The sequence below is a fragment of the Bubalus bubalis genome, chromosome 6, assembly GCF_019923935.1.
Source record: "Bubalus bubalis isolate 160015118507 breed Murrah chromosome 6, NDDB_SH_1, whole genome shotgun sequence".
NCBI lineage: Eukaryota > Metazoa > Chordata > Mammalia > Artiodactyla > Bovidae > Bubalus > Bubalus bubalis.
In genome coordinates this window covers 23,670,096-23,742,184 of record NC_059162.1, presented here as the reverse complement: position 1 = coordinate 23,742,184, position 72,089 = coordinate 23,670,096, and the positions used below count along the sequence as shown (strand labels likewise).

Here is a 72,089-nt window from a genome sequence, read left to right as displayed (position 1 = left end):
TGAAGGCAAGCACTTTCATCCTCAAGTCCATACTTCAGCCCTGAATATTCCAGTTGGGAATTAAGAGCTAAGAGCTAAGCATCTGGCCATGCCATGCAGTCCCCGGGTGCCGTGCTTACTGTACAGGGTACTAAGAGCTAAGCATCTGGCCATGCCATGCAGTCCCCGGGTGCCGTGCTTACTGTACAGGGTACTAAGAGCTAAGCATCTGGCCATGCCATGCAGTCCCCGGGTGCCGTGCTCACTGTACAGTGTACTAAGAGCTAAGCATCTGGCCATGCCATGCAGTCCCCGGGTGCCGTGCTCACTGTACAGGGTACTACGAACCTCTCTCGAGGACCAGAGGGGCCTCGGGCCCAACCAGCATTGCCACAGCTCCAGCCCCGCCTGTGGGGCGAGCGTTACCACTGGGGTAGACTGCGATGTCCCCACAGACCACCAGTGCATAGCGACCTGTAAAGAGAAAAGAAATAATTATTATTACTGCCAAATCTCCAGTAGAGTGAAAGTCTCCTCTATGCCAGGCACAATTTTAGGTCCTGGCAATACATCACTGAACCAAAATAAAAATTCCTGCCCACGTGAAACTCACACTCTAGTGAAGTATAAATGACACAAAACTCAGTGTTCTCTGACTCAGGCTGTAAAAATTCCTCATCTATTCAACAAAAAATTCATAAATCAGCACTTTTTAGGTTTGTACTCTTTGTAGTGCTATAGCGGATATTCTTTCCAAATCACAGAAGGCCAAAGGATGGAAAGGAAACTAATATTTGAAATCCTAGACACCAGTTATCCTCAAACAATCCTTTAAACAATCCATTGAGTCAGGTAATGTCCACATTTGTAGAGGACGACATTGCCTTCCAGAGAATTCAGGTAATTTGTCTAAGGTCACCCATTTAGTGAATATGAAATTTTGTATTCAAACTCAGTTCTGACTGGATCCTAAACAAGGTGCTTTGAAAAATCGAGTACCACTTTCTTTGTGAGAAGAATTCATGTTCAGAAGGCAATGGCACCCCACTCCAGTACTCTTGCCTGGAAAATCCCATGGACAGAGGAGCCTGGTAGGCTGCAGTCTATGGAGTCGCGAAGAGTTGGACACGACTGAGCGACTTCACTTTCACTTTTTACTTTCATGCATGGGAGAAGGAAATGGCAACCCACTCCAGTGTTCTTGCCTGGAGAATCCCAGGGATCGGGGAGGCTGGTGGGCTGCCCTCTGTGGGGTCACACAGAGTCGGACACGACTGAAGCGACTTAGCAGCAGCAGCAGCAACCACATTTAATGTAGATGATCAATGAAACTACTTCTATAATAGGCAGATGATTATTCAATAAATAATTGTTGTCGAGTATTATTTGTTATTTCTTCATTTAGTACTACTTGCTCCTAAACGTGGGTATGTGGAAAAGACACGGCAGTACTTTTAGTATTCTACCTAACCTGTCAGAAACAGTTATCTCCTCTTTATAGACAAAGGAATTGGGGCCCAGAGAACTTAAGTCGCTTGCCTAAAGTCACACAGCTAATAGATGATGGGATAAGGATTTAGTCAGAATTCCAACCCAAATTTGCTGAAACCCAAGAATTTTCTGTTAAGACTGTTTAACCACACCAAAAAAACAGTATTTTTTCTCCCCAATTTTATATATATGAATATAAAAATAATACATAAAAGTATAAGATAAATATATAATAAGCAAACATAATATATATAAGCAAAATTAATATGTTATATAAAATTTGGAAACTCTAGAAGAGTATTTATTAATACAAGCCATTAAGGAAGAGACCAGTGAATTTGATTATCTAAAAATGAAAACCTTCTATCAGAAATACAAAAGACAAACTGGGGATGTATTTATAATACAGCCAACAAAAAATTATTTTCCTTCATAGATAAATGTCTCATCAGAAAGGTATATAATAGGAAAATGGCCAATAAACATCATAAAAATATCAAAATTCTCTTATAATAAAAGGAAAATCAGTGATACTATACTTTACTTATTAAGCTGACAAAGATTAGAAAGTTTGAAGTCAGTACATTCCAACAATATATTAGTACTTTTTGAAGAGCAATTTGGCACATTCTATCAAACTTTTTAATTAAACAATCCTGCAATTCCACTTCTAGGAATCTATTCTTACAACATACAGTTATGAGCATGCAAAGCTGTCTTAAATATTAACACTTTTTATAATAATTGCAAAAAATATACAACAATCTAAATATCCATCTATATGGAACTAAGGTTTGGTGTACCGATCAATAGAATTTATAATGTCTTTTAAAAGAATGAGGCAGACCTTATATGTATCTAGAGATATCTATAGAATAACCTCTAAGACATAGTAAAGATGAGGAATAATGTGTGCAATGTTAAAAAATGAATAGATAAGTATAGGCTTACAGGTACATACATAGAAAATTTCTGAAAAAATCCATGGAAACTATGAGGATTAAATTCTGGAAGTCGGTAATGGGGTGTCAAAAGAAATTTTTTCTTTACTTTGAACTCTTTTGTCTATCTATGTACACACACACATATATACATATACGCTGTAGGTTTCATTTACCTTCATAATAAAAGGCAAGGAAAAATGAGGTCTCTCAGGCAGTTCAAGCCAGTACCACTCTTTCCTTCCCTCATACCCTGCTGTCTCTTTGGAGTGGTTCAAAACTTCTTGGTGAGCTCCAGAACCACCTGCTTCCTTCGAAAGGTCCCAGGTGGATGGTTGGCCAGTTCAGAAGCAGAAATCACATCTACACTGGCCTTGTCTGGTCTTGGAGGTTGCCATTAGGCTCAAACTTAAATATGCTTCTTGTGAAAGTACAGACTAACAATTCACCTCATAATGTTTGTTTAGTATTTTTCCCAAGAAGATAACAGATTAAAGAAGGATGCATTTGCAGCCCTCTCCTGTGGAATACCCAACCATTCAGCAGAATCTATTCGTTTGAAATGACATGCTTAAAGCTGATAATGCCCCCAAATATAGCCTCTGATTCTTCACTAAAGGCTGGTGAGTGTCCCTTTAATTTGTATTCTCTAACCTAATGCTTGGTTTAACATATTGGTAGTGTTGGTAGTGGGGTTGCTGGAGAAGTAATAATACAAATACCAAGCAAGAGCACTATAAGGACAGATTTGAGGATGTAGAGTCTGGAACATCGCAAACCAATGGAACTGTTAATGGTGAGGCCATGCAGGGCAATCGGAAAAACACTGAATGGGTGTGTGGAATTGCACTGCCTTGCTGCAAGAACAGAGAAAAACCCTTAAACTCTTCTTGGCCTCTATGAGGAGTACTGGATTAGATAATCTCTAAGGTCCCCACCAACATCAAGATTTCATAATTAATTTTTAAATTAATGCTTATTTTGGTTTCTAAAATTTTAAGTTCTAGTTTCCAACTTAGTAAATGGAGGGCCTTGTCTGTCTAGGAACTGTTTTTTCACATCTCCATTAATACCATGTTTAATCCTATCAGCCCTGGAAAGCAGGTAGGCAAATAAAACCTCCGAGTCTCGCAGAGGTTAAGGGACTTGTCATTGGTTATTGATAAAGCTAGGTTTCTAAGTCTCCTAGGAACCAGGCGAGGGGGAGAGGGTAGAAATACCCTGTGTCATAGTCTATCCTGTGATTCTTTGGGTCTATTTTTACCAGGTGCTTTCTCCTTAACACCTACACTTGTTTAAATCTTTTAACATCACCAATCTCTTTGTCCCTTAGAGACTTAAGAGAAACCTTAAAGAAACAGGAACACTGAAGTGGGAAATACACTGAATTTGGTTTGGTTTCTTGCTCCTGCCACACACGACATGTAAATTATTAGATTCTCCATTTTTTTATCCATAAAACAGGTATGACATCCACTTTCTAGGGTGTGATGAACACTCAGTGAATAGCTATGTGAACATGCTCCCTGAGTAACTGTACGAAACCATCCAAGTCTGAGGGGCTGATGTCACTGTGGTTGTTGGATGATCACAACAGCTGTGTGTGTGATATGTCCTTTCTTTGGTGGATGAACCTACCCGGGGAACAGAGAAGCAAAACTGAGGCTTCAGCATCTACCCCAGCTCCCTTCTTACATAAGGCCTCTGGCAGCACATACCATCCCAGGAGCTGGATTCCATCCAGTTGGCAGCATTGAAGAGGGAGGCAGTGCCGCCGTAGCAGGCATTGGTGGTATCTATGCCCTCAATGTCAGTGTTGCCTGAATCCTGGAAGAGCTCCATGAGCACTGTTTTGACAGCCTTGGACTTATCGATGATGGTCTCAGTGCCCACTTCCAGGCGGCCCACAGAGTCCCAGGGGAGCTGCGTGCGCTCCATCAGCTGTTGCACCACCGTCAGGCACAGGGAGTTGACGTCCTCCTGGACTGAGCAGAAGCCCATCTGGGTCTGGCCCAAGCCCACGGTGTACCTCCCTGCCTCCACTTTGTTAAACTTCTCCAGCTCTGTTTGGTCCACGTATTGGGCTGGAAAGTAGACCTCCATGGCAAGAATACCCACATCTTTTGGCCAAGTATCTGTTTTGGCCAAGGGGACAGCTGGAACTGTAGAAAAACTGTAACAGAGAACACAATAAAAATTCCGTAAATGGTCTCTAGCTAGTTTCCTTAAAAGACAATACAGCAATCATTTCATTCATTTTTAAAAATATATTTTGAAGATATGAGATAGATACAAATTTAGGATTGTTCTATTTTTATCAGATGAATACAAATTTAGAATTGCTGTATTTTTTCTGTTTAATTTACCCTTTTATCCTTGGTAACTGTCCCTTTGGTATTTTTATGGCTAAATACATGTGGAACAAGCAAAGGCTGTGGGAATATAGAAGGCTGACAGGGAAATTCTATTTTTTCTTTTTAATTTTTGCCTATACCCTGTGGCATGTGGGACCTTAGTGCCCCGACCAGGAATCAAACTCACACCCTCTGCCTTGGAAAGCAGAGTCTTAACCACTGAACCTCCAGGGAAGTTCCAAGGGCAATTCTAAATGGAAGCAGAGAAAAAGTGGAGAAAGTATCAGTAAGGAGGGAAGAGATAAACTTTCTTTCCTGGACCCACCACCTCTTTTCAATCTGGATTCCTAATCCACCTGGAGATCTGGAATTTCTCTTTATAGCTAGCAGTAAAGAGCTCACCAAGCACATCTTCCATTTGTTCCATATAAAAGTACCTGAAAGCTGGTTACTTTAGAAATATTCTTAATTTTCCAGATGTTGAAAGCAAGGCAAACATTGGTGAAGTGTTATGCCCAGGGTAACTTCTTAGTCTCTCATGTGTTAGAAATATTCTGCCCTGGGTCTTCCCTTGTGGCCCAGTGGATAAGAATCCACCTGCCAATGCAGGAAACATGGGTTTGGTCCTTGCTCCGGGAGTATCCTTCCTGCTGCCCAGCAACTAAGCCAGTGCCTAACTACTGAGCTTGTGCTCTAGAGCCCAGGAATGGAAGTTACTGAGCCCACAGGCTGCGACTATTGAAGCTCCAGTTCCCTGGAGCTTGTGCTCCGCAACAAGAGAAGCCACTGCAATCAGAGCCTTGCTCGCTGCAGAGAAGAATAGACCCCACTCACCACAACTAAAGAAAGCCTGAGAGTAGCAATGAAGACCCCGTGCCGCCAATAAATGCATAAATCTTTTTTTTTTTTAAAGAAATATTCTGTCCTTTCATTCATGAGTGCCGCAAGGTTCCTTTGACTTGCATCTGGCTACAGAATTCCTGATGGTGGAAGTGATACGATGGCTCTGCAGGCTTATCAGTTTAGCTCTATGCCACAGAAATTGTAGTTCAGATGGAATGTATCCATCCATCATCCTTAGGACTCAGGGCTTCTCTTAATGCCAGTTCTTCTATAACAGAGGTCATTTTGAAGGACTGCTGGGAGGCAAAAAGTAGATCATGTGATCACAAGAGAGTGAGTCTAAGTGATAAATGCTTATTCCTATCGGACAAGGGAAGATTGAAGTTTAGTTCTCTGCCCTATTTATTTGGTGCCACTCAAATAAGTGGAGTCTATACTCTCAAATGTTTGTGGAGGAGCTCCCAGTACTAGGAACTAATAGCTAGCCAGATCTCAGTCCTGTGCTTGACTGGATTTCCCCTCATCCTCATTCTCTCTCTGTCTTCTCTAAGCTCACTCCATTCCTCTCCCCAGTGAGAAATCTCAAGTATCAAGGAAAGGTTCCAAGAATAAGTCTCTTGGTAACTTTTGTAACTGTCTTTGTAAGAGATTATTACTTGGAAATGGATTCCAGAGCCTTGAAGAAAAGATGTAGACGTTTCCAGAAACATAAGAGTACAGGAGTTAAGAGTATCCATCTAATCGTGTACTTTCTCTAAATGATAATACATATATGTATGCATTAATATACAATATTTGTTGTTCTCTTTCTGATTTAATTCACTCTGTATAACAGACCATAGGTCCATCCACATCTCTACAAATGACCTTATTTCATTCCTTTTAGCTGCTGAGTAAAGACCCTGATGCTGGGAAAGATTGAGGGCAGGAGGAGAAGGGGATGACAGGGGATGAGATGGTTGGATGGCATCACCGACTCAACGGACATGAGTTGGGTAGGCTCTGGGAGTTGGTGACAGACAGGGAGGCCTGGTGTGCTGCAGTTCATGGGGTCGCAGAGTCGGACACGACTGAGTGAACTGAACTGAACTGAATATTTATAGAGAACGGGCTTGTGGACACAGTAGAGGGTTGGGGGAAGGAAGGCTGAGACAAACTGAGAGATTAGGATCAACACATACACTACCATGTGTATAATAGCTAGCTAGTGGGAATGTGCTGTTTAGCACAGGGAGCTCAGCTCTGCACTCTGTGATGACCTAGAGGGGTGAGATGGAGCGGGGTGAGAAAGAGGTTCAAGAGGGAGGGGATATATGTATACATATAGCTGATTCACTTCATTGTACAGCAGAAACTTACTCAACATTGTAAAGCAATTATACTCCAATAAAAAAGAACACTATAAAGACACAAACATAGAGAACAATATATGGATACCAAGGAGGAAAGGAGGCATGGGATGAGTCGGGAGATTGGGATTGACAGCACTAAAACTATGTATTAAATAGATAATTAATGAGAACCTACTGTATACCACGGGAAACTCTATTCAATACTCTATGGTGACCTAAATGGGAAGGAAATCCAAAAAAGAGGGTATACATGTATGCATATAGCCAATTCACTTTGCTGTACAGCAAAAATTAACACAGCATAACATGGAGTATAGTTGTTATACTCCAATAAAAATTTTTTAAAAAATAAATAATTAAAAAGCAAACAATAGCTTTGTTTAGTTTAAAACTGGTTTTGTTCTGGTGTTGCTTGGTTCAAGAACATGCATCAAACTTTTATTTCTTTATTCCCTCTTGCTTCTTTTGTGTTTCAAAATTAGTAATTACATGCTAGGCTCTGTGCCATGGAGGGCTGTGGGGGTGAAGGGAATGGGAAGAAAGGAGGTCAAGGTTCTTGGGAGCCTCCTCAACCAGTGGGAGGAATGAGATAAGCACATACATACTATGTAACCCAGCTGAGAGTCAGAATGTGCTAAAGGTCACAGAAAAACCTACAGGAGTTCAAAGGAAGCAGAGATCTGTGTGGGGGAGGATCAGGAATGGTTTCAAGGAAGGGACTAGATCTGAAGTCAACCTTGATGCGTGAGTCGAGTTTCTGCTGATGAAGAATTGGCAGGGGGGCTACAGAGGCAGTGCCATAGCAGGTGGTGATTGAACAGGTGAGGATACCTGGAGCACAGAGTGAAGGGGAGCAGGGGGATAACACATGAGAAAAGCAGGTGGGGAGCCGTGAAGTGGAGGGCACAGTTCTCCCTTAATTTTAAAGGTGGTGAAGCCCTCCGGGTTATGGAGCAGTCCTTCTGGTAGATTTAGAGCCGACGGAGGTTGGGCTAGAGGGAACAGACACACAGAGAAAAGGAGAGTCATAAGGAGCACTCTTAATACCCATCAGGCCATGGAAAATGGGATGAACCATATGCACACTAAAAGGGAAATGTGAACCCTGATTCCAAGTGTTTGAACCCAGGATGTCAGAACTGGGGCAGGCTGCTGAGGACTGAGATCTGTCTCCTGAAGGGCAGCCAATGATTGCTTATTGAAACAAGCAAATATACGTCAATCCCTTCCTCACAAATGCAAAACCAGGTTAAATTAAGGGACATTTGGCCTGTATGCAGGGGGTGGAGGAGAGCATGGAGAAAGGTGGGGAGTCATGAAGAAAATAAAAAGGCTAGGGAGTGTCACCTCCTACCAGACACATCCACACACCCAGGTTCCCTTGGTACCCAGCGAGGGAAGACCCTGGACCAAAGGTGTTTTTCTAAACATTCATGGAGGGGTTTCCATGTGGAACTAGTGGTAAAGAGCCCACCTGCCAATGCAAGAGATGTAAGAGACACGGGTTCGATCCCTGGGTTGGGAAGATCCCCTGGAGGAAGGCTTGGCAACCTACTGCAGTTTTCTTGCCTGGAGAACCCCATGGACAGAGGAGCCTGGTGTGCTTTAGTTCATAGGGTCACAAACAGCCAGACATGACTGAAGCTACTTAGCAAGCACACGCGGGAACTTCCCTGGTGGTCCAATGGTGAAGAATCTGCCTCCCAATTCAGGGGACACATGTGGTCCAGGAGGATTCCACATGCCATGGAGCAAATAAGCCCATGTGCCACAACTACTGAGCTTTGTGCTGCAAATACTGAAGCCTGTATTTGCAGCACATGCTCCACCAGAAGAGAAGCCCCACAATGAAAAGCCCACTCACCGAAACTAGAGAGTAGACTCCACTCACCCCAACTAGAGAAAGCCCACACCCAGCAATGAAGACCCAGTGCAGTCAACAAGAAAAAGACACAGTGCAGCAATAAATAAAGGAGTAAATAAATTTTAAAAATCTATCCAAGGAACTTGATGTAGGGATGGGAGGTAAGAAAAGGCTAGCCCTAAAGTACAGTGGATAGTTTAGGGACCCTAGGGTGTTAGTGGTTGCTGTGTGACATCAATGCTGGGAGACTGCGAGTACTTGGGCCAAACTGGGAGAATGTTTACCAAGGAAAGGAGTGTGTGTGTGCTCCTGGGCACAAGCACATTGCACACACACAGGCAAACTCTGATCTTTTACACTCATGTTCCCCTTTCCTTAAATCAGAGAGCGGAGAAACACCTTCTTATCCTCAGTCCATTCTGAATCTGGCTGCAGTGACTTGTAGCAGCTGGTTTTACTAACACTGCAGTTGAAACAGCATCCTGAAGGTCTCAGCAGGACTTGGGTGAAAGGTGAAAACAGTGCCAGGGAGGAGGATGCCGTGGGCCCTGGCACTGATATTTCTACTGCTTTGTGCCTCTAGGGGAGTAAAACGTGTTGCTGACATCAGCAGGGGCAGAGGTTTGATATCCTGGAATTCTGTAAACAGACCTGGGCTGTCTGTTTAGAGATGAGGTAACTGAGACCTTGAGAGGTTAACTTGCTTATCTAAGGCTGTGCCCAAGACTTGTCAACTTTTGACTGGGATTCTAATGAGCCCTCATGCCTCTCTTTTACTGGTTCCTCACCGCTTCTCAAAGAGTAACCCGTGCAGTCCTGGGGACCAGTGAGGCTCACCTGGGGTGGGCTGCTGGGAGAAGGCGGGCAGGCAGGAGGAAAGCTTCTTGCATCACTCTCTTCACTTGCAACACCTGTCTCACTGGAGTCAACAGCCGCTGCATTTTTGGAGGAGCGAGCAGAAAGCCAGCAATTCACAGTCCTCGGGGGAGATGCCCAGAGGTGTTGGTTTGGGCTTTATAGATCCCGGAGACTCCTGCCTCCGGAAGCCCTGCCCCTGCTTATCGAGGCTCTGTGGCTTCTAGAACTAGGCAAAAGGTCTTCATTTAGAATATGGGCGAGTCAAAGAAAAACATCATCTCTCCAACATGTACATAGCTGCCCTGCTTCTGGGCATGTGTGGGAAAGGGTGGCACTGATCCCTCCTTTTCTTGGGCTCTTGTGGAGCCTTGGTTATGCTCAGCCACCTCAGGAGGCCATGGTGCTCCTTGTAACACATCCTAGGGTACCCCCACCTGGTCTGCCTCGAACCCTTGTCTGAATTACTCTCACTTGGCAGTCCAGGAAGCTCTAGTGACCTGTTATTATTGCGATGGCCAAATATTTCGTTCAGGTTTTTCTGTAAGATGTTATGGAAACCCCAAATGGACTTTTTGGTCAACCCAATTTTTAAAAGTAAAAAAATGCATTCACTTATTTATTTTTTGGTGGCACTGGGTATTCATCGCTGCTGGGGGGCTTTCTCTAGTTGTGGTGAACAGGGGCTACTCTTTGTTGCAGCGCGTGGGCTTCTCATTGCCGTGGCTTCTCTTGTTGCAGATAATGGGCTCTAAAGGTACACAGGCTTCAGTAGTTGCGGCAAGCAGGCTCCACAGCATGTGGGATTTTCCCAGACCAGGGATCAAACCCATGTCCCCTGCATTAGCAGGCGGATTCTTATTCTCTGTACCACCAGGGAAGTCCCAACCCAGTATTTTAATGTATTGCAATAAAAAGAAAAATCTTTCAAAATCAAAGGGGATGAATCTTTTCACAGAAGCCCTTTAAGTAGTTGAGAGTAGGTCCTGGCACACAGGCAAAGGGCTATTAGAGAGGATATGGAGCCTGCTCTACGGCTCCTGTTTTCAGTCGCTCTATCATAGCTCTATACAGTTTCCAAGTTCAATGCAGTAAGTGCTGCCATAAAAGAACCAGAGCCCTGAAGAGATGATCGTCATTTGAAACACGGTATCTCCTGAAGAGGAAAGGTCTACTTTAGTGATGAAGCTAGTGACCTGTGGACAGGTGACGTGGCTTTCTCAAAGACCTACAGCTAGTGAATAGCAGGTTGGGGACTTAATCATGTCATTTCACTCCAGATTTGACTCTTTCCATGTTCGTCTTCTACTTTGCAATAAAAAGGTGCCTTTCATCTGATCTTCCAATGAGTCTCTGCCTCTCCACTCTTCTCTCATGGCCCTGATCTTCCTCTGTCATTTATAAGAATCATGCACTCACTCATCACTTTGCTCAGTTAATCCCTCTGTGTAATATGACTCTGTGGAAGGCAGAGAGAGGAGCCAGAGTGGTTCTTGCTTCAGGGAAGACAGAGGCAACTTCATTTCCCTGAAGACAGAGACCTGCCAGGTGCCCCCAGAAGCCCAAGTCTCCTAGGTCTTCTGTCATCTTTAGATTCTTGCCTCCATGCATCTTGGTGTTTTAATGCTCTAATGCAACCTCCCACTTTGCTCTGTCACCCCATGTCCTTCCACTGAGTCACTGGCAAAGTTCTATCACCCACTGGAAATTCCTTATTGCCGATATTTTTTTTTTTCCCTAAAAATGCCCTTTGCTTCTTTCTTGGTCTCAGACTGCAGCTCTCACATGGTAGTTGCATTCTTTGCTTTCCACCCTATGCACCCCACCCTGGCCACCAGTACTTTAGGTACTGCAGTGCCTGGAATAGGCATAGAAGGTCATGGCAACCCACTTCAGTATTCTTGCCTGGAGAATCCCATAGACAGAGGAGCCTGGAGGGCTACAGTCCGTAGGGTTGCAAACAGTTGGATTGCAGGTCTATGTCTGCAGGTCTATTTCTGTTTTGTATATAAATTCATGTACATCATTTGTTAAATTTCACATATAAGTGACAACCTACTTAGTATGATGATCTCTAGTATGAGTTTCTATACTCATACGACTGAAGCAACATGGCATAGCATAACCTTTTGCTTTTCAGTGATGCGCCAAAGTATTTTTCCTCTCCTTCCTCTCAACAGTCCCATTCTCTACAAGCACATATCATCAATCTGGGCCACTCAGTGCCTTTCGTCCTTGCAGTCAATCATCAGTCTTGCTCCATTGCTCTTGTTCATGAATACAGGAGCACAGCGATGGTTGCCTTCCTTTCCACCCTCAATCCTCAGCATTCTTGGAGATGTCAATCTCTGCATAGATAATTCATTCATGCCGGCCTCTCACTTAAGTCCCCACTCCCATGATTTTGTCTTCCATTTGACCCCAGCCTCCCACTCCACACACACCCTCTTTTTATTATTAATATTATTGAGGTATAGTTGAATTACAATGCTGTGTAGACATGCATTGGGGGTAAAAAGATTGCTGCACCCATCTACAGTGCTGGCATTCAGCCACACAGGCACAAAGTCCAAACTTGCTAGCTCGGCATCCTCTTCATCATCTAAGCCCGCTGTGTTTCCAGCAGTTTCAGTGATGTGACCCATTCACCAATCCACTAGCTGGAAGAGCTTGTGCCTCTCTGAACCAGTTTCCCTGGTTTGTGGACCTTGACTCTTTCTCTTTTCTACAGCGCTTGCCTGACAGACACCTTGCATGTAAGGCAAACTTAAGTGGTTGCTCTTCCTGCCACCATTTCTCTGGTCATCCACCCCTTTAGCCTAAAACACTCCTTTCTCCTTGCTATTGACTTATAGCAAAGTGTTTTCAGATTCTTTTTCCTTACAGGTTATTGCAAACTATCCAGTATAGTTCCCTGTTCTATACAGTAGGTCTTTGTTGGATATTTATTTTATATAAGGTAGTGTATGTATCCTAAAGGAGGGCATGGCAACCCACTCCAGTATTCTTTTCTGGAGAATCCCATGGACAAAGGAGCCTGGTGGGCTAGAGTCCATAAGGTCACAAAGAGTTAGATTGCAGGTCTATGTCTGCAGGTCTATTTCTGTTTTGAATATAAATTCATGTATATTGTTTGTTAAATTTCACATGTAAGTGACAACCTACTTGGTATGATGATCTCTAGTATGAGTTTCTATACTCATACTCTGGACTTTGTAGTACTGTATCTATCCACCTTCATAGTTTTCATTTCATGCAGCCCAACTCTAACAACCTCTGTCTTCCCAGCTCACTTTCAATGTACCCTCACTTTTTTCTTCCACTGGACCCACCATTGACTCCTCCACTTCTTCACTTTTTAGCATCCTCATGGGCCTCTTTTCTCAGCTAAGATTACTGTTGATGCATTACTGCAAACAGTCCCTTGCACACATCTTGCCTTTAGTCTTTCTGCCAAGCTGACCTGCAAACCTTCAACTTTGGTTAAACCCACTCTTGGTCTACTCTATGCCTGTATCTGAGCAGCTAACCAAGGCTGAAAAATACAGTGTAGTGTTGACTGGTTAGGTTTACTTTTACAACCACACATCTGAAATGGATGTTCAGCATAGACTGGCAATTCTACTACATTTACCTAGCTCATTTGCTCTCCCAGTTCCAAAAGACCAGTTACAGCTCCTCTTCTGTTTCAGTCCATCACCTCTGCTCACTTTCAGCTGATTACTTTGATTCATATTTCATTGTTTTGTTATTGTTCAGTCACTAAGTAGTGTCCAATTCTTTGTGAGTCCATGGAGATATATATATATATGTGTATATATATATATATATATATATGTATATGCCAGGCTTCCCCGTCCTTCACTATCTCCCAGACTTCGCTCAAATTCATGTCCATTGAGTTAGTGATGCTATTTAACCATTTTATCCTCTGCTGTCCCCTTCTCCTCTTGCCCTCAATCTTTCCTAGCATCAGGATCTTTTCCAATGAGTTGGCTGTTTGTATCACATGGCCAAAGTATTACAGTTTCAGCTTCAGCATCAATTCTTCCAATGAATCAGTTCAGTTCAGTTCAGTCACTTAGTCATGTCCAACTCTTTGCAACCCCATGGACTGCAGCATGCCAGGCCTCCCTGTCCATCACCAACACTCAGAGTTTACTCAAACTCATGTCCATTGAGTCAGTGATGCCATCCAACCATATCATCCTCTGTCATCCCCTTCTTTTCCTGCCTTCAGTCTTTCCCAGCATCAGAGTCATTTCAAATGAGTCAGTTCTTTGCATCAGGTGGCCAAAGTACTGGAGTTTCAGCTTTAGCATCAGTCCTTCCAACGAATATTCAGGACTGATTTCCTTTAGGATGGGCTGCTTGGATCTCCTTGCAGTGCAAGGGACTCTCAAGAGTCTTCTCCAACACCACAATTCAAAAACATCAATTCTTTGGTACTCAGCCTTCTTTATGGTCCAACTCTTACATCCATACACGACTGCTGGAAAAAGCATAGCTTTGAGTATATGAAACTTGGTCAGCATTTTCATTTCACTGAGACAATAGAAACAATCAGAAGAGAAGCACTCCATCTTTTACTAAAAAAATCAGCAAACTGCCTGCCTTTATACCCCAGACTCTACCTTCCTGCAGTTCCTATCTAGAGGAACAATCCCTGCTCTAATTTAAATCCGATATCACCACTTGGGTACTGATGGTACTCGCTCTGCTCTGCATGAATGGTGGTCCTGCAGTCGTCCTCTCTTCTTTCTGGTTATTTCTCCATTCTACTTAACTGCTCTTGTCAGTGCACAATCCCATCTTTAAAAACTCCCTTTTGATCCTATATATCTTACCAAATGTGCCATCACATCTATATCTATATGCTCTCCTCTATGACAAAAGCCATTAAAATATTGTCTGTTCTCAGTGTTTCACATCCTTACTTCTCCCTCAGTCCTTAACTGATCCATTCAGGCTTTTGCCTCACGTGTTCCACTGAAATTCCTTTTGTCGGGGTCATCAGTGACTTCTGTCTTGGCAAACCAATGATTGGTCCTGAACCTTCAGCTTTCTAGACCTCTTAGGAGCACATGGTGCATCTTCTCACTGCGTCTTTCATGAAATACTTTTTTCATTTGGCTTATAGAACCTGATAATCCCAGGCTTTTCCTCCAAATCATTGGCCCCTCCTCACAGATGCCCCTCCTCTTTCTTAAATGTAGACAGCTCCAGGTTGTTCCCACACACTCCTTAATTCACTGAGAAAATAGATGGAACTGACTAAGAACATTAGGGTCTTGGGCCAAAACACCCAAATATTCACATAGAATTATGGATATATAATAGACCATTTTGATAAAAATTGAAGACCAAAACAAATTAGTTAATCCAGTAAAATTTTATTTCGTATATATAAGAGATTAAGCACTGGCAATCTAGGTGGATGGATCAGCTTTGTTTCTCTCTCTTTTTTAAATTGACATGTACTAAGCAATTACTCCCCTGCAGGAGGAAATGGAAACCCACTCCAGTATTCCTGCCTGGTGAATTCCCCGGACAGAGGAGCTTGGTGGGCTACAGTCCATTGGGTCACAAAGAGTTGGACATGACTGAGTGACTGAGCACACACAAGCAATTACTCTGTGCCAGGTAGTATGCTAAGCACCTTTTGTATGTTTTCTCTTTTAATTCTTGCAACTGAGATGGGTACAATTATTCCACTCATTTTACAGATGAGCAAACAGGTTTTCTAAATTATTATACAATTATTATAAAATTATAGTATATAACAAAATTATAATATATAAATATACATATAATAAATTATAATATATAAAATTATTATATAATTCTAAATTAAATTATATAACCATCTGTGGCTCAAGACCTTTTCAGTGACTGAAATTGGCTTTGAATCTAGGCTCTCTGGATCTATGCATGATTTGCACCAATCTTCCACCATTTTTGACCTGAAAAATGGCAATGGCAATGATGCAAAATTAAATCTAATATTAAGTTGTTTCTTTGGAAAGAGGGAAACTTGTTGGTTGAAGAAGTGCCAACAAGGAATATATTGAGGAATACATTATGTAACATGTAAATTGGAGGAAATAACACCATTAGGTAATAGCTTTTCATAGTGGATAGAATTTTGTTGACCAAGTAATTGTAGTCAAGCTCAATAAACAAAATGGTTTTTCTATGAATTATCCAAAGTGCTGAAGGAAGGAGAGTACAACATCCAGCTGTTAAAGAAGTCACCTCTCAAACACTTACATAAGCTCACATTTTGATATTTTCTAAATGAGAACATTATAATTCTTGCTTTGAGACTTTGAGATCCTTCAGCTCCCAGAATGCAGCTCTTTAGCCAGATGGTTGATGAAAGATAGAGAGTTGATTAATCAAAAATGTGTTAGGAGCTAGATAAACATTAAGAATCAGAAACATTGATTATTATGGGTTAAAAAGTTTAGACATCTAGGGTGAATCTTGCATAAACAATGTTTGTTTTTAAAACAGTTCTGCCAAGAAAGCTGACTTAGGAGAGAAAAACTATGAACAAAATTCCTGGGCATCTAGATTTACCATCTTTATCTACACCTGCCTCTTCTACCTCAAAAACTCATAGTCCTTATTTCAACAAATACACAGAAAATGTGTTTTTCTGTGGTTCCAAGTTTCCTATGGCTGATAAGTTGAAGTGGACCCTCAGTCACGCAGATTACTCTTTATATCTCAATGTGAAGGAAAGGAGTTTTCACAGAAAGAGACCCACAGACTTAGAAAACTAACTCATGGTTGCTGGGGGTGTGGCAGGTGGCAGGGTAGAGGACTTTGGGAAGGTCATGTGCACATTGCTATATTTAAAACAGATAACCAGCAAAAACTTATTGTATAGCACATGGAATTCTGCTCAATGTTATATGCCAGCCTGGATGGGAGGGGGGTTTGGGGGAAGATGAATATATGTATATGTACGGCTGAGTCCCTTCATTGTTAACCTGAAACTATCACAACATTATTAATCGGCTTTACCCCAGTACAAAATGTTTTTGGTGTTAAAAAAATTAAAAAAAAGAAAAAAATGAGAGAAAAGTTTGACTTAAAAAAAGAAAAAAGAAAAGGAGTTTTCAGATTTCCAGGCATCTGAAAGTATGTAGGAGTTATTTCTACAGAAAGTGTAGATCTAGGGACAAGTCTTATGTTTAGGGAGATAAACTTTGTTTATTTAATGATAATACTATTTCAACCCAAGCATATCTAATACTTCATCAGTTTTGAAATGCTCTCACATGCAATCTGTACTTACACCAGTTCTAATAAGTTGATGTAGGCATGAAGCTTCCAGGGCTGAAATGACCTTGCTTATGGGTGTATGATTAGTTCATGGCAATGTCCGGGAGCACTATTTTTGCTGTATCTCCATATTGAGGACTCTTTCATCACATCTTCACGTGGATTCTGCTATGAAAGGGAAGGAGTATCAGTGTTGTTTATGATTCTATTACTGGTTAACTAACCTCTCTTTGCCAGGTCTTGCCTTCTGGGATTACCTGGGGTAACATTCAGACCTTTGATTCTAAAGCTCCCAGAGTTTTGTGAGGGAGGACTAGTAAGTGTCATAGATCTATTCCTATCTATCGAATTAGGTGAGAGGTCCTGAGAAAAGTAGGGGAAAGGGCTTGGAGCCTGATGATATTTCTCAGAAGAAAAGCATTGAGCACTGGTGTTTGTTGTTTACTCTGAGTTACACGGTTCCAGGAGCAAACCTAGCAAGATGATGTACAGTCTCAAGAGGGAAAGATTCAATATTTGCACAGGAAAGGCACACAGTAGTGATGGTAGAGTTTCCCATGAGTCTCAGCGAGCAAACCCCGGCATCATCTGTCATCTCTTCTTTGGCCTTTATTGTCCAGCCTTCATTATCTCAGACATTTAAACAGTCTGAAAAAAAAACAAACTACATTTCCACAACCATTTTGTGTCAGTAACAAATATGTCACAAAATAACTAATTTGCATAAGTAATATCCTTTTCTCTTTTTTTCTTTGAGCTCTCAAAATTTTGTTGTTAGATAATTATCATGTATTTGTCTTAATTATCATAATTTATATTTGCATAACATTTTATCAAACCCCAATTTTTTCTGCTTGGCCACATGGTAAATTGTCATAGGCTGTTGAATGCCTCTTCCTAAATCCACTTGGAAAACACTAGAAAAAAATGGGTAAAGCATAAATTTGAAGAACAATTTAGAATGAAAGCTGTGAGAAATCCCTGAGGAGTCTGAAGGATGCCCTGGATCAAGGGATGTGGGAGAGAGGTGGGGATGAAGTTGGATGAGGGCTGGAGCTTGGAGGGGAAGGATGGCTGAAAGCCGCAAGGGGAGGAGGAAGACTGAAAAAGCTTTGCCTGGTGCCTTGTTCATGAAAAGAGCTGCAGACTGACCAAGCATACACTGACAACTATTCTAACAAACCTTCATTCTCAAACCGCTAACTGGTGACCCAGCACTATTTTCTCCAAGTGCTGTAGTTTCCTGGCAGTTTAATTGTGCAGGCTTGGTCAGAAGAGTCTCCTGGTGAAGTAGCAGCAAATGGGATAGCCATCAATGTTTCTTCAATGTCTGGGGCTCACTTGAGATGTGCCCTGAGGAACACAGAGTAAAGCCAGATTTTCACTGTTTCCCCAACACTCAGTGCTGGAGACTATCCATCACCCCCAGCAGCATGAACTCATATGCCAAATTAAAGATGCCTTGAGGTCTATAAAAGAAAGCTAGTGCAATGAACAGAATGTTCGAAACAGACAGACCAAGAATTTAAAATGATCTTCCTACATGCCCTTAAGAAGGGGAAGGAAGATTTTGTTATATAGGTCACTGATAAGAATCACAATTAAGAAGTCATATATAACTAATTCTACATAATGCTGAAATAAAGACTATATAGATGAGAAATATTACAGGATAGATTTTTTAAAATAGTGAGTACTAATAGTCAATTGAGAAACTCAAAAAAGGCAATAAGAAAAAACAAAATGAGAAAATATTGTTTTAAAAAAGCTAAGAGATCGGAAGAATAGATATAAAATTATCAATATTTGAATAATGGGAATACCCAAAGGAAAAACATTAGAATAAATAGTAAAGATACATTTTCTACTTTTAAAGAAAGAAGACACATCTCAGTCTGAAAAAAACTTACTGAGGAATAGCAAAAGAGTCAAGGAGAAAAGGGATCCAGAGTACATATAGACAAAGGGGACATTCTAAAAACTTCTAGAAAGAAAGATCACTTGAAAAGGAACAAAACTCAAGTGACTTGAGTTTTGCACTTCTTAAGAAGTGATTGCACTTCTTAATAGCAACACTGGACTCAAGATAGTGAAGCAATATGTTTAAATAATTACGGAAGTGACACAACAAGTTGTCATTCAAATGTAGGGCATAACAAGTCTGTTCTCAGGTACTCAGAGACCCATGATGAAAACAAAGTTGGAAGAAGCAGCAAATGAAAAGAGAAATAAATTCAGGAGAATGTAGCACTAACTACAGAAAAAAGTGGCATTGATCTATGGACAGGGGGCCTGGCGTGCTGCAATTCATGGGGTCGCAAAGAGTCGGACACGACTGAGCGACTGATCTGATCTGATCTGATCTGATCATTGTTTATGGACAAGCTCAAAATAAAGAAAATGAGAAAGCAAAACTATAACAACCTTAATAAAAAAGCCTAGTTATATCTACATGACAGGGGAGTGGGGTGGAAAAGACCGAAGGAACAAGAGATCTGTCTTTAGAGCAAAGAATATAACAAAATTCACATGGGTTAAACTTAATTAAAAACCATAAAGTATCTGATGGGAATAAAAAATGATTTGACATTACACCACCTACAAAAGATACCTGTTAATCACAATGGCACACAAAAGTTGAAAATGAATGGTTGGAACAAAACATACTATACAAATATAAATGAAGAGAAAGCTGAGGTAGCAATATTAATATTTAACAAATTGGGAGAGGCTAGATTATTTAATGGTTAATGTACATGTGGAAAAAAGTAAAACTGAATTCATATGAGAGTTGGAGGTAATTGGGATATCCATCATTTGAGAGAGAACAGGTAAAATGTGGTTGAAAATATAATCCAGAGTGTTATGAAATGGTTAGAAACCACAAATAGCAAGATGGATGCATCTTAAATGCAATGCTAAAGTCAAGCAAAGTAGCATATGTATACCTATTTTATAAAAATAGATAAGAGAGAAATGGCTGTGAAGGCAGGATGGGTGAGACAGCTGAGAGTGGAATAACGGTAAAACCACAAATCCCATCTCTATGGCTACCAGATCTTATAGTGCAGAGGTATTCACATAGACTTTGGAACCAGGCCGATCTGGATTTGAATCTTAACTTTTCTGTATCCTACTTGAACAACCTGAAATAGTCATTTAACCTTTCTTAGAATCGTTTTCTTATCAATTTCTTCACTTGTAAGGGGTGGACAATAGTTCCGGCATCATTGGTTTGTGGTAATGGTTAAATGCAGGTAAGGCACTGAACACAGTAGTTGTTTAATAAATGAATATTGTTGTTATTATCCTTATATGTTGGGAAAAGGGTGAGAAAATGAACCAGTATCTACAGGCTGAAAAAGATCTGTAGATATCGCTGGGCTTCCTCTCATTGCCCACAACCACATTTCTTCCTACCAAGGAACCCATGCGTTTCATTTGGTGCATTCTGACTGGGCCTTGGAAAGCCGAGGGAATTTCTGCTGGGTGAATGCTGTTAACCTTTCAAGAGACGAGAGGAAGAATGACTAGAAGGAATTTGGCAAAAAAGTTTAAAGAAGGAACTTGGAAACCTGCAACATTGTTGGGTCCAGGATGGACAACATCAAACTAGAATAATTATACCCACAGGTCATTTTTTACCATAACTTGATGAGGTAAAGGATTTTCTCTGCATGGTGATTGGGTTAGTCTGGCTTTTAGCTGACCAGCAAGCCCAGGATAAGAGGGAAGAATGAATTTCCTCTCATGCCTGCTGGAAACTTCCTCCCTTCATTTTGAAATCAGTTCATGTTTGGTCATGAGGAGATAGGATCTAGATGGAAGGTCAGGTAGTTAAGCCATTCAACAGAGTAAGTGGCTCAGAAAAAAGAAAAGCTTTGCTCATGTGGTAGAGCCAAGGACTCCTACTCTTGTGAAAACTCTGATGCCTGAAAATTATCAAATATCTGGAATTCTTATTATAAATGTCTAGACAGGAAATGTGAATTTTTTTTCCCACAAAGGAAGTTTCTTTGATTATTCTCTCTTAATATGAAGACAAAACTCATTTCTGAAAAATACTAGGAAGCAAACAAAATATATTCCATCAAAACCATGGTTAATGCCTTCATGTGTATCCTTATGGACTGTTTCTAAACAGATGTATTACAGGTGAAAAAATATAACATCAATATAGAAAACTCTAAGCACCTCCAATTGGTAATGGGTGAGTGAATACACTTCAAATGTCTTCCACAGCCCCCATTCCCATACTGGTTTTCTTTTATTCTTATTTAAAAGTCACTTTCCCCCTTCACTCTGTTTATACACTATTATGTTGTTTATGATATACTCCCCAAAGAAATGTTCTCATATTTTCCTTCCCATCCGTCTCATCTACACAAGGTCCCCGATCCTCTCAGAGACTGACCCACTGACACCAAACACCACCCACACCATTCATCACAGCTAATGGTGGCCTCTCTCCTCAACTTCTAGAATTCTCTACTCTAGGCAGAACCATAGTCCTCGGTACCCCCTAGACCCAGTGGATTGATTTCAGACTCCACAGCTCTTCAAACAGTACCATCATTTTTAGTTTTTTTTAACAACCTCATCACCTCTGAAAGCATCTATTGTTTTAATTAATGAAGTATATTACTTTTATTTTTGGCTGTGCTAGGCCTTCATTGCTTTGCGGACTTTTCTCTAGTTGCAGTGCACAGCCTTCTCATTTCAGTGGCTTCTCTTGTTGCGGAGCATGGGCTCTAGGGCTGGCAGGCTTCAGTGGTTGCAGCATGTGGGCTCAGTGGTTACAGCCCCCCGGGCTCTAGAGCACAGGCTCAACAGTTGTAGTGCATGGGCTTAGTTGCTCCTCACCATCTGGATCTTCCCAGACTAGGAATCAAACCCGTGTCTCCTGCACTGGCAGGTGGAGTCCTTACCACTGAGCCACCAGGGAAGCCCAAACAGTACCATCTTGCTCAGGCCTCCTGTGGAGCTGCTGACAGACACAGTATGGAATGGAAGGATGATTAAAAACTCTCTCACTCCTTACCATATCAGAAACTTTCATCCATCCTTTAATGAAAAGATTAATTTAATCCTTTAATGTAACTGTTAACTAGATTAACAGTTACAAATCAAATGCTGCTATGTAAAAATCAATATACAACTCTTTCCTAATGTGAAGTAAGATCTGCTACTTTCTTGAGGAAATAATTTGTGATGGAAGGAAGAGAGAAAACAAAGAAAGAGGAAAGGGAGGAAAGAAAGAAGGAATGAAGGAGTGAAGAAAAGGAAAAAGGACAGGAAGGTATAAAATCCTGGATTTGGATCCTCGTGTACTATTTACTCACTAGGAGACCTCAGTCAAAATATTTAATATCCCAACTTTTAATTTTCTCATATATGAAATTAGAATAATAATTTTAAGTACTTTATGGCTTGGTGTGAGGATTAAATAACTTGTAAGTATTTAATACTTGGGAAGTACTCAATAAATTTAAGTAATTGTGATGGCTAATTTTATGTGTCAACTTGGCTGGCCCACAACATACACAGATATTTGGCTAAACATTATTCTGAATGTTTCAGTGAGTGTATTTTTGAATGAGTTTAACATATAAATTGATTGAGTAACATAAATTGCTCTTCCTAATGTGGATGTGACTCATTCAATCAACTGAAAATCTAGTAGAACAATATATATATATATAGTATATATATATATTGAGTAGAACTATATATATATATTTATATATAAAAATATATAGTATATATTGTATATAATATATTGTATACAATAATATTATATATATATATATACTATATATATATATATATATATATACACAATTCTATTTTCTGGAGAATTGTGACTAATAGAGTAAGTAATATTATATTTTAAAAGTTATAGCTCACGTGCCTTTCCACAATGTTCAAGGTAACAGTACTCCTTTCTCTGGTTCAATCTTGTGGAAAACTATGTTATTTACCAAGTGAGGAACTGATGTTAAACCTGAGAGGATATTTTCTGACCATGAGTCCTGGAATCTTCTTTACTGAATGAGAAAGTTCCAGAAAACTAGCTGTCCATGAGAAGATTAAAGGTTTCAAACTTAGTTGAGAAGATGAAAGGTTCAAACTTTGTTTTATTTTATTACTTTGGCATCTAATGAGTTAAACATGTCCAGGAAGCTGGAGGAACTTCAGAGTCTGTGAGAAGCAGGTAAAAGGTCATCAAACTCAAAGCGGGAAGCTTGGCTCAGTAGCAGAGAAGGATATTCTATGAAAGCTTTTTCTGAGACTGATCAGCAGCCCTCCAGCTCATGCCCCAAGGAGGCCTTTAGGGGTTTCATGGAAGGAGAGTGAAAGATTTGGGTCCAATTCAGTTTCACAAAGTGGTTTTCAGTCATTTGAACCCAGACAACTTAAAATCTAGAGCAAATCTTAGAAGTCATCTAACTTGTAGATTCTGGGAATATAGTGGTAGCATTGTCTTTGAATTTCTGAATCCCTGCATAAAAACAGGTAGGGAAAAACCAAAATCTCATAAATATTTGCAAGAAAGCTAAGTGACAGCAAATTGCTGTGACCCCAAATTCAAGTGGATTAGGATAAACCAACAGTCATAAAACCTGCAGTGCCATCTGTGAGGGAGAAAGCAGCGGTCAGCAATGCCTGTCTGAGGAATCTGAGAACAAGAGAACCTCGGAACAGCCAATGAGAAAGTGCCAGAGAGCAAGCAGACCAATTCAGGAGCCCTAGTTCAAATGGGAGTGGTTCTGCCCACCCCAAGCCCAGTGAGTGCAAGCTCCAATTCCCAGTTCACCAGTAAGATCCCAGGAGCCAGAGCAGCATAGCCAGGAGTGTGCTGGTAACTGTTTAACAACACACTTTGTGGTGTTTGCTGATTTCCATGGTATAAATGGGCTTCCCAGGTGGCCCAGTGGTAAAGAACCCACCTGCCAATGCAGGTTCAATGCCTGGATGAGGAAGAGCCCCTCAAGTAGGAAATGGCAACCCACTCCAGTATTCTTGCCTGGAAAATCCCATGGACAGTGGAGCCTGGCAGGCTACAGCCCACAGGGCTGCAAAGAGTCAGCTCATGACTTAGCGCACACACACAGTATAAATACTTCCACCATGGCCAACTGCGAGCTACTAACATGAGTATAAAGTTGGGAAGAGATGAGCACAGTTGATTCTTGCAAAGTGCGGACTGGATGTGAACTCTGGGAAGAACCAGGGCTCTTTACCAGGGTTTAAAGGACATTGAATAGAAACTCCTGGGAGTGGAATCAAAACTGAGTAGGAGAAGAACAACAGCCACAAAGGAAAGAGGAGGCCGAGGTAAATACTGGGGAGTGGAACAGAGCCAGGAAATCCCAGGGAGCCAGCTGCTGTACTTCTAAACATGGCCAGAAAATAAAAGAAGAGAGAGCTCTGTAAAGTTGGAAAATCTACCCTGAGCCACACTACCTTTTAAAAGTTCAGGAAAAACAATGTCACATAAAAATGAGCAAAAGGCACATACTGAGGTAAAATCTAATGCAAAGTTATTATAAGAAGTCATTTAACTCTGTGATTCCCAAACCCACTGCACATGGTAGTGGGCAGAGCGTCACTGGGGGAAAGAAAACAAAACAAAACCAGAAAACATTCTTTCTGGGCCGTTTGTTCTGGATAGGAGGGCACACTCCTGACTACCTACAACAAGTTAGACTGGCCTAACCAGTGATGATCACAACACAGTGGTTCCTCAGTATCCATACGGATTGCTTCCAGGAACCCCATGAATACCAAAATCTTGTATACAAAATGGCAGATTCCTCATATAAAATGGTTTGTGTGTGTGTGTTAGTCATGTCCGACTCTTTGGAGCCCATGGACTGTAGCTTGCCAGGCTTCTCTGTCCATGGAATTCTCCAGGCAAGAATAATTTTCTTCTCCAGAGGATCTTCCCAAGCCAGAGATCAAACCTGGGTCTCCCACATTCAGGTAGATTCTTTATTGTCTGAGCCACCAGAGAAACCCATAAAATGGCATAGTGTTTATATATAACTTATGCAATCCTCTTACATACTTTAAATCATCTCTGGATTACTTATAAATACCTAATAAAATGTAAATGCTATGTCAGTAGCTGTAAATACAACGTAAATGCTACATATAAGTTTGCCAGAGCTTGGGAAATTCAAGTCTTGATTTTTGGAACTTTTTGGAATTTGGGGGGAATATTTCTGATTCAAGTTTGGTTGAATTTGTGTCTGTAGAGCTTGTGGATGTGGAGGACCATCAGTAGTTGTCTCCACTGTTTGCTTCTACTCAGCTGACAACTACTTACACCCTCATACTTTTCTCCCAGTTCCCCAGAGATTTTCACCCGAGAGGGTGTTGTGTGCCAAACGGCGTCATTCTAACCCCAAAACTATCCATTCTATATTCTATCCCTTCATGAAGGAATGATAAATGAGATCTGAAAAGTCTATGACAACTTTTGCTGTTGTGGTTGTTTAGTCGCTAAGTTGTGTCCGACTCTTTGTGATCCTATAGACTGTAGCCAGCTCGGCTCTTCTGTCCATGGAATTCTCCAGGCAAGAATACTGCAGTGGGTTGCCATTTCCTTCTCCAGGGGATCTTCCCGACCTAGGGATAGAATCTGAGTCTTTTGTGGCTCCCGCATTGACAAGTGGATTCTTTACCACTAATTAATTTTAGCTTACTGAAGATTCCCTCCCCAATACTTTCATACAACAGCTGTGGTATTGCACCTGTTTTCACTCTCAAGGAATTACTAACTTGAAAATTATGAAACATTTTAGGTAGCCATATAGGGGAGAGATTTTTGGTCAGAGGAGCTTTAACAGTTCAGGTTCTTTGGTGGCAAACAGAAGAACCCTGAACAGTCTGGAAAGAAGGGCTATGTGTGATCTTGAGAAGGGGAGGAACCAGGGACCCTTTGAGAACTGCAGAAGTGTGAATTCACAAACTTTCTATTAGAGTGTAAATTAGGTAACTCAGTTCCAAACAAAGGTTAATTCTCAACATTCGCATTCCAGAGATACAAACTTTAAATTGTTATATTGGGCCACATGTTCATTTCCTTGATACTTAAGTGGAATTTTATAATCAATGGTTCCAGACAGTAAGGAATTTCTCAAGAAGGGAAGAAAGAAGAAAAATAAAACAGGTTTCTAGAGACCTCTCTCTAGATCTGCCTGGTTCTAGTCAATGTGAGTAGGTGACTTGAGTGCACTTTTGTTGAATGAATCCTAAGTGAGTAATTCAAGATATCAAAAAAAAAAAAAAAAAATCAACCTGATGTGACTGGTTCTCATGTGCCTCCTGCTCTATCCCACACTGTCTCTGACACTCTGGACATGGAAGTTCCTTGCATTCACTTTAAACAATCCCTTCATATCATACGTTATTGATGAAAGATTTTGTGTTGAGACAGAGAAGAAGGTTGCTTTGTACATCACAAAAATACAAACTAAATCCTTTCAACAAACTACCTTAGTGCCCATCATCAGTAGAACGGACACATGAAATGTGGCATATTTGCAGAATGGACTACTATATAGCATGAGAATGAGTGATCTACAATTATGTAGCAACACAAATGGCCTCCCATACATGATGCTGAGTGGAAGAAGTCAGACAAAAATGAGTAGAGATTGTGTGATTCCATTTAAAGCATGAAACAGGCAAAGCTAACCGTATTGTTTAAGGTCAGGCTGGCGGTTACCTTTGGGGAAGAGGTCACGATTAGAATGGAGTGCAAGGGCGGCTTCTAGGATAATGGTCACGCTTTGTTTCTTAATCTGGGTGTTGGTTCCATGGGTGTGTTCTGTTTGTGAAAATTCACTAAGGTGTGTACTTTTGATATGCTGGCTTTTTTGTGTACATTATATACCTCATCAAGGAGTTAAAGAAATCTTACTAGACATTCCTATTCTTCTCAAAGGCCCTCCTTGCCTGCCTGGCCAACCAAGAGTTCTGTCTCTCTCCTCTCTCCACTGCATCTCTGCTGTAACCCTCATGCTCAGGGATCTTTTCAGTTCCTGTTCCAATCAAGTGCCCTTCCCTGTTCAGGACAGCTCCCTGGAAGGGATAGTTTTTGTTTTTTTGTTCTATATGTTTCCTTCTCAGCGAATAGCCCTGTCTGGACTTCTGGTCTTCAAGGGTTCTTCTGGAAGTTCTTGTGAATAAATGTTCTCATTCCACTGTATTTTCACCTGAGAGAAATACTTGCAAATATTTACAGTTTGGGATTCACAAATTCTCTCCCCAAGGGATAGATTTGAAGTGAGACCTGGTATTTCACTAACTTAACAGTTCATATATAGAATATTTATTCATCTTCTTCTCCTCTGTTTTCCTTTCCTCAGGGTAGCTAGATGTTAAGTACCAAGGGTGGGAGTCTAGAGATCATCTTTGTGATATTTGGGATTGTGAAGTTGCAGCCTGGCTCTGCCCATATCCTCTCAGGCCTCACCATTTTCAGTGCCTGCTGTTGGTGTATAAATATCTCAGCTCCCTTGCCCCAGTGTATGATAACTCTGAGGCATGTGAAGCAGGCGAGCTCCCAGAATTCTTTAGAGGGATAAAGGCTCAAGTTGTCAATAGTTCATAATTCCTTCACACACCCTTTATTAGCTGCCCCTCTTTCCTATTTCAGTTCCTCAGTCCCCTGCAGATTTCCTAGGACCATCTCCCTGTTCCGTGTGAACCCTTATTTCAACATCTGAACCCAGAGGAACACAGACCAAGGTGATGATGTACCTGACACATCTGTCCACGTGCAATGTACACACACACACACACACACACACACACACACAATAATGAACTGTACCGTATTAGTGTACGGCAGGGAGAAGGCAATGGCACCCCACTCCAGTGCTCTTGCCTGGAAAATCCCATGGACGGAGGAGCCTGGTGGGCTGCAGTCCATGGGGTTGCTAAGAGTCGGACACGACTGAGTGACTTCACTTTCACTTTTCACTTTTATGCATTGGAGAAGGAAATGGCAACCCACTCCACTGCTCTTGCCTGGAGAATCCCAGGGACGGGGGAGCCTGGTGGGCTGCTGTCTCTGGGGTCGCACAGAGTCGGACGTGACTGAAGCGACTTAGCAGCAGTGTACGGCAGACACACTCTGAGGTGACCTCTGGGTCACATCCCTCATGTTATTTCTTTCTTTTGAGTGTAGATGGAATCTGGGACTTACTTCTAGCCGATCAAATAGAATGGATGGTGTTCTAGTAGTAACTCCTGTGCTTATAGTACATTTTAAGAGAGAACATCTGTAGTCAGTTTTGAAGACATAGACCGCCATGTTTGAACCTTCTGTGGGAACCAGATGGCAGAGAGCTGTGATGCCCTTTAAGATCTGGGTCTTGCCTCTGGAAAAGCAAAAGGACCCAGCTAAGCTATACAGAGGCTCTTGACCCATGGGCATTCTGAGATAACAAATGCAATGTTTTAAGCCATTAAGTTTGTGATAAATTGTTAATAGAAAACGACTGCATTCTTGGTATAAACTTTTGACCTGGGGTTGGGACATGTTTCTCCCATTCCTTAAGATCTTGCTGGCAGAAATTCGACCTCGAGTGCCTCGGTCCAACTTTACTCTTTGATTCGTTATCTGAGAACAGCCAATATCGTCATCTTTCCTTGTTTCCGCTGAGTCGTTTTCACTAGAAGTGACTATTTGAATGGCCTACCAGTTCTCTGGTTAATGCAAGTTTCTCCAATAATGCCTCTCTAGGAGTTCCTTCTGGAGAATTTGATCCAGAAAAGCCTGATCTTTCCAAGGTCAGGACCAGGTCCAGGCTTGCAGGACCTTGTTCCATGACTCATTTCAAAAGTCTTGTGTTGTAACATGATACCTACAGTTCTTTTCTTCTTCCTGTGTACGTCAGCAACTTCACTTAAAATTAGGGTAATCCTCTAAATTGCTGTAAGGCTGAGGCTCTCTCTTCTGTTCTCTGAGATGTTACAAGAAATGTTAACAATATAATTCGGCAGTTCTCTTTATTTTTAAGCACTGTTTTATGAGCTTCCAAGAGCTTCCATACAGCCGTGGAGCAGAACCAGCTTAGCCTCCTCTTGTGATACCTGCTTTATACCTGTGATACTTCTTTCTGATACCTGCTTTATCTAGTAATTTAATACTGTTTCCAGTCAACATTTAAATATTTCTTCTCGGGAGATGGGGTGCAAGTGGGAGTTATGGGGAAGACTCTTGTAGCATCTCACATTTCTTTGCATGCATGCATGCCCAGACAATTCAGTTGTGTCCAATTCTTAGCAACCTCATGAGCTGTAGCCTGCAAGGCTCCTCTGTCCATGGGATTTTTCAGGCAATAGTAGTGGAGTGGGTTGCCATTTCCTCCTCCAGGGATCTTCCTGACCCAGGGACTGAACCCACATCTCCTATGGCTCCTGCATTGGCAGGTGAATTCTTTATCACTGAGCCATCTGGGAAGTCAGACATTTCTTTATTTTATTGAAGTACAGTTGATCGCTTCTCAGCCTTTTGGCTAAGATCAAGTGTAGTGAAGTATAGTTGATTTATAATATTGTGCTAATATTTTCTGTACAACAAAGTGATTCAGTTATATGTTTATATATATTCTTTTTCATATTCTTTTCCATTATAGCTTATCATAGGATATTGAATATAGTTCTCTATGCTATACAGGATGACTTTGTTGTTTATCCACTCTATACATAATAATTTGTATCTGTTAATCCCACAGAAGTCTGTTATCTATGTCTGTAGCATCTCACATTTCAATGCAGCCAAATGGAGTTTTCCACTGGCTGCTTCATATGTCAGCCCTCGTCTCTGTTGGTTGGCCCCAGCATAGACAGTAAGCATGCTTTTGTAACCCAGCCTCTATTGTGTTCACTTGTGTCCTAAGAAGAGTCTTTTGAGAAATTCAGAATCTTAAAAAATAACTTTAAGGGTATTGCCCTGCTCTATTATCGACTGGAAGTCAGAAAATTTAATATTCCAATAAAGCTGTATTTACTCTCTCTTCTCCAATGAAAAATACATATAGTCAAAGCTATGATTTTTTCAGTAGTCATGTATGGATGTGAGAGTTGGACCATAAAGAAGGCTGAATGCTAAAGAATTGATGCTTTTGAGCTGTGGTATTGGAGAAGACTCTTAAGAGTCCCTTGGACAGCAAGGAGATCAAACCAATCAATCCTAAAGGAATCAACCCAGAATATTCATTGGAAGGACTGATGCTGAAGCTGAAGCTCCAGTACTTTGGCCACCTGATGCGAAGAGCTGACTTATTGGAAAAGACCCTGATGCTGGGAAAGATTGAAGGCAGGAGGAAAAGGGATGACAGAGGATGAGATGGTTGGATGACATCATCAACTCAATGGATGTGAGTTTGAGCAAACTGTGGGAGATAGCAAAAGAGAGGGAAGCCTGGTGTGCTGCAGTCCATGGGGTTGCAACGAGTTGGACCCAACTGAGTGACTGAACAACAACTCTTATGAAAACTTTTGCAAGCCACTTTATATTCGCTCCCATTCAAACTCAGTCTTATCACAGTCCACTGCTGTTTAGAAAATCTGCAGTGGTTGTGAGCATCCAGGCCACCCGTGTATAATGCGTGTATCCTTCACAGGAGCAGATGGCTCTCTCAGATACTGGTCTGCTGCTACAGCTCTTGGTCGTCTGCATGCTCTGAGAGTGGACAGAGAGTGGTCAGACATGTTCAGTTGATGTATTTGTCCACTGCCACAGGAAAAGCATTTCAGGTCCAGGTGTTGGTCAGTGCTTGGGCTCTAAGCTCACCACTGTCTTGGGTCCCCCTCTTGTACTCAACCAGTGTTCCTCAAAGAACAACCACTACGTTGGAAAAGCTGCTTCCAGGCATTTACAGAGCCGGTCGCAAGCTGGGCCACCCTCTCATTATTCAGAGCACAGTATGTCACCCCTGTTCTAGACCTGCTCATGCAGATGACCCACCTCTTTCCCTGTGACAACTGTGATCACCTTGAATCTCAGGAACTTGAACTGAATGCCAAGACTTTCTATTGAATTCTTAACCATGGACAATGACTGCTTGAAGCAATATACAGTTAGATTTGGAGAGTAAAGCCATCTAAGAATGTTCTTTCTTTAGCTAGAAGATTTGCTACAGAAGTATAGGGACACATGTTACCTTCCTTGACAGTTTCATTAAATCTACTCAATGATCCCAAAAGGTCCATCTAATCAAAGCTATGGTCTTTCCAGTGGTCATGTATGGATGAGAGAGTTGGACTATAAAGAAAGCTGAGCACCAAAGAACTGATGCTTTTGAACTGTGGTGTTGGAGAAGACTCTTGAGAGTCCCTTGGACTGCAAGGAGATCCAACCAGTCCATCCTAAAGGAGATCAGTCCTATGTGTTCATTGGAAGGAGTGATGTTGAAACTGAAACTCCAATACTTTGGCCACCTGATGCGAAGAGCTGACTCATTAGAAAAGACTCTGATGCTTTTCTAAAGATTGAGGGCAGGAGGAGAAGGGGATGACAGAGGATGAGATGGTTGGATGGCATCACTGATCAAATGGACATGAGTTTGGGTAAATTCTAGGAGTTGGTTATGGACAGGGAAGCCTGCAGTCCCTGGCGTCACAAAGAGTCAGACAAGACTGAGTGAATGAACTGAACTGAACTGAACTGATTTCCAAGTATTTTCTTTTATAAAATGCTATTTAATATGGAATTGCTTTCTTAATCTCCCTTTTTGATTGTTCATTGTTTGTTTAGATTGTGTATGAAAACACAACTGATTTTTGCATGGTGATTTTGTTCCCTGATGCTTTTATGAATTTGCTAATTAGGTCTAATAACTTTCTAATATATTTCTATATATAGAATCATGAACAGAGATAGTTTTAATTCTTCCTTTCCAGTTTGGATGCTTTATACTTCTTTTTCTTGTCTAACCTGTCCAGCTTGAACTTCCAAACAATGTTGAATAGTAGTGGTGAAAGTAGGAATTCTTGCCTCACACCTAATTTTTGAGGAAAGTGTTCAGTCTTTCACCATTGAGTATGATATTAGTTATAGGGTTGTTTTTTTTGATGTCTTTTATCATGTTGAATAAATTTATTTTTAGTCCTATTTCCTGAGATTTCTTTTTATTATTAAAGAGCAATGGATTTTTCAAATGTTTTTCCTTCATCAATTGAGATCATCATTTTTTTTTCCTTCATTCTATCAAAGTGACATATTACATTGATTTTCTTCTGTTGAATCACACTTATTTTCCTGGAATAATCACATTTGGTTTTAATTTGCAATGCTCTAATGAATAATAGTGTTGAAAATCTATTTATGTGCTTCAGCCATCTGTATATCTTCTTTGGTGACATGTCTGTTCACATCATTTGCTCATTTAAAAAAACTGAGTTGCCTGTCTTATTCAATTGCAAGTCTTTTGTTAGATATATGTTGTACAAATATTTTATTCAACTCTGTGGCATGGTTTTTAGCTTTTTAACAGTACTTTTTAAGCACAGAAATTTAAACATTTGAAATACAACTTATCTCTTTTTTTCTTTTATAGTTTTTTCTTTTTGTGTCCTAAGACATCTCACCCAAGATCACAGAGATTTTCACCTATATTCAGTCTTATATAAATGGCTTCTGGCTTAATCTTCATGCTCTCAGATTGCTCTCTTTTATTTATGTAGTGCTCTTCCTTTATTTATGTAGTGACTACGGACTTCACATAACTCTGATATAATTGTATTGCATTTTAAAGTTAATACTTGATATGTGCCTTCTCCACTATCCTGTGTCTGTATAGTCATCCTTCAGTATCTACGGGGGTTGGTTCCAGGATTCCCACCCCCTACTCCCAGATACCAATCTGTGGGTACGCCAAGTCCTTTATGTAAAATACTGCAGTATTTGCATATAACCTATACCAGACCACCTGATCTGCCTCTTGAGAAATTTGTATGCAGGTCAGGAAGCAACAGTTAGAACTGCACATGGAACAACAGACTGGTTCCAAATAGGAAAAGGAGTTCGTCAAGGCTGCATATTGTCACCCTGTTCATTTAACTTCTATGCAGAGTACATCATGAGAAACGCTGGACTGGAAGAAACACAAGCTGGAATCAAGATTGCCAGGAGAAATATCAATAACCTCAGATATGCAGATGACACCACCCTTATGGCAGAAAGTGAAGAGGAACTCAAAAGCCTCTTGATGAAAGTGAAAGAGGAGAGTGAAAAAGTTGGCTTAAAGCTCAACATTCAGAAAACTAAGATCATGGCATCCGGTCCCATCACTTTGTGGGAAATAGATGAGGAAACAGTGGAAACAGTGTCAGACTTTATTTTTCTGGGCTCCAAAATCACTACAGATGGTGACTGCAGCCATGAAATTAAAAGACGCTTACTCCTTGGAAGGAAAGTTATGACCAACCTAGATAGCATATTGAAAAGCAGAGACATTACTTTGCCAACAAAGGTTCATCTAGTCAAGGCTATGGTTTTTCCTGTGGTCGTGTATGGATGTGAGAGTTGGACTGTGAAGAAGGCTGAGTGCCGAAGAATTGATGCTTTTGAACTGTGGTGTTGGAGAAGACCCAACCAGTCCATTCTGAAGGAGATCAGCCCTGGGATTTCTTTGGAAGGAATGATGCTAAAGCTGAAACTCCAGTACTTTGGCCACCTCATGCGAAGAGTTGACTCATTGGAAAAGACTCTGATGCTGGGAGGGGTTGGGGGCAGGAGGAGAAGGGGACAACAGAGGATGAGATGGCTGGATGGCATCACTGACTCGATGGACCTGAGTTTGAGTGAACTCTGGGAGTTGGTGATGGACAGGGAGGCCTGGCGTGCTGCGATTCATGGGGTCGCAAAGAGTCGGACACGACTGAGCGACTGATCTGATCTGATCTATACACATCCTCCTGTATACTTTAAATCATCTCTAGATTATTTATAACACCTGCTGCTGCTAAGTCGCTTCAGTTGTGTCCGACTCTGCGACCCCAGAGATGGCAGCCCACCAGGCTCCCCCGACTCTGGGATTCTCCAGGCAAGAACACTGTAGTGTGTTTCCTTTTACTTCTCCAATGCACGAAAGTGAAAAGTGAAAGTGAAGTCGCTCAGTCGTGTCCAACTCTTTTGCTATCCCATGGACTGTAGCCTACCAGGCTCTTCCATCCATGGGATTTTCCAGGCAAGAATAGTGGAGTGGGTTGCCATTTCCTTCTCCATTATAACACCTGCTGCTGCTGCTGCTGCTGCTAAGTCGCTTCAGTTGTGTCCGACTCTGTGTGACCCCATAGACGGCAGCCCACCAGGCTCCCCTGTCCCTGGGATTCTCCAGGCAAGAGTACTGGAGTGGGGTTATAACACCTAATGCAATATAAATGTTATATAAATAGTTTCTGGTGCATGGTAAACTCAAGTTCTGCTTTTGGGAACTTTCTGGATTTTTCTGGAATATTTTAAACCTGTGTTTAGTCAAATCCATGGATACCGAAGGCCATAGTGGTCATGTATATGCCAGGAAGACACATCCATAGACTTTTCTGGGACCCAGGGTTTCTCCTAGACAGCTGTTTTCCTGTGTTTCAGCAGAGAATGTAAGTTTGTGGCATGGTAGTCAAGCAGCTAATTACCACAGTTCATGTGGCTTTCACAGAAGACAACTACATCTGTTAAGGTTTCTCCCAGGCCCCATCTCAAATTCTTTACACTTTTTAACTAGCTCAACCTTCAAATCCCACCTACAAGTTTAAACCAAGGCCCGGAGACTCCAGGCTTGTTAGTCAGATCCAGAGCAGCTTAATTCCAAACCTTTGCTCTTCCCACTATTATAACTGCCATAGATTGTGATTGGAGTCTTATTAATATATAAGTGAGTGCATTTTGGGAAACAACATCAACCTGATTTTCCTCTTTCTTACATCAGATGCATCTCTCCAGTTGAAGTTTAGGCATCTGATTCTGAAGTCCTGCCATGGGATCTTAGAACAGACTTCCCAAAGAATGGCTGTTTATCCCCAGAGTTTCCCCAGTGGCTCAGCGGTAAAGAAGCCACCTGCAATGCAGGAAATGCAGGAGATGCAGGTTTGATCTCTGGGTTGGGAAGATCCCCTGGTATAGGGCATGGCAACTCGCTCCAGTAGTCTTGCCTAGAAGAATTCCATGGACAGAGGAACCTGGTGGGCTACAGTCCATAGGGTTGCAAAGAGTCAGACACAATCGAAGCGACTGAGCACACACACAGGCACAGAGAACAACCTTACCTTTCTCAGCCCATGTGTCCCCAGGGCCACATACAACAGGGCTGTGTAGCTAGTGCACTGCAGAAAAGTACATGGCTAAGGCGGCAAGTTGGGATTAAAATCTAGCTGCTTCGTTCCAGCGGTCCATGGGGCTCTGCCTCCCAGGAGGCGCACAATTCTTGTTTATTCCCTACAAAAGCAACACATTTGCTAGCAGTGGCCCTGTCCTTTAGGTGAAGTTAGCCAAACTCCTGAGCCTTAGAGAAGTTACATGTGATAAAACTTAGCTAACTAAAGGCAAAGGAGAAAAGGAAAGATATACCCTTCCAAATAACAGCAAGGAGAGATAAAAAAGCCTTTCTCAGGGATCAGTGCGAAGAAATAGAGGAAAACAATAGAATAGGAAAGACTAGAGACCTCTTCAAGAAAATTAGAGATACCAAGGGAATATTTCATGCAAAGATGGGCACAATAAAGGACAGAAATTGTATGGACCTAACAGAAGCAGAAAATATTAGGAAAAGGTGGCAAGGATACAGAGAAGAACTATACAAAAAAGATCTTAAAGACCTAGATAATCACAATGGTGTGATCACTCACCTAGAGCCAGATATCCTTGAGTCTGAAGTCAAGTGGGCCTTAGGAAGCATCACTACAAACAAAGCTAGTGGAGGTGATGGAATTCCAGCTGAGCTATTTCAAATCTTAAAAGCTGGTACTGTGAAAATGCTGCACTCAATATGCCAGCAAATTTGGAAAACTTAGCAGTGGCCACAGGACTAGAAAAGGTTAGTTTTCATTCCAATCCCAAAAAAGGCAATGCCAAAGAATATTCAAACTACTGCACAATTGCACTCATCTCATACACTAGCAAAGTAATGCTCAAAATTCTCCAAGTGAGGCTTCAACAGTATGTGAACCAAGAACTTTCAGATGTTCAAGTTGTATTTAGAAAAGGCTGAGCAACCAGAGATTGAAAGAGGAGAGTGAAAAAGCTGGTTTGAAACTCAATATTCAAAAAACTGAGATCACGGCATCCAGTCCCATTACTTTATGGCAAATAGATGGGGAAACAATGGAAACAGTGACAGACTTTATTTTCTTTGGCTTCAAAATCACTATAGATGGTGACTGCAGCCATGAAGTTAAAAGACACTTGCTCCTTGGAAGAAAAGCTATGACCAACCTAGACAGTGTGTTAAAAAGCAGAGATATTACTTTGCCAACAAAGGTCCATCTAGTCAAATCTATGGTTTTTCCAGTAGTCATGTATGGATGTGAGAGTTGGACCATAAAGAAAGCTATGCACTGATGAGTTGATGCTTTTGAACTGTAGTGTTGGAGAAGACTCTTGAGAGTCCCTTGGACTGCAAGAAGATCAAACCAGTGAATCCTAAAGGAAAAAAAAAGGCCCTTCCTGGCTTTATATTTTGATCACAACTTTGGTCACCTTCTCATACTACTTTATCTACTTATTTAGTTAATTGTTTTCTTATTTGTTTATTTACTTATTTAGTTAATTGTGACCCCATAGACTATAGCCCACCAGGCTCCTCTGCCCATGGAATTCTCCAGGCAAGAATACTGGAGTGGGTTGCCATTTCCTTCTCCAGGGGATCTTCCTGACCCAGGCATTGAACCTGGGTCTCTTGCATTGCAGGCGGAAGCTTTACTGTCTAAGCTACTAGGGAAGCCCAATTTCAGGTAGGGGGCTTAGTTATTGTTATCTCACCAAGATGTTTTAAGTTGGTGATGCTTTTCAGTTGGAACTCTTTCTAAATACATTTTAAATACTTTTCATATATTTATAGAATGACTGTTAGGTTTTACTTGGCTTTCATTGCTGTACCTGCTAGTTTTTACTCTTTGGATTTTTATTTTGTTCATGTCTTCTTCTTTGCTATCATGATGTATTATTTTTCTTTGGAGAGTGTAACTGAATTAGAGGAGGTAGGTAAACCATGGGCTTCCCTGGTGGCTCAGATGGTAAAGAATCTGCCTGTAATGCAGGAGACCTGGTTCAATCTCTGGGTCGGGAAGATCTGCTGGAGAAGGGAACGGTAACCCACTGCAGTATTCTTGCCTGGAGAACTGCATGGACAGAGGAGCCTGGTGGGCCGCAGTCAACAGGGTCACAAAAAGTCTGACACAACTGAGCAACTAACACACACAGGTGAGCCATGGCGTCTTTTATCTCTCATATGTGCCACAGTCAGAAAAAAACTAAGAACCTCTATCTTTTGGGAAGATTGTTATCCACTTTTCATTTAAATTATTTCACTTCTGGCACTTCATCTAATAAGGTTCTAACATGACTCCTATCTGTCTGGTAATCCCTGTTTATTTACCATCTCCATCATGGAATCTGATACTTTGATTTCCTGACAGTGACTTGCCCCAGAACCCTCTTGGGAGTTGGTGGTTTCTTTTTGCTGAAGCTAACTATATGCTTTGTAAGAATGACCTTTGTCCATCTGCCTGTCATCTTGTCTGAACTCTCACTATTAAAAGATTTATCCTTTGTGTGAACAAGCTATTTAATGCTTCTGGGGAGCAATACATCATTTCTGATGTTTTCTTTTGACAACCAAAATAGTGACAAGGTTGCAATGGAAGAAAGGGCGAAGAAAGGAAGGAGAGCAGGGAGAGGTGGGTCGGGCTGATGCTCTGTTTCATTTCCTCTCTCTTCTTTCAGTCCACGCTTGGCAGATGGACTTAGCCTGTTTATGTGATAGGGAGCATCCTCAGGTCGGGAGGTAGAATTTTGTGTTCACTGCTCAGCAGTGCAGTGTGGATGAAACAAGTGGCCACACAGCCTAACTTCAAGGCCAAGCCACATGTCGTTTCCTCTCTGATCATGTTTGTTGCTAAGAAACGGGCATGGGATCACACCAAAGTCACTTTTTCTGTAACTGTCAAGTCTGTATTGTTTCGTTTTTACATTGCCAAGTAGATTCCTGACCTAGGGAGGGAAAAAATTACCTCCTCGGCGTTGGAGCCACCACCCCAAACCTCACAAGGCAACGAGATTTGAGCAAGACATGAGTTGTCAGCACCCGGAAAGACAAGAGCACCCAAGGCCAGGTCAGCCTGGCCAGCCAGGTCAGTCCCCTGCACCTGCTTAGACTGGTAGCTCCCCTCACAAGCTGCAGGGCTTACGCTGAAACAACCTCCCACCCACTCACTCATGCTTAGAGGTTGGCCAAGTGTGCCAGCTCCATCTCTCCTCTATCTAACCACGGCTGCAGCTGGGGAGGAATTATGCTAAGGAGGTGGAAAGCAAATACTAGGAAGAAGGAAATGAAGAAACACTTGGGTGTGTTTTCTGAGTCTTATTTCACCTTTTCACTCTCATCGCTACTGAACTGGAACAGAACAAACTTCTCTGCATACAACCATTCATTTAAAAATGGCCCTGAAATTTTATGGTCTATATCTACCTAGCAGAGACTTTCCTGACAAATGGAAATGTTCCCATGACAAATGGAAAAATAAGCAGATGGCTAAGGAGGTGGGTGAGAGCAATAGAGAGAGGGTAGAGGAATGCAGAAGCTGAAGTGGGCAAAAGGCTTTTTCCTGAATTTCTTCTCTTACCATCAAACCTTTATCCCTGATGGCCAAAGACCTGGCTCTTTCATCAGTGGGAGAGGCACCCCTCATCTGCTAAAGATAGTGGAGGTGGGGAGGAGGAAAAGAGAGTACTATGGAAAGGGATTGTGGGGTGAATATTTCAAGCTAGAAGACACTGTCATACCAATGTTGACATCCCTGCCTCTGAGCTTAAAATGTCAGTGGAATAAGGGCTTCATCAGTCTTAGTTGCTATGTTTACTCTTCGAGACAATGATCAGATAGGCAGCATGGCAGAGAAGGAAGAAGAAAGGGCCTTGAGCCAGGGTTGGCCGGATCTGGATTCTTGCTCTAGGGTCGGTACTTGCACAGGAAGTGTTGGCGCTTATCGCATTCTTTTCTGGTCCAAGTTAAAAAATCTGCAAGAAAATAAACAGATATTTAAATCCACCCACTTGCTGTGTTGAGTTTATCAGCATTATCTGGGTGTTTGCTTGAACCCATGGATAGGGTACAAAAGTTTGTGGCAGCTTGACTAGGATGTCAATAGTCAAAGCTATGGTTTTTCTAGTAGTCATGTATGGATGTGAGAGTTGGACTGTAAAGAGAGCTGAGCACCGAAGAATTGATGCTTTTGAACTGTGGTGTTGGAAAAGACTCTTGAGAGTCCCTCGGACTGCAAGGAGATCCAACCAGTCCATCCTAAAGGAAATCAGTCCTGAATATTCATTGGAAGGACTGATGCTGAAGCTGAAACTCCACTATTTTGGCCACCTGATGCAAAGAGCTGACTCATTTGAAATGACCTTGATGCTGGGAAAGATTGAAGGTGGGAGGAGAAGGGGACAACAGAGGATGAGATGGTTGGATGGCATCACCGACTTAATGGACATGAGTTTGAGTAAACTCCAGGAGTTGGTGATGGACAGGGAGGCCTGGCATGCTGAAGTCCATGCGGTCTCAAAGAGTCAGATACAACTGAGAGACTGAACTGAACTGACCTGACTAGGATGTAGTGCCCAGTTGTTAGGTCAAACACTAGTCTACATTTTGCTGTGCAGGTATTTTTCTATTTAGATGTGATTTAAAGGCCACCCACTCCAGAATTGCGGCCTGGAGAATTCCATGGACTGTACAGTCCATGGGGTCACAAGAGTTGGACATGACTGAGCAACTTTCACTTTCATTTGCATTTAAATCAGTAGACTTTGCATAGAGATTACCCTCCAAAACTTGGTAATCATCTCATCAATGAAGGCCTTAAGAGAAAAGACTGAGGTCCCCAGAGGAAGGAATTCAGACTACTCTCAGCCTCAAGCCTACAACATCAACTTGCAGGAACATCCAGCCTGCTGACCTGTGCTGTGAACCTCAGATTTGCCAGCCCCCACAATTGCATGAGGGCTTCCCTGGTGGCTCAGCTGGTAAAGAATCCACCTGCAATGTGAGAGACCTGGGTTCGATCCCTGGGTTGAGAAGATCCCCTGGAAGGGAACAGCTATGCACTCCAGTATTCTGGCCTGGAGAATTCCATGGACTGTATAATCCATGGGGTCACAAAGAGTCGGACATGACTGAGTGACTTTCACTTTCACAACTCCATGAGCTGATTCCTTAAAATAAATTTCTCTGTCCCCCATGCTCTGTCTGTCTGTCTCACTCTACCTTCTCTTTCCTTTGTTTCTCTGGAGAACTCCAAGACAAGCTAAAAGAAAAATAATTTAAATGTCACACACAATTGCAGATGCTCCATACCAGCATTGCTTTTGAGGAAGGGAGGGCTTGACATTTTCTTGTTGTTGTTGTTTTATCGCTAAGTCGTGGCCGACTCTTTTGCAACCCCATGGACTGTAGCCCATCAGGCTCCTCTGTCCATGGGACTTTGAAGCATTTTTGAGGAAAGGTTCAATTTTTTTTCTTCCAAAAAATAAGCTCCACAGAATGGCTTGCCAATCTGGTGTGTCTACCACTGAGCGATGAGTTGCTCCCCAGTTGGCTGTCTGCCTGGCTTTGACTTGTAGATCTGGCTCTGGCACTGGCACCAGGGTGTGTCAAGTTGATGGGATAAGAGCCTGGGACGGGGTGCATGGAGGTACAGCCAGGCAAACCAAGGTGAGGTGCCTGGTTCTCAGGAGGAAGAGGAGATAGGTCCTGACCACTCCCTCAGCCACAGGGCCCAGAGCTGGGCCACAGAGTGTAAATGAGATGGAGATGCAAACATTCTGGGCATTGCCAAAGTGTGGGGCAAAGAGAGCATGGCACGAGCTTCTAACGACCATGGGGAACGCAGCAAGCTCCCCAGTGGGCACTAACTTAGGAAAGTGTCTCTTCTCCCTCATTCCTCTGTCAAAGAGGGGCAGGTTCAGGGAGGGGTGTAGGAGACCATACTCGCCTCCCTTCCAGGCCATGAAAGGCACAAGCCAAGTCTGCACAGTAATAAGCATCTGACATATATTGGGCTTCCCTGGTGGCTCAGCTGGTAAAGAATCCGCCTGCAATGCAGGAGACCCGGGTTTGATCCCTGGCTAGGGAAGATCCCCTGAAGAAGGAAATGGCAACCCACTCCAGCATTTTTGCCTGGAGAATCCCAGGGACAGAGGAGCCTGGTGGGATATAGTCCTTGGGATCGCAAGAGCCGGAGTTAATGACTAAACCACCACCACCACCACGATGATTAGTATTATTTTTCCCTCTATACAGAGTGGCGTCTGAGGCACAGAGAAGTAAGGAATCTGGTCAAGGTCACACAGCTAAGTGAAGGAACTAGACTCCTACCCCAGGCATTCAGAATACAGAGCCCAGGGCCTTGACCTAAACTATATTAAATATGAAATTTATTTTTCGGTTGTAGAACCCTAGTTATCATTACTCAATATCTCATGGTGAACCAGTAGGTAACTCAGGAAGCACTGTGAAATACAATTTTCCAAAGGGTCCTGGTCTTTTTAAACAGAAAAAAGGAACAAGTTCAGTCACACAGAGAAGCACACACATGGAGTGTGTGTGGCTGTAATTGGGGACACTAATATTATACCTTGTGAGTCTTAAACAAACTATATAGCCCCTGAGTTGGTGAAGCTAAATCTGTTATATAAATATAAAGTGACATTGACAGGGCTGAGGGGAATACGCTTTTGAATTCTACCTTCACCAGTTTCTAATCCTTGCTTCCTTCCTTGAGCTTTTCTGCCCCGAGAGCCTGTATCCTGAGAGTGGAGAGCTAGGCTGAGTGAACGGGAAGAGAAGTGTCCCGTGGCCTGGTGTTCTCAGGTGGACGACTGGCTTCTGGTTCCCATACAGGATACTTCATTGTTGGGAACTTTGCTGATGTGGACACAGACTGACAGTGTCAGGATTTTGTTTGAGAGCTTTATCTGATTGAGACCTTAGAATCACGGGAGGGACCTTGGGAGGCCATGGTTCCCGCTCCCCTGGAGCTTGGTCTGGCATCCAGCCCTAGGGATTCTGATGCTGTCAGTCTGAAGCGATCCCTGAAATTCATATTTTTTAAATGTTCCTTAGCTGACTCTCATGTGCCATGAGCCTCTTTTAATACTTTTTAAAAATTTTAATTATTTATTTTAATTAGAGGATGATTACCATATCGTGATGGTTTTTGCTATATATCAATATGAATCAGCCATAGGCATACATGCAGCATTCCCATCCTGAACCCTTCTTCCACCTGTCTCCCCACCCTATCCTCTAGGTTGTCCCAGAGCACCGGCTTTGAGGGCCTTGCTTCATGCATCAAACTCACACTGCTTATCTATTTTACATATGGTAAAGCATGTGGTTGGTTCAATGCTATTCTCTCAAATCATCACATCCTCTCCTTCCCCCACTGAGTCCAAAAGCCTGCTCTTTGTGTCTGTGTCTCCTTCGCCGCCCTGCACATAGGATCATCAGTACACCTTTCTAGAGTTCATGTATATGCATTAACATGCAGTATTTGCCTTTCTCCTCTTTAATGCTGCGGCTGCAATAACAACCCCATGAGTGTGTGCTCAGCTGCTAAGTCGTGTCTGACTTAGCCCTCCAGGCTCCTTCTGTCCATGGGATTTCCCAGGCAAGAATACTGGAGTGGGTTGCCATTTCCTCTTCTTGGGGATTTTCCCAACCCAGGGATCGAACCCATGTCTCCTGCATTGGCAGGCAGGTTCTTTACCATTAAACCACCAGGGAAGCCCCAATATCAACCACAATGACCACTTTTGCTTGGTTAACTCTACTGATGGGTTTCTCACTACTTTCTAGGGTATCTCATTATATTTTTGGACCATGCTGACTGTTCAGAATATTTTCCTTAGCTTGGATAGAAATTTACATTTTGGTAGCTTCTACATATTGGTCTTGGTGTATTCCTTCCATCAGAGATGACTTATTCCTTAAACAGCAGCTGTAGTCCCTTCGAGACTGTGGGAAGTGCCTCCTTGGTCTGTGATATGACCTACTTACCTCTGAAGGTTTAGTCTCCACATGTTCATCACTTTGCTGTCAGAAAGTTTTTGCATATAATCTTTATTCTTCAGACAATGGTAAACCTGTTCCACATCCCTTTCCACCTGAGTCCCAGTACCTGAGTCCTCAGTCCTGGCCCTTCCCAGGCTCACCCCCTGGCTAGTGGGGGAATCCTGGTGACACTATAAAGGCCTTTTAAACACACTGGGATGTTCTCTTTCAGATCAAGCATCTTTTACATCTTTGACATTCTGTTTCCTTTCCATGTCATTTATTAGCTGTGGTTCTCATATAGGAGTGATTTTGTCTCACCAGGGGATATTTAGGGCTTTCCTCGTGGCTCAGATGGTAAAGAATCTGCCTGCCAATGCAGAAGATGTGGGTTTGATCCCTGGGTCAGGAGATCCCCTGGAGAAGGGAATGGCTACCCACTCCAGTACTCTTGCCTGGCAAATTCCAAGGACAGAGGAGCCTGTCAGGCTACAGTTTATGGGGTTGCAAAGAGTTGGACATGACTGAGCAACTAACACTTTCAGGGGACATTTAGCAAAGTCTGCGGACATTTTTGGTTGTTACAACCTGTGTGTGTGTGTGTGTGTGTGTGCTGCTGGTATCTGCTGGTTAGTGACTAGGGAATGTTAACCCTACAATGCACAGGGCAGCTCCCACAACAAAGCATTACCTACTCCAAACAGCATTTGTAGCAAGGCTGAAAACCCTAACATATCAGCATGAAAAGCAAAGCTTGAAGGCAGGCAAGAGAACTGAAGAGGCTGCAGTGACGGTGTCCAGCCTGCAGCCGAGGTTCTGGGCACTATGTTCTGGGATGAAACTCAGAGAATATGAGCGAAGAATGCAGGCAAAGCGAGGTTTCCAGGGCTTATGGGGAACCCTGACTATAAAGAAGCCCGAAAGCAGTCACACATATTTGCTCCCTGTAGTCTGGGTTTCCCCAAATATGACATATTTCCCCCTCATGGTACAGCACAGAATTTTAAGATAAACAGAGACACAGATGTAGAGAACAAACGGATGGACACCTAGAGGGGAAAAGGGGAGGGGATGGATTGGGAGATTGGGATTGACATGTACACACCACTGTGTTTAAAATAGATAACAATGAGAAGCTACTGCGTAGCACAGTGGGAAAAAAAGAGGGGTCAGTCTGCTCATAGGCCATATATTAAGTTAATCTTAACAATGGATTCCAATATACAGTGGGTGCAGACCAACACTATTTGATTCCACTTACACGAGATACCTAGAATAGTCAAACTTACAGAGTCAGAAAGGTCATTGGTAGATGCCAGGGATGGGGTGGGGATAGGGATGTGGGGAGAGGGAAGGGGAATTTAGTGTTTAATGGGGACAGAGTTTCAGCTTAAAGAGGTGAAAAATTTGGGAGATGGAGGATGGTGAGAGTTGCACAACAGTGTGAATGTCCTTAGTGCCACTGAGCTATACAGTTAAACGTGGTTAAAACAGTGTGTTTTCTATTATGTGACTTTTACTATGATAAAAAAAAAACATAAAAAAGAGAATGTAAAAAAAAGTGAATGTAATCATTTGCTGTATAGCAGTAATTAACACAACATTGTTAATCAACTATACTTCAGCTAAAACGAGTTATTGAAAAATTTTTAAAAAAGAAAAAAGTGATTGGAGTAAAAGAAAATATTGATAACTGAACGGCTGGTACACAGATATGGCAAAGATTGTGAAATGGTCACAAATGGTCAGTGAGTAATGTCTGGGACGAGGCCTCTGTCCTGTAGAGTTGTGAGTGTGAAATGGTGCAGAGAGGAGTCAATATCCAGCTTCGCTCTTAACAGGAAAGAGAAGGAGCTGGGATTCAGGAAGAGATGTGGTAGAACTTACAGGTCTTGGCGTCCATCTCAGCACAGTACTTGTTCTCACCCACGGACTTGCCAGACAAGGATCTGTAAATATACATGGCTCCATCGACCCACTGCCAATGATGCTTCTGCAAACGACAGGAGATGGGAGACACGTACACGTTAGCCTCCCCACCTGCTCACCGCCCAGATGGTCACCACAGCCCGCTTAAACACAGCGTTCACTGTAAAACTTGGGAAAGCACAGAAATGTGTGAAGGGAAAATAGAAAATCACTCCATTTAACCTTCAGGAAGACAACATTACTAATATTTTACCATATTTACTTGTGGTATAACCATTTTTATCTATCACAATATTTTTATGTACTGAAAAATGTGGTAGCCTTTAAAACATATATATTCAATTTTGTAGTATTTTGCTTTCCAAACATTTTTTAATGGTAAGAATATACCACAATTTACCTTGCTCATTCTCCTATTGATTGATGGTCATGTTGTTTCCATTTTACAATTACTGCAAAGAATACAGCTATGAACAATTTTATTTGTAAAGCTGTTTCTGCACTTAAAATTATTTTTTAAAACTAGAATCCCAGAAGTAGAATTAATGACCAAGGGGCATGAATATTTCAAGGATATTCAAATGCATTTCCAAACTGCTTTTCAAAAACAGTTCCATTGTAGGAATTTATACCCTCATTTACTGGGAAATTTCTCCTTATCTTAAAAATACTATTCATTAAGACAAAGCAAACATCTAGTAATCTAAGTCAAATTATATTGTTATTCTAATTTGTATTTCTTTGATACATTCATTGCACAATTCATTAGGCAGTTTACTAGCCGTAGTCATGAAGGTAAAAAATTAAATTTAAAAAAATCTGGTAGAAATTCCTTCAATTAAAAAAATAAATAAAAATCAGATAGAAATAGATGTAAATATTTATCTTATCTTTGAATGAGAGAGCTCTGGTTGATAGCAGTGTGAATACTAACAATATAAAATTAATTGTATAAATCATTTGTAACATCTATAGCAAAGTTTATTAAGAAACACAAAGTCTAGGATTTTTCTCCTTGTATTCTTTGTGCTTTTTTTGGTTAACATAGAAGCTCCACAAAGAATCTATAAATTGCAGGTCCCACACAGAGACTTCAGCAACCTCACATGTCATTTCTTACAAAGAGGTACTGAGAGGGGTAAAATGAAAGACCAGTGAAGAAAGTTAAGGAGGGCATAAGACACATGACCGCATCTGGTGAAAAGCTTAACTGAAAGCTTTCCCCTTTACCTCAAGATCTAATTGGAATTTAATTAAGCGGGATCTCACAATGAGACTCTGTGTGTGTGTCTGTGTTTATTTGTATATGTATATACCCCTACATACTTACAGAAACCTCTTTTGAAAGGCTCTGGGGAGCTGGTACTTTTGTGTTTGAAAAGGTTTGAGAGGGCTCTAAATGGGTAGGTCTGTAAGTGGAGGACATTGCTTTGTCCCTAACCTGGAAGCCTTGGCCTCTATCAGTCGGAGGCAGGTGACTGAAGATCTGTTGTGTGTGCCCTTGCCAGTGGGCCTGGGCCCATTTCCCAGACAGGAGCTGTCTATCTGCTTTTCCCACGGGGCCATGAGTGCGCCAGGTCTGAGGTTACCTTCTGTGGGTCATGCAGGCCAATCCACACCGGCTTGTTTCTTTGATAGGCACCTATGTACTTTGCTATGGTGCTGGCTTCCTTTAAATTCAGGACAGATGCCAAATGGGCTCCGTTTCCATATGACTGACACTCGAGCTGAGGGCAAGGAGGAGATATGAGGTTTAAAAACATAGCCCACAACCTAAATGTCCATCTACAGACAAATGGATGAAGAAGAAATGGTATATCTTTTTTATGGTTGAGTAATAGTCCATTATGGGCTGAGTAATAATGGACTATTCAGTTCAGTTCAGTTGCTCAGTTGAGTCCAACTCTTTGTGACCCCATGAATCGCAGTACGCCAGGCCTCCCTGTCCATCACCAACTCCCGGAGTTCACCCAAACTCACGTCCATTGAGTCGGTGATGCCATCCAGCCATCTCATCCTCTGTCGTCCCCTTCTCCTCCTGCCCCCAATCCCTCCCAGCATCAGAGTCTATTGCTGCTAAGTCACTTCAGTCATGTCCGACTTTGTGCAACCCCACAGACGGCAGCCCACCAGGCTCCACTGCCCCTGGGATTCTCCAGGCAAGAACATTGGAATGGGTTGCCATTTCCTTCTCCAATGCATGAAAGTGGAAAATGAAAGTGAAGTCGCTCAGTTGTGTCCGATTCTTAGCAACCGCATGGACTGCAGCCCACAGTCTCCTCCATCCATGGGATTTTCCAGGCAAGAGTACTGGAGTGGGCTGCCATTGCCTTCTCTGAGAGTCTATTACTCGGCCACAAAAAAGAATGAAATAATAACATTTGTGGCAACATGGAAGGACCTAGAGACTATCATACTAAGTGAAGTAAGTCAGACAAAGACAAATACCATATGATATCACTTATATGTGGAATCTTAAAAATGATGCAAACAAACTTATTTAGAAAACAGAAACAGACTCACAGTCATAAAAAACAAACTTCTGGTTACCAAAGGAGTCAGAGGGCGAGGGATAAATTTGAAGGTTGGAATTAAAATACACATACTACAATATATGAAACAGATAAACAACAAGGATCTACTGTATAGCACAGGGAACTCTACTCAACATCTTGTAAAGACCTATAAGGGAAAAGAATCTAAAAAAGAATATATTGATAGAGGCATATGTATACCTGAATCACTTTGCTGTACACCTGAAACTCCTGGGATACTGTAAATCAATTGTATTTCAAGAAGAATTAGAAAAAAAAAAGAAAGAAAAGCACAGCCTTCCCCTCAGAACCCTAGCTCAGCACGCAGCATGCACACACAGCCCTCGCCGCCTCTCGGGACAGAAGACTTCCTGTCATCATGGAAGAAAGCACAATGTCACAGGTGTGAGGTCCCCTCGAGGCCAGGTCACGAGCTTTAGGGCCAGGAGAAGTGCCTGGGGTCCTGGACTCGCCTCTCATTTGTGTATGTGACCGTGACAAGTCCCTGCACCTCTCTTCCTCGTCTGTAGAATGGAGGACATAATTATGGCTACACAAGGGAGTTGTTACGAGGATGGAACTGTCATAATGATGTATTATAGTAATACACTTCAATAAGTCTGAGACCACGGATTGTAAAATGTGCTATTCTCTAACTAGAAACTTACTGCCCAACTGAAAAGATCATTTTATATCCACACATTTTACACAGACAGAGACACATACTTTATGCTCTCCTGGGCTTTGTTACAGGATCTGCCTACATGATAAAACTTAATTTAATAAAAGCATGGTTTGACTGTGGTTGCTACTCTAATGCTTGCCTTTGAACTTGCTCAATATTAGATGTGGTTACTGTTTCATGATAATTTAGTCCTGGAGGAGGGCATGGCAACTCACTCTAGTATTCTTGCCTGGAAATCCCATGGACAGAGGAGTCTGGTGGGCTACAGTCCATAGGGTCGCAAAGAGTTGGACACGACTGAAGTGACTTAGCAGTCCTCACACTAAGTGCCAGCCACTTTACAAAACCCAAATGTTTTTACATCCATAATTTCATTTGCCTTTCAAATTTGTGAGGTGTGGAAGCTGGATTCCCAGTCCATGTTTAGGGAGTGTACCAATCACAAAGATTGCTGGGACAGAAGAGCAAACAGGCTCAGTTGGTTTACGTGATATTTTCCCTGTAAGTTCACATGGCTAGAACCCAGAGCTCTGCTTCTTCGGTCTGCGATTGGGTTTACCTGTCATTTTCATGCCAGCTCCATTGCCTCCAGGAGTTTTGTGAACTAAGATAGCAGCTAGGAATCAAGAAACACAGAGCTGTGGGGTCAATTTCTCCAGTCTTTCCTGACACCTTCTCTGCACTCTGGTTCAGGAGTGGTTAACTCTGCTAAGGCTCGGTAGCAATGTTATGGATTGTTTTTGCCTTGAAAATCTGAATTGAGCATCTACCATGTGCCAGAGGTTTTTTGCAACAACCCCAACAACCCCATGGAATGAAAGCATTATCCCCATGTTACAGAAGAAAACTGGTAAAGTGAGGTATAGCTCTAACTAATGCCTGGCAAAGCGTGATTTAAACGCACACCTATATTATTCCAATATAGACTTGGACTTCCCAGGTGGGTTTCCCAGGTGGCTCAGTGGGTAAAGAATCTGCCTGCGATGCAGGAGACACAGGAGAAGCAGGTCAATCCCTCAGTTGGGAAGATCCCCTGGAGAAGGGCAGGGCAACCTACTCTAGTATTCTTGCCTGGAGAATCCCATGGACAGAGGAGCCTGCCGGTTATAGTCCATGGGGTCGCAAAGAGTCGGACATGACTGAAGTGACTGAGCACGCATATTATTCCAAAGCTCCCCAGGTATCTTCCTCTTTGTTATGGTAGAATTAGTGTTGGGCTCTCTGGGGACAGACAGTACAAATGTCTGAGGCCATTGTGGGCCCAGATTGTACCCCATATCCCCACTGGTCTCCCCAGTCGGTCACTCCAGTAAAACAACCACAATTCAGAGACACAGCAGCCCTGACTCCTCACATTCCGAGGTAACTTACTCTGACTGGCTAGGTGGGTATCTCTTAGGAAAGCCTCAGTGAAATGAAACCAATGCATTTGTTGAGTTGTGGGGTCCCTAAGGCCTTCCATGTGTTCAGAATGCTTCACTCTCTGTCAGGTGGCTCTGAAGCTGGTAAATCTTGTACAGCAATTCAAGTTGTTCTTTCTGTAAGTCCCTCATCTCATCCTCTTTGGCTTAATGTGCTTCTGTCTTTTTCCCTGATAACGGACTCCCCGAGGGGAGGCTGTCTCTGGTTCATTCTCATGCCTTTGCAGCAACCCCAGGGTCTGGGCCTGTAGCATGCTCTCCATTGATTTGTCATTGTTCAGTCACCCAGTCGTGTCCAACTCTTTGCGACCCCATGGACTGCAGCACGCCAGGCCTCCCTGTCCCTCACCATCTCCCAAAGTTTGCCCAAGTTCATGTCCACTGCATCAGTGATGCCATCCAGCCATTTCATCCTCTGATGCCCTCTTCTCCTCCTGCCCTCAATCTTTCCCAGCATCAGGGACTTTTTCAATGAGTCAGCTGTTTGCATCAAATGACCAAAATACTGGAGTTTCAGCTTCAGCATCAGTCTTTCCAATGAGTATTCAGGATTGATTTCCCTTAAGATTGACTGGTTTGGTATCTTTGCTGTCCAGGGGACTCTCAGGAGTCTTCTCCAGCATCACAGTTTGAAGGCATCAATTTTTTGGTGCTCCATCTTCTTTATTGTCCAACTCTCACAACCACAACTGTACATGACCACTGGGAAGAACATAGCCTTGATTATATGGACCTTTATTGGCAGAGCAATGTCTCTGCTTTCCAACACACTGTCTAGGTTTGTCATAGTTTTCCTGCTTAAGAAGCAAATGTCTTCTGATTTCACAGCTGCAGTCACCACTGCAGTGATTTCAGAGCCCCCAAAGAGGAAATATGTCACTACTTCCACCTTTTGCCCCTCGATGTGCTCCATCGATGCTTACAACATTAGAGGAGTTGAAAGGGTAACCCTCTTCTCTCCACTTCACCTGCCAGGTGACTTCTCGGAACACCAGGGAAGGACCCTTGAACACTCAGAAGGACCTTCTGAGTTGAATGATACCTGGAGCTTCGGGTGTTCCCTTGCTCTAGAGACACCTCTCTGAGCATGAGCCAGATTTCTTACCTCAGCCTCGGACCAGTTCCTCAGCTTCCGGAAGTATCCATAGCAATATGACCCATGGTAAAACCAGCCGGTAGCACAGCTAGGTCTCACGATAATGGCTGTGCACAAACAAAAGCAAATACAAGTTACAAAGGAAAGAAAAAGCAGTTCAGCACCTTAGCCAGTTTAAGACCCAGGTCCCCTTGAAGGAGGAGAGCCTGAGCGTCCTGGAGGAAGGCTCTCTCTCAGCTGCCACATCTTTATACTGTTCTCCTTTCTCCTAGCATCTCCAGAGGGGGCTGTGGTCTTTTACCAGAGTACTTCAGCACTGGGGAAAAGGAGATAATCAGATCTTTGAGGATACCGGACACTGGCTCTGAACTGACACCGATTTCAGGAGGCCCCAGACATCACTGAGGTCTTCCAGTCAAGTAGAGGTTTTTGGAGGTCGAGCAATCAATGATGTTTTAGCTCAGGACTATTTTCCACGGACCCAGTGGTCCTCCAAGCCCATCCCTGTGCTAATCTCCTCAATAATGGAATATGTAATTGGAATAAACATCCTCAGCAACTGGTAGAATCCCCACACTGGTAGCAAGATCAAACAGATGTAATTCAAGAGATCACAAGAGTGGATGAGGGGCATCAATTGGTAGTTTTAGGCATGATAGGGAGCAAGTGGGTTTTTCTTTTTTTTAATCTAGGGGAATGCACAACCAGTTAGATGGCAACTTGGCAGGAACTTGAGAATGGGGGGCTGTAAGTCAGTAGCCAGGGGAGGGGAACATTTTAGGCTAAGGGGGTGGGTGAGCCAAGAAATGGCAGCAGGAAGAGCAAGCACTTAGGTTTGCCTTACATGTAGAGGACCTGTCAGGCAACCACTATAGAAAACAGAAGGAGAGAGTCAGGGCCCAGAAGCCAGGGAAACCATGATTCAGAGAGAAGCGCAAACTCTTTCAGCTAGTGGACTGATGAATGGACCATGGCACTGAAACTGCTGGAAATGCAGAGGACCCAGGTAATGAAGGGGATGCTGAGCTAGTAAGTCTGGACTTGTGCCAGTGTGGCTGCTCGGTAATGCTGTGGATGCGTGCAGGAGTCTTTGCACCCCCAGCGCATGTCCCCGGACTGCTGTGGTCACACAGCTTCTCCTCTCTCCTCGGGCAGATGACGCTGCTGTCACTTGCCTGCCTTACGCTTCTGTTCTACGTCATTGTGTGTGTTAGCCCCTCAGTCGTGTCCAACTCTTTGAGACCCCATTGACTGAGGTCTGCCAGGCTCCTCTGTCCATGGAATTCTCCAGGCAAGAATACTGGGGTGGGTTGCCATTCCCTGATCCAGGGGATCTTCCCAATCCAGGGATCGAACCCCTGTATCCTGCATTGCAGGCAGATTCTTTACTGCGGAGCCACCAGGGAAGCCCTGTTCTACTTCATTCCTTGCCTACAAATCTCCTCTCCTACAAATCTCCTGTTGCTTTCAGATAAGCTCTCCACTCAGCTGGGCATTCAAGGGTGTTCACAGCCTGGTCTTATGGCCCTAGTGAAACACAGCTTCCTGTGCAGCGGCCCCAGCTGCAGCTTGGGACATGACGCTCATGGTTGACATAGATCCTTTGCTTGTGCTCTGCTTTGTATCTGTGAATGATGGACAGTGACTAACCTAGTGGAGGCACAGCAAGAAAAGTTTCAATGTCAAAGTGTCTCTTTTGCCCTTTCCTGCTTGCCCATTTTGTTTCCCTTTAACCTTGCCTGTGTGCTAAGTCACTTCAGTCGTGTCTGATTCTCTTTGGGACTCTATGGACTGTAGCTCACCAGGCTCCTCTGTCCATGGGATTCTCCAGGCAAGAATACCGGAGTGGATTGCCATGCCCTCCTCCAGTGGATCTTCCCGACCCAGGGATTGAGCCCACATCTCCTATGTTTCCTGTGTTGGCAGGCAGCTTCTTTACCACTAGCACCACCTGGGAAGCCCTCTGTTTAACCTTGAAAAAGCCTAACTATAGGCATTAAATCACTAGGCAATTTAACCTAACTCCTGACTTACGCTCTCCTGAACGCATACTACGCCTTGTCTAAACTGCTGATTGTTTTCCTAAATAAAAAGAAATAAAAATGAAGAATTCAGAAGTTAAAAGATGCTGTTGTTGTTCAGTCACTAACTCATGTCTGACTCTTTGTGACCCCATGGACTGCAGCACACCAGGCTTCCCTGTCCTTTACCATCTCCCGGAGCTTGCTCATACTATGCCCATCAAATCACTGATGCCATCCAACCATCTCATCATCTGTTGTCCCCTTCTCCTCTTGCCTTCAATCTTTCCCAGCATTAGGGTCTTTTCAAATGAGGATGAAAAGTATTGGAGCTTCAGCATCAGTCATTTCAATGAATATTCAGGGTTGATTTCCTTTAGGATTAACTGGTTTGATCTCCTTGCAGTCCAAGAGACTCTCTAGAATCTTCTCCAGCACCACAGTTGGAAAGTATCAGTTCTTCAGTGCTTATCCTTCTTTATGGTCCAACCCTCACATCCATACGTGACTACTGGAAAAACCACAGCTTAGACCATATAGACCTTTCTCGACAAAGTGATGTCCCTGCTTTTTCATATGCTGTCTAGGTTTTCTTAGCTTGTCTTCCAAGGATCAGGAATATTTTAATTTCATGGCTACAGTCACCATCTGCAGTGATTTTGGAGCCCAAGAAAATAAAATCTGTCAGCATTTCCACTTTCCCCCTATCTATTTGTCATGAAGCAATGGGACTGGATGCCATGATCTTAGTTTTTTCAATGTTTCTGCCACTTATTTGCTGTGGGACTCCAGGACATGACAACTCTCTGCTTTTGTTTTCTCCTCTGGAACTGAGGATAATGACAATCTACTTGACAGGGTTATTATGGGGGTGACTGGAATGCCTGGAACAGCTCCCGGGACATAGTAAATGCTCCATGAGGTGTGAGGTGGTGGGAGGCAGAGCGGCAGCCCCAGCAGAGCAGCGCAGTCTGCCCCTCCAGGAGCTCACGCGTCAGAGAGCTGCGGCCTTGGCTCTAGTATCGTGAGGTGAGTGGTGAGGTGATGGGGGAGGAAGGAGAGGAAAGAATGAGGCAGAGAGACAGACAGTCATCGACACACAGAGACTCGGGCACAGAGACCAGCAGAAAGTTAGTAAGAGACAGAGACACCAGGGTGAGTGGGAAGACAGCAAGAGACAAAGAGAAATACACGGAAAGGGTCAGAAAGACACAGAGAGGCTCAGAGGGAGCTGAACAGAGTGACGTGGACAGAAACTGAGAAGGACGCTCAAAACAGACACAGGGCAGGGAAAGAGAGTGCACTGGTTGTCCGGCCTTAAGCATGACCCAAGGTGCTTTGCCCTGACCCCTCTAGGTCCTCCAGTGTGCCGCTGGGAGCTCTGCTCTCACTACCTGGATTCAGGAAAAAATACAGTGCCTGGTGGTGGAGAATCTGTGCTCACACATTTGCCCACAGGATGCCAAGCAGAGTCACTTCAGAGTTCGAAAGAGAAATCAAGGAGAACTGAACGAGGAGCACCTGGTGTGAAGCAAGGGGCCTACTCTATTGGAGTATAGCTGATGAACAATATTGTGAGAGTTTCAGGTGAACAGTGAAGGAATTCAGCCATATATATATGTGTGTGTGTATATATATGTATATATGTGTATCCATTCTCCCCCAAACTCCCCTCTCATCCAGGCCGACACACAACGTTGCTCAGAGTTCCCTGTGCTGTACAGTAGGTCCTTGTTGCCAATCCATTTTCAGTAGAGCAGTGTGTACATGCCCATCCCAAACTCCCTCACTGCCTCTCCTCCCCCCACCCCCCCTTCTTGGACAGCTCACTCTCCACAGCACAGTTTGAGCAAATTTTAGAGCAGCAAAGCCCTAACTACCCAGGCTGTTGATTAGAAATGGCCATGGAATGCGGCCTGCTGGGGGAGCTTGAGGGCAGCCTCCCCTAGTCTTTCACACGCTATCACGTTCCAGAGAAAGTGGTTGAGTTCCCCGGGTCCTGAATGGCCGTAGATGGTTGAGAGAGCTGGTAGCTGGACCCGCAGACTTCAGCCACGAGCACCAACATGAGGCCCCAAGAACCCTGCTTCTCTTTGTATCTCCTTCCACTCACTCTCTTCCTTGGCCTAGGTATCCGTGCTGGGAGAAGTCCTGGGTCATGTACAGCCCTGGGCCCTCTCAGGAGGCCTCTTCTCAATAGAAGTGCTGCTCAGGCGAGTTTCTTCACTCCCTGTACCACATTCGACACCAGCAGGGCCTCTGCAGACTGTCAAAGCAGCCAGGATACTTATTCTTAGCTCATATATGCAGCTTTCCTCCCCTGCTTTCTCCACTGGTAGATTCTAGGGTATTGTTTACTACCTCACAGATGTGTTACTTTGGTATTTTATTTATAAAATATTTTATTTTTGTTTATTTATTTATTTGTCTGTGCCCAGTCTTAGTTGCAGCATGTGGGATCTTAGTCCCCTGACCAGGGATTGAACCCGGCCACCTGCATTGGGAGTGCAGTCTTTGCCACTGGACCAGCAGGGAAGTCCTGACATGTGACTTTATACTTGATGCTCCCCAGGGATTGCACCCTGGTCTCCCGTATTGCATATGGATTCTTTACTAGCTGAGCCACAAGGGAAACCCAAGGGAAACTGGAGTAGATAGCCTACCCCTTCTCCAGCAAATCTTTCCAACTCAAGAATTGAACTGGGATTGTCTTTTTCATTATAGGGGACTGGAATGGAAAAGTAGGAAGTCAAGAAACACCTGGAGTAGCAGGCAAATTTGGCCTTGGAATACGGAATGAAGAAGGGCAAAGACTAATAGAGTTTTGCTAAGAAAATACACTGGTCATAGCAAACACCCACTTCCAACAACCCAAGAAAAAACTCTACACATGGACATCACCAGATGGTCAACACTGAAATCAGATTGATTATGTTCTTTGCAACCAAAGATGGAGACGCTCTATACAGTCAACAAAAACAAGACCAGGAGCTCACTGTGGCTCAGATTATGAACTCCTTATTACCAAATTCAGACTGAAATCGAAGAAAGTAGGGAAAACCACTAGACCATTCAGGTATGACCTAAATCAAATCCCTTATGATTATACAGTGGAAGTGAGAAATAGATTTAAGGGCCTACATCTGATAGATAGAGTGCCTGATGAACTATGGACGGAGGTTCGTGACATTGTACAGGAGCAGGGATCAAGACCATCCCCATGGAAAAGAAATGCATGTCCGGGGAGGCCTTACAAATAGCTGTGAAAAGAAGAGAAGTGAAAAGCAAAGGAGAAAAGGAAAGATATAAGCATCTGAATGCAGAGTTCCAAAGACTAGCAAGAAGAGATAAGAAAGCCTTCCTCAGCGATCAATGCAAAGAAATAGAGGAAAACAACAGAATGGGAAAGACTAGAGATCTCTTCAAGAAAATTAGAGATACCAAGGGAATATTTCATGCAAAGATGGGCTCGATAAAAGACAGAAATAGTATGGACCTAACAGAAGCAGAAGATATTAAGAACAGATGGCAAGAATACACAGAAGAACTATACAAAAAAGATCTTCATGACCCAGATAATCACGATGGTGTGATCACTGACCTGGAGCCAGACATCCTGGAATGTGAAGTCAAGTGGGCCTTAGAAAGCATCACTACAAACAAAGCTAGTGGAGGTGATGGAATTCCAGTGGAGCTATTTCAAATCCTGGAAGATGATGCTGTGAAAGTGCTGCACTCACTATGCCAGCAAACTTGGAAAACTCAGCAGTGGCCACAGGACTGGAAAAGGTCAGTTTTCATTCCAATCCCAAAGAAAGGCAATGCCAAAGAATGCTCAAACTACCGCACAATTGCACTCATCTCACACGCTAGTAAAGTAAGGCTCAAAATTCTCCAAGCCCGGCTTCAGCAATATGTGAACCATGAACTTCCTGATGTTCAAGCTGGTTTCAGAAAAGGCAGAGGAACCAGAGATCAAATTGCCAACATCTGCTGGATCATGGAAAAAGCAAGAGAGTTCCAGAAAAAGATCTATTTCTACTTTATTGACTATGCCAAAGCCTTTGACTGTGTGGATCACAATAAACTGTAGAAAATTCTGAAAGACATGGGAATACCAGACCACCTGGCCTGCCTCTTGAGAAATCTGTATGCAGGTCAGGAAGCAACAGTTAGAACTGCACATGGAACAACAGACTGGTTCCAAATAGGAAAAGGAGTATGTCAAGGCTGTATATTGTCACCCTGCCTATTTAACTTCTATGCAGAGTACATCATGAGAAACGCTGGACTGGAAGAAGCACAAACTGGAATCAAGATTGCTGGGAGAAATATCAATAACCTCAGATATGCAGATGACACCACCCTTATGGCAGAAAGTGAAGAGGAACTAAAAAGCCTCGTGATGAAAGTTAAAGTGGAGAGTGAAAAAGTTGGCTTAAAGCTCAACATTCAGAAAATGAAGATCATGGCATCCAGTCCCACCACTTCATGGGAAATAGATGGGGAAACAATGGAAACAGTGTCAGACTTTATTTTTCTGGGCTCCAAAATCACTACAGATGGTGACTGCAGCCATGAAATTAAAAGACGCTTACTCCTTGGAAGGAAAGTTATGACCAACCTAGATAGCATATTGAAAAGCAGAGACATTACTTTGCCAACAAAGGTCTGTCTAGTCAAGGCTATGGTTTTTCCTGTGGTCATGTATGGATGTGAGAGTTGGACTGTGAAGAAGGCTGAGCACTGAAGAATTGATGCTTTTGAACTGTGGTGTTGGAGAAGACTCTTGAGAGTCCCTTGGACTGCAAGGAGATCCAACCAGTCCATTCTGAAGGAGATCAGCCCTGGGATTTCTTTGAAGGAATGATGCTAAAGCTGAAACTCCAGTACTTTGGCCACCTCATGCGAAGAGTTGACTCATTGGAAAAGACTCTGATGCTGGGAGGGATCGGGGGCAGGAGGAGAAGGGGACGACAGAGGATGAGATGGCTGGATGGCATCACTGACTCGATGGACGTGAGTCTGAGTGAACTCCGGGAGTTGGTGATGGACAGGGAGGCCTGGCGTGCTGCAATTCATGGGGTCGCAAAGAGTTGGACACAACTGAGCAACTGAACTGAACTGATCCTGCATTGCAGGCCGATTCTTTACCAACTGAGCTATCAGGGAAGCCCTATTTTTGTTTATTTCTTTATTTGTCTGTGCCAGGTCTTAGTTGCAGTATGTGGGATGTTAGTTCCCTGACCAGAGATTGAACCCGGCCACCTGCATTGGGAGCACAGAGTCTTAGCCACTAGACCACAAGGGAAGTCATGACATGTGGCTTTATACTTGATGCTGGACCTATATGTGTATTGGAGCCATCTCTCCAACTAGTCTGTATGCTCTTTGCAAACTGGAATCCCCCAATATGTTCAAATAGGAAAATAATGCACAAAACACTGGGTAGTCCTAATTATAGTTATCATTTCTTGACTGCCAAGTGACAGGTACTTTAAATACATTACCTCCACCCTTCACAATAAATTTGCAAAATAATTATTATAATCTACACTTGATTGATGATGGTTTCACTACGGCTTACAACCATACAAAGAACACTGACTGTGGGCTCAATTCCAGCTTAGTGACTGATACTCACCATCCAGGACTTCAGTGCTGATTACACAGCTCATCAGAAAAACCAGCCACATGCTTTTCAGAGCCATCTTCCTCTTCCCGCAGGGACAGAAGTACTTCAGGAAGCACGGATCTCAGAGTCCTTTCAGTTTTTCCTTGATACTCCTGGATTCACCCAGATCTGAAATTTCAACACATTTACACTAGTGAAGTGGATCCAGGAATTTATAAAAGCCAAATTAGTAAATGTATGCTTCTCAGTCGCTCAGCTGTGCCCAATTCTTTGTGATTCCATGGACTGTAGCCTGCCAGGCTCCACTGTCCATGGGATTTTCCAGGTAAGAATAATGAACTGGACTGCCGTTTCCTCCTCCAGGGGATGTTCCTAATCCAGGGATCAAATATGTGTCTCCTGCATTGCCTTCATTGGCAGACAGATTCTTTACCTCTGTGCCACCTAAGAAGCCCAAATCATAAATGAAGGAAAAAATATTTCTCTGGCTAAACCCAAATTATACAACAAAGGGAATTTGAAAAGATACATGCACCCCAATGTTCATTTCAGCCCTGTTTACAATAGACAAGACATAAAGAAAGTGAAAGTCACTCAGTCATGTCTGAGTGACTCCTTGTGACCCCGTGAACTATACTGTTCATGGAATTCTCCAGACCAGAATACTGGAGTGGGTAGCCTTTTTCCCTTCTCCAGGAGATTTTCCAAACCCAGGGATCGAACTCAGGTCTCCTGCATTGCAGGTGGATGCTTTACCAGTTGAGCCACCAGGGAAGCCCCCAGACAAGATATGGAAGCAACCTAAATGTCCATCAACAGATGAATGGAAAAAGAAGGTGTGATGGACCTAGAGATTATTATACTAAGTGAAGTCAGTCAGAAAGAGAAAGACAGATACCATATGATATCACTTACATGGAATCTAAAATATGAAACAAAGGAACTTACAAAACAGGAACAGATTCACAGACTTAGGAAACAAACTTATGGTTACCAAAAGGGAAAGTTATGGGGAAAGGGTAAATTGAGAGTTTGGGATTGATATATACAGAGTATCTTTAAAATAGATAATCAACAAGCATCTACTGTATAGCACAGGGAACTCCACTTTACTAATAATAATAAGTCCACTTTTCTGTAATAAAAAATTTTAAAAAGAACATATGTATACATGTATAACTGAATCACTTTGTTGTACACCAGAAACTAACAGCACTATAAATTAACTATACCCTGCTGCTGGGAAAGACTGAAGACAGGAGAAGGGGACGACAGAGGACAAGATGGTTGGATGGCATCACAGACTCAGCTGACATGAGTTTGAGCAAGCTCCAGGAGATGGACAGGGAAGCCTGGTATGCTGCAGTCCATGGGGTGGCAAAGAGTCGGACACAACTGAGCGACTGAACAACAACATACTTCAATAATAGATAAATAGGAATCTCAAGCTAAATATAAAGATTAGGAAAAATTATCTTATGCCAGGCCTCTAAGCCAATGCCAAAGATCTAACTCTGCTGGGCTGAATGGTTTCAAGTCTGAAAGCATTTGGTATACTCTGAAGAGCCCGCCCTTGCTATTCTCAGGACAGCCAGAAGAGGGCGTCCAAAGCAAGCTTTCTCTCAGATGAGGCAGTATTTGAGCTTTAATAGTTTAAGTCCGGAGAAGGCAATGGCACCCCACTCCAGTACTCTTGCCAGGAAAATCCCATGGACGGAGGAGCCTGGTAGGCTGCAGTCCATGGGGTCGCTAGGAGTCGGACACGACTGAGCGACTTCACTTTCACTTTTCACTTTCATACACTGGAGAAGGAAATGGCAACCCACTCCAGTGTTCTTGCCTGGAGAATCCCAGGGACGGGGGAGCCTGGTGGGCTGCCGTCTCTGGGGTCGCACAGAGTCGGACACGACTGAAGCGACTTAGCAGCAGCAGCAGCAGTTTAAGTCAATCAAGTCAATCCCAACCGTGAGTTTTTAAATGTTAAAATTAAAACTGAATATGTTATCTAATATCTCCACTTTACAGTTTAGAAAACCTGAGGTATGAAGTCATTTTCTCATTGTCACACAGCCACAACAAGATTTCCTAACTTTAACTTTCTTCCCTTTACACTTAGGAGATATCACACTTTAAAAAAAATAATTTTATTTTTCCTGTGACTAAATAGTACACAAATTATTAAAAGATCATTGAAAAACTAGGAATACGAAGGAATCTTCCAGAGAAACAATTGAGTGAAGAGCTTATTAACATTTTTCTAGGCATGTGTTATTTATATAATTTTGTATAAAGAGTCATATAATTCTGTAACCTGGTTTTATCTCTCAGAAACAGATTGATTGTAATAAACCTTCTTCCACTCACATAACTTTTATGAAGTTTTGCTCCTGGTCTTTAGTATAAATTCACATACGTGAGAGCCTGCTAAGTTGCTTAAGTTGGGTCTGACTCTGCAACCCTATGGACCGTAGCCTGCTAGGCTACTCTGTCCATAGGATTCTCTGTCCATGGGCTTCTCTAGGCAAGAATACCGGAGTGGGTTGCCATCCCTCCTCCAGGGGATCTGCTGGACTCAGGAATCGAACTCTTGTCTCTTACGTCTCCTGCTTTAGCAGGTGGGTTCTTTACCACTAGCACCATCTGGGAAGTCTGAATTCACATACACAGGGTTGTAATTTCACAGAACACACAAATTGTCACATTGATATTCTTGGCTAAAATACCCTCTGAACCTCGAGGAGTAGGAGGGAGGCTCAAGAAGGAGGGGATATACGTATACTTATAGCTAATTCAGGTTGTTGTACAGCAGAAACCAAGACAACATTGTAAAGCAATTATAATCCAATTAAAAAATAAATTTAAAAGAATTTTAAAAATGCCCCCTGAACGGGCTGTAGTGTGTGTTCATTCTAACACTAGTGGGCAGGAATGCTGCTTTCCTCAGCCCTTAATGAACACCTGATTTGTCCATTTTTTTTCTTGCTAATTTTGGTATATTAAAGAAAAACTTCATTTTAAAAATACTGATAAAGTGGGATGTCCTTTTATATAATGATTAGCTTTTAAATTTTCTTTTATGAATTTTTGGTTTACAGCTTTGCACAGCTGATTGTTGGATTTTTTATCTTTTTCCTCAGAAATCTGGAGGGCTTTCTTTGTATATTTATTGTCTTTTATATCTTACCAAAAATATTTCCCAGTCTGTATTTTCTCTTGTTTACAATATATTTTTTTTGCCTACTGAAAATTTCAAAAATTGTCATAGGTATTATATCCTTTATAACTTTTGGAATTTATATTTGAAAAACTGGCCATTTCCATCCACATAAGATTAAAATATCTACCTCTATTCTATTTTTTTTATCCATTAGGCAACACTTTAGTGTAAGCATGGGGTTGGGAAAAAGGTTTTTCCCCCAAATTACTAAGATGAGTAATTCATTGCATTTTAATTTGACCATACTTTATGATCCCCAAATCAGCATACATGTTCTAACTCTCAAATAATAGATTGCTTAAGGGAAATAAATGGTGGAACAGAGTATTTGAAATGGAAACTTTCCCAGAAAATCTAAAGATTAGGTCCATATGGACACTCTGACAGTGTTGATAAGGAGGGAAACAAAAGAGTGAAGAGTGTGTGGCTGTGATGACCTCTCTCTCTCTTTTAATTATGGTATTAACCTGCAATTAATTCCTCTGAGGAGCCTCCATTCCAAAAGTGATAGAGGTATGTTGGCTGTCCTGTACCCGCTTCAAGACACAAATGGTAAAAGCTTCGCTCTCAGGTCAACAATCTGGGGAAGGGCGGTTCAGCATCTTTTTAAATATAGTCCTCCCCACTTATCTGCAGGGAATACATTCTAAGACCCCCTGAAATCACAGATATTACAGAACCCTATATATGCTGTTTTTCCTATGCTAATCAGGGTGGTGGGGGTGGGGGTGGAGGGAAGCAGTACGCTGGACAAAGGGATGACCTGCCTCCTGGGTGGGAATAAGCAGGATCATGCTAGATTTCATCAGGCTGCTCAGAACAGAGCGTGGCACAATTTATAATTTATGACTTTTTTTTTTTGGAGTTTACCATTTAATATTTTCTGACTCCAGCTGACTGAAGATAGCATACTTCGGAGAGTGCCCCCAGGATAAGGTAGGGCACTACTATAACCTATAACTGAATCTTAACAAATTGACATTCACTGAATGCTCCAGTGTCATCCAATTTAATCCCCATAACTGAGCTGCATTCCAGATATCATTAGCTTATTTTGCACATGAAGACCCAAAAGTTTATGGAGATTAAGTATCTATCCTACAGTTTCACAGCTTCTAGATTGCTGAGCTAGGGTTTAACTCAACACTATTTGAGACCAAAGCCAATGCTCTTTATAAGACAAGAAAAGAAATAAGTAATTTAAATTAAAAAAACAGCAACACAAGCATGATTAACATGTTTTGAACTATAACTTGTTCTTTCTGGCCCAGTTAAAAGCTGGCAAAGAAAAACAGATACTCAAAGAAAACCCTATGCCCTCAACGGCATGGAGGATTAATTACCTGGTTGGCATTCAAGGCTCTGAAGACCCCTGCCTTCTTCAGTGTCCTTAGAGATCCCAGGAAGTTTCTGAAGTTCTTATATCTTCTTGCCTCAGGAATTATATGACGTTTGCTTTAATCACACAGCCTCAATGTTTACAAATAATAGCCATCCATAAAAGTCTTATCTACAGCCAAAGTGAACTGAATGAGATATGAATTGAGAACATATCTAAGTTGTATTTTAATTATTTAAGAGAACCTCTCCCTAATTGCAAATAGAGTCTTTTCTTTACAATCCATTTTAGCAATATCCTGTAATTTGTGATGAAAGAAAATTACCTATTGAAGGATAGGAAAGTAATTTTGGCTTATATATAATGTAACTTGAAATTTACGCTAACTAGACTAGCTTATTTGTAGAAATAGAGCTAAGGATGTAGAAAACAAACACAGTTACCAAGGGGATAAGCAGGGGAGGGATTAGTTGTGAGACTGGGATCGACACACACACACTATTATATGTGAAATTAACTAATAAGCTCTTACCGTATAACACAGGGAACTCTATTCAATACTCTGTCATGACCTATATGGGAATAGAATCTAAGAAAGAGTGAAAAAGTGAAAGTGTTAGTGGCTCAGTTGTATCTGACTCTTTGTGACCCCGTGGACTGTAGCCTGCCAGGCTCCTCTGTCCTTGGAATTCTCTAGGCAGGAATACTGGAGTGGGTTGTCATTCTCTTCTCTGGCAGATCTTTGCAACCCAGTGCAGGTATATGGATATGTATAACTAATTCACTTTGCTGTTACAACTGAAGCTAACATAACATTGTAAATCAACTATACTCTAATAATTTTTTTTCTGAAAATTAAAAAAACCCAGGCTGTTTGTGGCCTATTAAACCTGCAAATGTACACCTGCCTTAACCATTAAAGAAAAGAATGCATTTAATAATTAAAATGGAAAAACTGTGGTTCAGGTATCCAAAATGGAGCTGGGGGGGCGGGCATTGTGAATGTGGTTTCAGACATGTTCCTGTATCCCTAAGAACTTGGATTTTCTGAACTGTAGCAGAATCAAGGACACCACCAGTTGCTTTCAAAATAATATCTGCTGGCAGCTGCCACTGCAACCTCGTGACCTCAAGATCTCCCCTCGTAACTGTTCAACTATTTAGTGCCCCAAACAATCTTGGCTTAACACCCTTACGTCTTGCCAGCTCCTACTACAATTCTTGACCAACAACTTATGTAATTTTGCAATTTTTGCCTTTATAAACCTCCCCCCATTTGTGATCTAGCAGAATACAGTTCAAGTGCTTCCTGAATCTGTGTCTCCTGGGCTATAGCCCTCATTGTGGCTCAAATAAAACTCTTTCACCTCTTATTATAGATTGTTTATCGATTATTTCCATTGATACCTATTATAAGCCCATCTTCCTTTCCTTTATTTTCTTTTCTTATTTCTCTTTTTCTCTCTTTGTATTGTTGATTTCTTTTAGTTTTCCTTTTTTCTATACAGATGGCTTGCTTCCACTCTGGGGATTCATGGTGTTTCTATCCTTGCTGGAAGGATTTGTCATCGGGGCTGGACATAGGTTATGTACCCTGTGCTCTGCCTAAGGAGCACTTTACTCTAAAGTACAAATCACCCTCAGCGTGTCCCTGGTTCCCCCAGTACCTCCTGGAGCTCCTCCTTGTTCCTGAGGAACAAGTCACTGAAATTTTGTTCTAACACAGAGCAGCCATGTCAGAATAACTTGCAGTGGTAAAATGTTTTACAATAAAGTGTTTTCACTTAAGTCATCAAGCAAGATCCTAACGGAATCTATGGGGTGATGTAGGACATTGCTCTATTTCACACCCTGGAAACTCGATGTAAGGAGAGATTAGGAAGCCTGGTTCCAGGTTCAAAGTCACAGTCAGTGGTAGAGTTGAACATTGACTCTAAGCCTTCTGACTCCCAGTTTAGCTGTTTGTTGAATCATAAGCTTTTTTTTTGTTTTGTTTTGTTTTTTAATAGCCTATTTGGAAAGGGTCACAAGCTCTCCTCTCCTCTAAAAGATAGCAAAGGATTAAACTATGCTGTAGGTTTCAGAGAGTATCCAACCTTAATTAGACTACAACCTCGACAGACTATAACTTTAAGGCTGGAGAGAATAGTGGTGCTTATCAACTCTTACTCTTTTACTCTACTGATGAGGAACCTGAGGCCCAGAGGAGTACTCTGCCTGGCTGAATTCACAGCTAGCTGGGCTGAAGCTGATATCAGAAACCAGGCTTTCTTACTCCCAGTTCAGTATTTTATTATGAGGCTACTTGGCATTTGTTATTGGATTTTTTTTTTCCCCAGACTGTGTATAAATTCATGGTGGGACAGAAAAAACTAATGGTTCTGTGGTTACAAAGTGTACCTTAGAGGACCTCTGCCACTCGGATGATGCCCTAGCGGGGAAGAGCACAGGCTTGGTTTCCGAAGAATCTTGGTTCAAATCCTAATTCTGTTTCCTACTCACAGTGCAACATTAGGCATACTCCTGAACCTCTTTGAGCCTCAGTTTCCTAATGGTATGTGGTAGGATATTACCAGATGAATCTTAGTTTTTACATTACTTGTTAAACACAAGCCCCTTTCCCTTTAAGCAGTTGGACAGGAATTGCATTTCTTTTGTCTCCTACATTGGCAAGTGGGTTCTTTACCGCTAGCACCACTTGGAAAGCCCAGATGGATGGTGTGTGTGTGTGTGGGCTAAGTTGCTTCAGTTGTGTGTGACACTTTGGGACCCTATGGACTGTAACTCACCAGGTTTCTCTGTCCATGAAGATTCTCCAGGCAAGAATACTGGAGTGGGTTGCCATGCCCTCCTCCAGGGCATCTTCATAACCCAGAGATTGAACTCGAGCCTCCCGTGCCTCCAGCATTGCTAGCAGATTCTTTACTACTGGGCCACCGGGAAGTCCCAGATAGATGATACATTTCCGAAAAGAGCAGGGTGGTTAAAAACACTTACATCAAAACAAATTTTCTGATGGAAAGTAGAAATATGACCTCTTGACATATAGCCACAAATATAATATCCAGTAAATTCTCATCGAGTCATGACAGACTGGTACAAATGCCCAATAGGATTTTTCTATGATAATGGATATGTCCTAATCTGGGCTATCAATGCTTTAGCCACTAGCCGCATACAGTCATACAGGACTTGAAATAAGGCTAGTGATAATGAGGAGTTGAATTTTTAATTTTATTTAATTTTTGTCAATTAAATTTAAACATTTGGTTAGTAGCTACCACACCGGAAAAGACCAAGAAGATGGGGGTGGATTTCTTATCGAAGGAGGTTGATATGAAACAGAAAACAATTTGCTTTTATTTTTGAGGAAGCTTAGAAACAGAGAGCAACTTCATAGAAGTGGTCCTGATAAACGTGAAGGAATTGTGAGAAATTTTGGAGGAAAGCTATTGGTGTTATTTAATCACTAAGTCATGTCCAGCTCTTTGCAAACCCACGGACTACAGCACGCCAGGCTTCCCTGCCCTTCACTATCTCCCAGAATTTGCTCAAATTCATGTCCATTGGGTTGTGATGCCATCCAACCATCTCATTCTCTGTTGCCCCCTTCTCCTGCCCTCAATCTTTCCCAGCATCAGGGTCTTTTCCAATGAGTCAAATTTAATTAGATCGCCAAGCTGACACATAGGTTTCACTTTAGTAAGAATTCTTCATCATATCTGCAGGATGTTTTTTGACTCCAGTTTCCCTGTTTGAAATGTGAATGGCAGTGATCCCTTTGCCTTCTTCTTCAAATGACCAGTGAACTCCATTTTGAGTTTGGTAGTAAAGCTTTTCACTGCTTCATCATTTGAGATCAAGCAGAAATTGTCTTCAGCTTTAGTGTGAGAGCAACTCACTTAATACCCATTTTAACTAATGAGCAGTTTCGTACTTTACTCTTGGTGGAAGATTTTTTGGGAAAAGGTCAATTATTTTTTGATAGCTAAACATTTCAGTGCTAGTAGACTGGTACGAAAAAAGAACCTGAGTCAGGCAGGGGCAGTGGAGTGGGGAACACCTAATGGAATGATCAGAGATCAGAGAAAAAGATGATTTTTTTTAAGGTCCTTTAGGAGAATGTGAAAAGTCAAGTCTGGTAGAGGAATTTGGGAAAATCTGAGGGGACTAACACATAATAAGAAGGTGAGTCTTGAAATGCTTTCCAATCCTACCTCCTAAGAAAACAGCATAAACCACTCATTATTTTAAGAAACTATCAGAATTCCTCCTTTCCCCCTAAGGAGCAAATTTTTACAACCTTGGACTTTGTCCTATTATATTTGACAGAGATGTTGATCCTGAGTACTGCTGTAAGAAAGCCCTGTAATATCCCATCATATTGGAACAAATGGTATCAGTAGGAGACAGGAAATGAGTCACCGAGGAGATGTTCATTAACTTTTACAGCCAGTCTGGAGAAACTCGAGTCTTGACGGCATAGAGTTTATGGCCACCCACTCAGCCCCCGCTGTAGTGGACAGGTGGTATAGTGCAGTCTCCTCTTCTCCACATTTCCTGGGCAAAATGTTACCTATACTTGTGACAAGCTTTGCCAGCTACAAAGCATCAGTTGATTTGCCCAAGAAACATGATGGACGTTATGCCACCGAATTGTAAACTGAAAAGTCTACACATCCTTAGCTCTCTTCTTCATCCTTCAGTGTGTTCAATCCAGGCTTTATTTCCTCTGTGAACCCTACCCTAAATCAGCCCCTCTTTTGTAATAAGATTTCCCTTATTGTATGGAAATTATTTATTTGTGGGCACGGATGCCCCTCTCAAGAACAAGAATGTGACTTGATCTCTATCTGTGTGTCTGGCACTTGGGTGGTGTTCAAAATCTGTTTGCTGGACCAAACTCAACATATTAAAGTCTCCAAGATTCTTGGCACATAAAAGATACACAATATACATTAATTTCCATTTTCTATATTTTCTGAATAATGTATGCATACATAGAGATGTGAAAAGATTATAATAATAGCAGGCACCCCAAGGTGGCTCAGACGTTATAGAGTCCACCTGCAATGCAGGAGACCCAGGTTTTCACCCCTGGGTTCGGAAGATCCCCTGGGAAAGGAGATGGCAACCCATCCCAGTATTCATGCCTGGAGAACTCCATGGACAGAAGAGCCTGGCAGGCTACAGTTCATGGGGTCGCAAAGAGTCAGTCGTGGCTGAGTGAAAAGATAATTCATTTTTGAGGAGGGGGGTTCGTCTTCAAACATATTAACTTGGGGCTTCCCTGGTGGTCAATGGTGATGAATCTGCCTGCCAATGCAGGAGACGTGGGTTCGATCCCTGGTCTTGGAAGATCCTGGATGCTGCAGAGCAATGAAGCCTGTGTGCCGCAACTATTGAATGTCTGCTCTAGAGCCCAGGAACCACAACTGCTGAGCCCATGTGCAGCAGCTACTGAAGCCTGCACACCAGAGAGCCTGAGCCCCACAATAAGAGAAGTCAACACAGCGAGAAGCCTGCACACCACTAGAGAATAGCCCTGCTCCCTGTAACCAGAGCAAATGAACAATATTAACAATAGACATTACCTTGATAAGAAAATGAGGACGATAATTAAGACCCTTAGGATTTTTATTAGTAGGGTGGAAGCATAAAACATATATAGGCATACCTTGGAGATATTGTGGGTTTGGTTCCAGTCCACCACAATAAAAGCAAATATCACAATAAAGTAAGTCACATGGATTTTTTTGTTTTGCAGTGTATGTAAAAGCTGTATTTACACTACACTGCAGTCTATTAAGTGTACAATAATATTATGTCTAGAGAACAATGTACAAACCTAGGTAAAAATACTTTATTGCTATAAAACGCTAAACAGCATCTGAACGTTTAGAGAGTCATAATCTTTTTGCAGGTGGAGGGTCTTGCCTCAATATTGAGGGCAGTAGACTGATCTGGATAATGGTTGCTGAAGACTGGGGCTTCTGGAGTAATTTCCTAAAATAAGAAAGAATGAAGTTTGCCACATTGATTGACTCTGTCTTTCATCAATCATTTCTCTGTAGCATGCAGTGTTGCTTGATAGTATTTTTTTTAATTTTATTTTATTTAACTTTACAATATTGTATTGGTTTTGCTGCTGCTGCTAAGTCGCTTCAGTCGTGTCCGACTCTGTGCGACCCCATAGACGGCAGCCCACCAGGCTCCCCTGTCCCTGGGATTCTCCAGGCAAGAACACTGGAGTGGGTTGCCATTTCCTTCTCCAATGCATGAAAGGAAAAGTCAAAGTGAAGTCGCTCGGTCATGTCCGACTCTGTGCGACCCCATGGACTGCAGCCCACCAGGCTCCTCTGTCCATGGGATTTTCCAGGCAAGAGTACTGGAGTGGGGTGGCATTGCCTTGGTTTTGCCATATATCAAAATGAATCTGCCACAGGTATACATGTGTTCCCCATCCTGAACCCTCCTCCCTCCTCCCTCCCCATACCATCCTTCTGGGTCGTCCCAGTGCACCAGCCCCAAGCATCCAGTATCATGCATCAAACCTGTACTGGCGACTCGTTTCATATATGATATTATACATATTTCAATGCCATTCTCCCAAATCATCCCACCCTCTCCCTCTCCCACAGAGTCCAAAAGACTGTTCTATACATCAGTGTCTCTTTTGCTGTCTCGTGTACAGGGAGAAGGCAATGGCACCCCACTCCAGTACTCGTGCCTGGAAAATCCCATGGACAGAGGAACCTGGAAGGCTGCAGTCCCTGGGGTCGCTGAGGGTCGGACACGACTGAGCAACTTCACTTTCACTTTTCACTTTCATGCATTGGAGAAGAAAATGGCAACCCATTCCAATGTTCTTGCCTGGACAATCCCAGGGACGGGGGAGCCTGGTGGGCTGCCATCTATGGGGTCACACAGAGTCGGACACGACTGAAGTGACTTAGTAGTAGTAATAGTAGTAGTAGTATACAGGGTTATTGTTGCCATCTTTCTAAATTCCATATATATGCGTTAGTATATTGTACTGGTGCTTTTCTTTCTGGCTTACTTCACTCTGTATAATAGGCTCCAGTTTCATCCACCTCGTTAGAACTGATTCAAATGTATTCTTTTTAATGGCTGAGTAATACTCCATTGTGTATATGTACCATAGCTTTCTTATCCATTCATCTGCTGATGGACATCTAGGTTGCTTCCATGTCCTGGCTATTATAAACAGTGCTGCGATGAACATTGGGGTACACGTGTCTCTTTCCCTTCTGGTTTCCTCAGTGTGTATGCCCAGCAGTGGGATTGCTGGATCATAAGGCAGGTCTATTTCCAGTTTTTTAAGGAATCTCCACACTGTTCTCCATAGTGGCTGTACTAGTTTGCATTCCCACCAACAGTGTAAGAGGGTTCCCTTTTCTCCACACCCTCTCCAGCATTTATTGCTTGTAGACTTTAGGATCACAGCCATTCTGACTGGCGTGAAATGGTACCTCATAGTGGTTTTGATTTGCATTTCTCTGATAATGAGTGATGTTGAGCATCTTTTCATGTGTTTGTTAGCCATCTGTATGTCTTCTTTGGAGAAATGTCTGTTTAGTTCTTTGGCCCATTTTTTGATTGGGTCATTTATTTTTCTGGAATTGAGCTGTAGGACTTGCTTGTATATTTTTGAGATTAGTTGTTTGTCAGTTGCTTCATTTGCTATTATTTTCTCCCATTCTGAAGGCTGTCTTTTCACCTTGCTTATAGTTTCCTTTGTTGTGCAGAAGCTTTTAAGTTTAATTAGGTCCCATTTGTTTATTTTTGCTTTTATTTCCAATATTCTGGGAGGTGGGTCATAGAGGATCCTGCTGTGATGTATGTTGGAGAGTGCTTGATAGTATTTTACCCACAGTAAAACTTCTTTCAAAATCAGAATCAATCGTCTTGAACCCTGCCAATGTTTTATCAACTAAGTTTATGTTGCATCTGAATTCTTTGCTGTCATTTCAGCAAGCTTCATAGCATCATCTTGAAGAGTAGATTCTATCTCAAGGAACTACTTTCTTTGCTCATCCATAAGAAGCAACTTCTCATCCATTTTATCATGAAATTACAGCAATTCAGTCACATTTTCAGTCTCCACTTCTAGTTCTTCTGCTATTCCCACCACATATGCAGCTCCTTCCTTCACTGAAGTCTTGAACCTCTCAAATTCATCCATAAATATTGGAATCAACTTCTTTAAAACTTTCATTAATATTGATATTTTGACCTCTTCCAATGAATCACAAATGTTCTTAATGGCATCTAGAATTGTTAATCCTTTTCAGAAGACTTTCAATTTACTCTGCCTGAATCCATCAGAGGAATCACTGTTGATGGCAGCTATAGGCTTACAAAATGTATTTCTTAAGTAAAAAGACTTAAATGTTAAAATCACTTCTTGATCCATGGGCTACAGAATGGATTTTGTGTTAGTAGGCATGAAAACATCATTTATTTCATTGTACATTGCTATCAATATTCTTGGGTGACCAGATGCTTTGTCAATAAGCAGTAATATTTTGAAAGTAATCTTTTTCTCTGAGCAATAGTTTTCAACAGTGTGCTTAAAATGTTCAGTAAACCTTGTTGTACCTGTCATCCAGGCTTTGAGGTTTCATTTATAAAGGAGAGGCAGTGTAGATTTAATATAATTCTTTTTTTAATTTAGCTTTTTATTGAAGAATAATTATTTTATAGAATTTTGTTGTTTTCTGTCAAACCTCAACATGAACCAGCCATAGGTATACATATATCCCCTCCCTTTTGAACCTCCTTCCCATCTCCCTCCCCATCCCACTCCTCTACCTTGATACAGAGCCCCTGTTTGAGTTTCCTGAGCCATACAGAAAATTCCCATTGGCTATCTATTTTACATATGGTAATGTAAGTTTACATATTACTCTTTCCATACATCTCAGCCTC

At 42.3% G+C, this 72,089-nt stretch overlaps 2 protein-coding genes and 1 pseudogene across 2 annotated transcripts in view; 1 reads left to right on the top strand and 2 right to left on the bottom strand.

Moving 5' to 3' along the window:
- The window catches only part of HMGCS2 (3-hydroxy-3-methylglutaryl-CoA synthase 2), a 24,029-nt gene extending 14,194 nt beyond the window's left edge, over window positions 1-9,835 (bottom strand). Inside the window, exons 1-3 of the mRNA XM_006049350.4 lie at window positions 9,662-9,835; window positions 4,130-4,584; window positions 328-453 (exon numbers count right to left, since the gene is read on the bottom strand). Coding sequence (XP_006049412.4) covers window positions 328-453; window positions 4,130-4,584; window positions 9,662-9,765 — 685 coding nt within the window. The 5' untranslated portion in view covers window positions 9,766-9,835. The remainder of the gene's footprint in view (window positions 1-327; window positions 454-4,129; window positions 4,585-9,661) is intronic.
- Window positions 9,836-29,488: 19,653 nt separating this feature from the next.
- Window positions 29,489-29,657, top strand: LOC112585899 (annotated as a pseudogene).
- Window positions 29,658-39,051: 9,394 nt separating this feature from the next.
- On the bottom strand, window positions 39,052-63,380 carry REG4 (regenerating family member 4). Its single transcript, XM_006049349.4, has 6 exons — window positions 63,142-63,380; window positions 58,591-58,749; window positions 50,935-51,032; window positions 46,779-46,916; window positions 45,148-45,253; window positions 39,052-39,227 (listed from the first exon to the last, which is right to left on the bottom strand). Exons 2-6 carry the CDS (start codon window positions 58,655-58,657, stop codon window positions 39,160-39,162), a joined length of 477 nt encoding a protein of 158 aa, XP_006049411.3. The 5' UTR covers window positions 58,658-58,749; window positions 63,142-63,380; the 3' UTR covers window positions 39,052-39,159.
- Window positions 63,381-72,089: the final 8,709 nt, after the last annotated feature.

Coding starts and splice junctions, on each gene's coding strand:
- REG4 (XM_006049349.4), bottom strand. CDS start 58,657: ATGGCTCTGAAAAGCATGTGGCTGGTTTTTCTGATGAGCTGTGTAATC. Junction 51,033..58,590: donor CAGCACTGAAGTCCTGGATG/GTGAGTATCAGT, acceptor GTTTGTGCACAG/CCATTATCGTGAGACCTAGC. Junction 46,917..50,934: donor GGAACTGGTCCGAGGCTGAG/GTAAGAAATCTG, acceptor CCTTGCCCTCAG/CTCGAGTGTCAGTCATATGG.